Source organism: Rhinoderma darwinii, chromosome 7 (genome assembly GCF_050947455.1).
Source record: "Rhinoderma darwinii isolate aRhiDar2 chromosome 7, aRhiDar2.hap1, whole genome shotgun sequence".
In the NCBI taxonomy this organism is placed as follows: Eukaryota; Metazoa; Chordata; class Amphibia; order Anura; family Rhinodermatidae; genus Rhinoderma; species Rhinoderma darwinii.
Genome location: NC_134693.1, coordinates 23,256,031 through 23,323,575, shown reverse-complemented (window position 1 = coordinate 23,323,575; position 67,545 = coordinate 23,256,031). Strand labels below are relative to the sequence as shown.

The 67,545-nt window shown below is 41.8% G+C and overlaps 1 protein-coding gene across 1 annotated transcript; it reads right to left on the bottom strand.

Annotated features, from left to right (window-relative positions):
* Nucleotides 1-29,044: 29,044 nt before the first annotated feature.
* On the bottom strand, nucleotides 29,045-62,233 carry SLC5A9 (solute carrier family 5 member 9). Its single transcript, XM_075832128.1, has 16 exons — nucleotides 62,194-62,233; nucleotides 56,891-57,009; nucleotides 55,653-55,724; nucleotides 48,103-48,207; nucleotides 47,518-47,682; nucleotides 44,253-44,358; nucleotides 39,373-39,453; nucleotides 36,466-36,671; nucleotides 35,291-35,426; nucleotides 33,932-34,039; nucleotides 32,981-33,131; nucleotides 32,194-32,362; nucleotides 31,890-32,105; nucleotides 30,190-30,316; nucleotides 29,811-29,885; nucleotides 29,045-29,431 (listed from the first exon to the last, which is right to left on the bottom strand). Exons 1-16 carry the CDS (start codon nucleotides 62,201-62,203, stop codon nucleotides 29,223-29,225), a joined length of 2,055 nt encoding a protein of 684 aa, XP_075688243.1. The 5' UTR covers nucleotides 62,204-62,233; the 3' UTR covers nucleotides 29,045-29,222.
* Nucleotides 62,234-67,545: the final 5,312 nt, after the last annotated feature.

Genomic DNA, 67,545 nt, shown 5'->3' with positions numbered 1-67,545 from the left:
TCTATTGATTCCTAGAATAAAAGGTCTGGACTGAGTGTGCTATATATTGGAGGCTTTTGTGAGTATATTGGAGGTTTTTGTGAGTCTGATCTATGTTGACAAGACTCCAATTAAAATCAATAGGTCTGTAATATTTATGCATTATATGTATAATACTCCAGGTTGGGTTTTCTAGTGCCCCATGATGTGTTTTTTATGTTCATTATTATGGCCTCATGCACACAGCCATTATATGGCACCCATAGAGGTGTATGGGGCTCCACAATTTTAAAACTGAGGCGTAGACCTGTTTTTCCCTTTAAGATCCCGTATAAAAATCGAGGAAGACTCCATGAGACTGAATATTGTGGAGGTTTTTTTCTGAGAAACGGACCTGAACGGAGCACGTGAGGCGTTGTAGTACGGAGCTGCAGGGTCTCTGTGCGCCTCCGTACAGCTTCCGGGCACACATCTCATCAGGTTTTAATCCAAGTAATATTACTTTTATATTCCGTTATTATTTTGTTGAGTCTTCAAAGTAAATTATCAAGTTACCTGAAAAAAAAAAGTCAATAGAATGAAAGACCTTAAATTTGTAAACCTCTGTTAAATTGTCAAAAATTCTGTCCAGTCTGTAGGTAAGCTGTGCTGAGTGACGCTGTATTAGCACTTTTATATTGTTATTACCCATCTTTCCTACAAACATTTAAAGGGATATAGAAAAATATACAAGGGTTCGCTCACCCCGTCTCCACTGCGTTAATCCATGCGTTTGTCCAGACCACGTTGTGAATAATGATGGTGCTCGAAGATATCCCAAGAGAAGTCCTGAGCTGACAGCAGGTATATAGGGCAATGAAAAGGGAAAGGCAGTATATCCAGCACCCTTGTAGAAACGTTTAGTTTTATTCAGTCATATTTAAAAACAGGACAATTAAAATGATAATCCCGGGACCACACTTACACGTTTCAAGCCTCTAGGGTTCTTAATCATAGCTTGATTAAAAACTCTAGAGGTTTGAAACGCGTAAGCGTGGTCCCGGGATTATCATTTTAATTGTCCTGTTTTTAAACCTGACCGAATAAAACAAATTTTTTACAAGAGTGCTGGATATACCGCCTTTCCCTCTTCATTTAAAGGGGTATGCTCATCTTATTCAACTGCTGACTCGGCTCTTTGTAACTCCATAGTTTTTAATGGAAGTCCATTGTATTCTATGGGGAAAGTGGCTGCTGTGAATCAGGTCATGAGACCCCTGTTCTGAGTCTCTCGATCCAGTGGTACCTGCACCTATTAGATATTTAACCAATACTCGAATATTTCCTTTAAGAACCATGGGAACCTAAAACTACAGAGCTTTATAGGGAAAGGGCAACCTGCGTATGTCACTAGTACATTGTCAGTAAATGAAAGGAAAATTACAACCGACCACAAAGTTGTATTCCCAGGAACAGTTTGCATTGTACAAAAACCTTGTGCGTGAAATTTGTGTGTTATTACTGATGGTACATGTTTTATATTTATGTAGGGTATTTTAATAAACCCATATAACTGAAAGTGTTTCTAGTCATTTACAGAGGGACTCATTGCAGCTTTTCTTTATAGAAGTTGAACCATAGACCTGAGATATTTGTTAAAGTGGAGGTTCGTCTGTATGTCAAGGTTTTATGTAACCAGCGATGTCCTGATAAAACATTCTGTGTGTGCTGAAATTTATTGAAGCTCCAACTTATTGAAAGCCTATTCGGGAGATGACAGACAGAAGTTGTCATTGGTCTGGGAAGCCCATCAATCGCTCGAACAAATGGCGGTAGACTCACATTATAGTCTATACCCATATTTACCTCTCCCAAATGTAGCTGATGTAAGAGCGCCGCAGCCCCTTCATTTTGGCGATTGGTTGGGGTTCTCTATATGTTTCCCAAGAGGCATCAATTTTATCTTCCCCGTTCTTCACGACTAATTGATGTGAAAATGGGAAGGAGGTAAGTTAAATTTATCTTCGACTGGGAGGCAGCTTGCTGCGGCAGAACTCTACTCCCTTTGGAGGCCAGACAGACTAAGCAATATTCTTTAGCTAAGCCTCGCCCTCTCTGATTGTCTAATGCTCAAGATGGTCCAGTCACTGCTGCTCTACATTTTAACCTTCAGAAACCATTTCTTCTAGACTTCCCATTCTGATGAGCACACAGGGAGATGGTCCGTGAAATCAGGGTTTGAGACTCTAAGGTTGGATTTACACGAGCACATTACGTCAGTAATGGACGGACATATTTCGGCCGGAAGTCCCGGACCGAACTCAGTGCAGGGAGCCAGGCTCCTAGCATCATAGTTATGTACGATGCTAGGAGTCCCTGCCTCGCTGCTGGACAACTTTCCCGTACTGTAATCATGTTTTCAGTACAGGACAGTAGTTCCACGGAGAGGCAGGGACTCCTAGCGTCGTACATAACTATGATGCTAGGAGCCCGGCTCCCTGCACTGTGTTCGGTCCGGGACTTGCGGCCGAAATACGTTCCGTCCATTACGGACGTAATGTCCTCCTGTGAATCCAGCCTAACACAATGGGCGATTTCTGGCAAATATTGTATGTAGGTAAACGCCATATTTATGAAGCTCCCGTGCCACTTCTTGATATAAAAGTAGACGGAGCTTGGGCGTTGTGCCGAGCAAAGATTTTCCACCATTTTTCTACTTTGAATAGTGGTGGAAAACTGCATCGGATCTGACAGACCTCTGCCCTGTCGATGAATCTGGCACACCGCTTTTATGGTGCACAAGTATCGCTAAATCTCCGCCACGAGCATGGCGCTCGGTTAACAAGGTAAAGCAAGCGGGATGGAAGTTTTATAGTGACATCTGCTTTACTGTGTGATTCTCCTTAAATATAATAAGAATAACTAATGGACACAAAACATTGGCCGGCTGACGAAAAATTTTCTAAACGTATTACGCGGTTTCTTATAAAATCCTGGCAGCGGAGGAGCTCCGTAACAAATCTGCATTAACCAGTACACACAGTTACCATTCTGCGCTCATAGCCAGGTTTACACTAAATCTTTCAGCCGAGAACTGCTGGGATAATTATAGTTTCAGGGAGCACAAATCAGCGCCGTAATAAGCTGTAATTGTTTGTTGCATCTTTCTTTACACCAACAAAACTGAAATTCCTAATGCAAATGTCTGGGTTACTTAAGGATAACATCTAGATTTGTTTCTTTTCATCCAGATGGTAAAATCCAATTGATCAGAGTGGAGTATTTTCTTTTCTGTCATTTTATTTAGATTTTATGTATAAAAAAAAACATATTAAACAATACATTTTAGAGCAGTTTATTCTCTAGGACTTTGCTCTCCCCAGCTGTTGCGATACTACAACTCCCAGTATGCTTTGAGAGCTGTCTTTGTGCCTGCTTGCAACATAAAAGGACCAGTGTGGTCACGGTTCCGGCCCCATTGTTTGCAAAGCAGTGGCCCAATATGGCCTTTGCAATTCCAGTCCCTGCCACTAGGTCATTCCTACAGATTTCTATGCTCTATTGATGGGTGCCACCTAGTACCTAGCGAGGAACGTATGTTCACATTCACTGTTTTCAGACATAATTCGGGCGTTTTACGCCTCGAATTACGCCTGAAAAAACGGCTCCATTACGCCTACATACATCTGCCCATTGCTTGCAATGGGATTTACGATGTTCTGTTCCCGCGAGGCTTAATTTTACGCGTCACTGTCAAAATACGGCGCGTAAAAAGACTCGCATGTCACTTCTTGGGACGATTTTGGAGGCGTTTTTCACTGACTCCATTGAAAAACGGCTCCAAAAACGGCCGTAAAGTACGCAGCGAAAAACGCGAGTTGCTACAAAAACGTCTGAAAATCAGGAGCTGTTTTCCACTGAAAACAGCTCCGTATTTTCAGATGTTTTTGGTCACTGCATGTGAACATACCCTTAGGCCTCGTGCAGATGGCCATAGCCGTGTGCACGATCCATGATTACGGCACGGACGGCCACGGAGTGTCATCCGCGGTCCGTTCGCAATCACAGAAGATGTGCATTTATTTCAATGGGACTGGAGCGCAATTGCGGTCCGTAAAATGAATTGTCCTGAGTTTTTACGGGCCCCACACGGTCTGTGTAAACCACGGTTGTGTGCATGGGCCCATAGAAATAAATGGCTCCGCAATACATCCTAATTTTTACGGATGAATTGCGGACGCAAAAACATGTTCGTGTGCATGAGGCTTTACAGCTCTCGAGCTGAAGATAACAAGGTAAGCAAGCGTTAGATTGAGGGAGGCAAAGGAATTAAAGTCTCCTTTTCAGAATTATTCTTCAGAACCTGTTGATTTGTTAGGACCGGCGTTTCATACTGAAGTTCAATAAAGTCAGTAGCGGGCCCCACAAATTGATATTGGAATAGTTCCAGTCAACGTGTACAATAAACATGTAAAGATGTGTAAAGCAAGGACACACGTATAGCGGACTGCACATCTAAATATGAATGAAATCTCTTTATTACCACAATACAAAAAATGCAAAGTATAAAGCAAACGGACAAAATCTATAAAATGCACAAATGTATGCTGGACTTCTCTCCTGACCCCTGGTTAGGCCACAGGACGATCACTCATAGGAATAAGACTGATTATATAGAATACACCACCGATCAGATAACGAGGGGTGAGATATGCATCCCGGGTTATAATACCCCAATGTGCACAAACATGTCTCCCTACCATGATGTATGAGGTTAAAGACCCCTATGACAGTGCAAGGTATCAAACAAACGCATATACAATGTACTAATAAAGTATACCAAAATACAACCCTGGAGGGAGATGGTGTGGGCTAAGTCACCATGCGGACCAAAAGACCCCACACATATCGCCGGGGCTGCTGGCTTTGTCAGGGATGAGGTTCTAGTTGCAAAAAGCCTGTTTAAATAATGATGCATGTAATGTTAGGTTGCAAAATATAAGCTACAGACGTCCGGATGTGATGTGTATACAAAAATAGCCCTATAGGCGGCAGTCCCATTCCCGATACCCCACCAGGATTGCTGAGAGGTCTGTGCCTCCCAGGTAAATATAATAAGTGTGAAATGAAAGCCCCTACCTGCAAATATACATACCGTGTTACCGACTATAAGGGCACGTTCAAATGTTGATGCAGATTTGGGGCAATTACGCAATGAATCTGCAGCAACATTTGCATATGTGACAGGTAATTCAGACGTTGCAGATATCACAGCGGACTTGCCACAGATTTCAGTTTTTGCATTGCAAAGGCTGAAATACGCAGTGAAATTCCGCTTCTCCACAACGTCATTAGCATGCTGCGGAGGGAAAATTCTGCACCGCAGCCTGATTTCCACAGAGTTATTTTCTGCAACGTCTGAACTAAGTTTCCTAAAAATGTATAGAAAGAAATGAAAAAAACGGCTGCGTCAGAATTCCACTGCGGACTGTCCACAGCGGAATTCAACAGCAATTCTGCCACGTGTGAATGTGCCCTAAGAGGCACCTGACCATAAGGCCTGATTCACACGAACATTGCGCATCTCGGACGTGAAAAACTGCCGTTTTTCACGTCTGAGGTGCATTCGTGCTCAGCGCTGCGGGATGCGATGTCACGCATCCCCCATAGTTGAGAGTCTTTGGAGGGTTGCGTGAAAAGAATGGACATGTCCTATTTTCCCACGGACCCTTCACACGGTCCGTTGAAACAACGGCTGTGTGAACGGCCACATTGAATTACATAGGTCCATGGGACGGCCGCTGTTTTAATGGCCGTCCCACGGACGTTTAACACGTTCGTCTGAATCAGGCCTAAGACATACCCAGGTTTTAGACAACAGAAAATAGGGAAATAATTTATTTCATATTTTACTACTTTTACAAAGAAAAAAAGTATTTGTTAAAAAATAATTTGTTTTGTTTCACCACATTCTGAGAGTGTTTTCACTGGATAAATACCAATGGGAATTTTAAAGGTTAGGTTCTAACCCAAAAAAAAATTCCCATTGGTATTTATCCAATTAAACATATATATTACTCAAGGGAAAAACCACGAATATTTACTATTGCACAGTGAACAACCACATTCTGAGAGCCATAACTTTTTTTATATTTTTTATCGTTTGAGCGGTATGAGGGCTTATTTTTTGCGGGATGAGCTGTAGTTTTTATTGGCAGCATTTTTTGGTACATGTGATTTTTTTGATCATTTTTTATTTCATTTTTTTTAAGGTGACCAAAAAATGATTCTGATGTTTTACATTTTTTTGTACGCCGTTCACCATGCGAGTTAAATAACGCTAACTTGTAACAGATCAGACTTTTATGGACGCAGCGATACCAATTTTTTAAAAATTTTTACATTGTGCATGGAGAAAAATGGGAAAAGGTGTTTTTTTTTTACTTTTAATATTTTTTTTATACTCCTAAAAGTTTATCTAACTTTTTTTTTACACATTTTAGTTTCCCCAGGGGACTTGAACCAGTGGCCACTTGGTTACATGTTGAAACAGTGTAACTCACTAAGCTACGCTGTTTCCTTAACTCCCATAGTAGTGAATGGCAATTCCGGAAGCAGCGTAGAATGCGAGCTACACTGTTTCTGTAACTACCATTCATTTCTATAGGACTTACGGAAACAGCATAGCTCAGCGAGTTACGCTGTTTCAGTAAGTCGACATGTAATCAGTAAGTGGCCGTGAGGCAGCGTGAGCACAAAAAGCTAGAAAGGGGTTTAGGGGGGCCGTTCTAGAGATAGGTGTGGGTTCCAGAGGTGGGACCCGCATCTATCTGACATTTATGACATATCCTGTGGATATGTCATAAATTTCCTTCATGGAAAAACCCCTATAAATTCCACAGTCACTATTGACCGCAGCATTTAACTAGTTAAAGGGGTTTTCCCATAAAACACATGTATCCCCTATCCACAGGATAGGAGATATATGTGTGATCGCTGGGGGGTCCGACCGCTAGGACCCCCAGCGATAAGCAGAATGGGGACCGAAAGTCACCCAGAGCGCTACATGAAAAGCCTGGACTTCCGCGTTCTGTGTGCGGCTTATCTGTTCCGCAGCTCCATAGAGATCAATGGAGAGCCGCTCGCGCATCCGCAGAAGAATCTCATTCATCTCTGTGGAGCTGCCGGACACAGAATCCGGAAGTCTAGGCTAATCATGTAGCACTCTTGGTGACTTTCGGTCCCTGTTCTCCTTATCGCTGGGGGTTCCCGGCGGTCGGACCCCAGCGATCACACATGTCTCCCCTATCCTGTGGACAGGGGATACATGTGTTTTATAGCACAACCCCTTTGAACGGCCAGGAACAGCGCAATCGCTGGTCCTGGCAGTTAGAGCAGCGTGTTAGCTGTAAAACACAGCTGACACCTGCAGTGTATCGAGCCCGCTCCATACATCACCCCCCCCCCCTCAGCTCCATGAAGTGCCGGCACTTCATGGGTCGACAAGGGGTTAAGTAATGAAGCGGTCAGGGGGCACGACACAGCCGGGTCCCTTGACTGCGGACTATAAGACGCAGGGGCTTTTTAGCAAGATTTATTCTTAATAAAAACTGTGTCTTATAGTCCAAAAAATACGGTATGTTAGCTGGATCAACATGCATCCAAAACTCGTCAGAGGAGTGCCTAACGCAAGCGCAGTAATAGAAATTGGCGCACTACTAAGGCTAGATTCACACGAGCGTTGCGCATCTCAGAAGTGAAAAACAGCAATTTTTCACGTCCGAGGTACATCCGCGCTCTGCGCTGCGGGACGGGTTATCACACATCCTCCATAGACGAGAGTCTACGGAGGGATGCGTGAAGCGCGAAAAAATAGGACATGTCCTACTTTCTCACGGACCCTTCACACGGTCCGTTGAAACAACATTGAATTACATAACTTACATAACATTGAATTGTTTCAACGGCCTTCACACGGACATATTACACGTTCGTCTGAATAAGGCCTAAGTCCAGGCAATAAGAAGTACTACAAAGTCCAGATGATAAGTAGTAATAGAAATTGGCGCACCACAACGTCCAGACGATAAGAAACATCCCCGAATGCTCAAAGGCATGAACTAAATAAAAACATTTATCTGAACCACACACCGGAAGTCAAAATCTATAATTATGCGGAAAAAATTATAAATAAACCATAAGTAAATGTGGCACAACCCAGCGCCCGCACAGTGCCCAAGTGGGGCTTTGACCACACCACCCAGGCACCGGGTGGCATAACTGCTCGGAGCCTGCGAACTGAAGATCTGTGCTGCAATTTGCACTATTTTCGATCTTAAAAATTATAATTATGCCATAAACTTGCTGACTACGCCAATTTTTCACACCACTTTTCAAAACTGGCGAGAGGAGAGAAAAGTCGTAAACTGTAGGGTAACTATGAGGTGCACCATCATATGTGACTTTTTTATGTTGGAAAGCTGGCGCAAATACCTTAATAATTTCCTATGTATGTACCTATTTTCCACTTCTCCCAATTCCTTTAGACTTAAGCTCTAATGGGCAGGGACCTCTCTCCTTTTGTCTCATTGTTTTTGTTCATTTGTTTTGATTTATTTGTCATTTTACTTTGTTGTTACTCCCCATATTCCCGAGCACTGCGGAACACGTTGGTACTATATAAATAAAGATGGTGGCTCAGTGGTTTTCACTGTTTTCTTGCAGCGCTGGGGTACTGAATCCAACCGTGGACAACATCTGCATGGAGTTTGTATGTTCTCCGTGTATTTTTCTGGGTATCTTGGTTTCCTCCTACACTGCAATAAAATACTGACCGGAATTTAGGTTGTGAGCCCCAATTGAAACAGGGACCAATATGATTGATGAAAATCCTTGTACAGTGCTGCGGGGTATGTTGGCACTATACAAATTAATAAAATAATTTTATTAAGTACATTTTTCCACAGGGCGACATCTTCGGCTCTGTTCACTCTGCCGTCAAGACTTCTGTTCTTAAAGGATACATGACCGGTATGAACGAATCCTGACAGAACCCATTGCCTTATAATGGAGTCCGTCAGATTTCCAATGGTTTTAATGGTAGGATTAGTATTGCAGACTACGCTATTCTTTCTGTCCAAAAAACTAGGAACCCTCCATGAACCGAACCCAGGGCCCTTCTGAATATAGGGCCATTTTATTATGTGTCATCCTCTATATCTCTGATATGGAAAATCCCAGGAGGTGGTTATGATTCTGCACTAAGTGTCAGTGTTGTCGCCTATATATTACCAGTAATGGACATACACTACATATGGGGCTCTATGTTGGTTATTCATTGTGTTTGTTTTCATAGTTAACATTTACCCCCCCCCCCACAAACGTCAACCAGGGCAATACATTAGAATAAGAGGTTGCTAACAATATAGCTGACGGCTGTTGGGTCTCCGGTAATACAAACTGCTTTTTGTCGCCCTAAAATGTAATTTAGAAAGAAATTGCTACGGCCATCTTATTTGTAGTAAATCAAACGCGGATTGTTTCATCGGGCAGCTTCGAAGTGAATGTTGTAAATTCAAGCTTGAGCCTTGGCACCGGCAGACGGAAGGCCATCAGTCAGGACGGGTTTGCTGATGGTTAACCTAAGAGTTGTGATATTGCTCACTGGAGTTTAATGCTCATTCCTGCTATTAGATTTTGTGACTCGCATTTAACGTGAAGCTACGGCAACAACAAAATATGTCCGCCGTGTGCATTCATATGTGACTTATGTGGTGTCCCCAAAGGGATATCATATTAAATAATTGAATGCATATACATTATATACCTCCCTAGATAAGTGCAAGAAATGAAGCTGTAAGTAATTAGGTACCAATTTAGTGACCGGCATAGAGGTAACTGTCAAAACCAAGCTCCATCTCCTGTGGGGGCGCCATACAAGAGAACAGCAGCACTACAATGATGTCCATGCCATAGAGAGCTATAATAAAGACCAGAATTGTATACATTTTTGGCAACTTTTGAGACGGGACATCAGGAAAATTTAAAAAAGTGCCAGACAAAGCGTTGGGTGCAGCGCAATTTTTTCCCCCCTTTATGCCCTGCCCATTTATATAGTACACCTACCCCCCCCCCTCCACGAACTTCGGCTTGTAAAATATAAATCGCACATATGACCCTCTATGACATTCCAAAATGAATACAGACCCCCATAAACAATATCGACCTCCTAAACAGACCCTAGACCAGACCCTCTAAATAAATAAAGACCCCCAGACCAGAACCTCTAACTAAATAAAGATCCCAGACCACCTAAATATACAGAGACCAGACTTTCTAAATAAATACACACCCCTTAAAAATCAACTCTTCACAGAACGGACTACAGCGTTTGGCTATCACCGTCAGTCCCCTCGACATTGAATGGAATGGCATGCGTGACCATCAAAACATTCAAACGGGACCTGCGGATAGGTAATAAATGTTTATCATGGGCAAACCCTTGAAATAAACAGATCCAAGACCCCCTAAATAATTACAGACTTCAGACCGGACCCCCAAATTACAGACCCCAGACAAAACGTGCAGATACCAACATTACCCCGTTCCTGCGTTTTCTTGCAGACTTCATCCTGGCACCATTTACGGCATCAGCACATTGCAGCAGCGCTTGTTGAGAGCTGAGTATTTTGGCACTCAGGAGATTTTCCTGCTCCCCCGAGAGTCCAGTAGATCTCCTCTTTTCGGGAGAGTTGGCAAGTATATTTTTATATTGTGTATACATACAGAGAAAGGGAATGGCAGCTTGACAGCAGTTTTGCCTTTCTTCATCATCTTATCTTTATTGTCTGTCTTATTGCTCAGATTTTTCCGCCAGTGATTTACTTAAAACAGTGACCGGTGACCGGACTGCAGCTCCACTGTATCAGTAACATGCAAGCAGACATTGACAACCACTATGGAGAGCAAAAATGGCAGCGCTTTGAAGGGAAATGGATCACAAAGGTGCTGTACGTGAGGATCTAAGAGCACTGTGAAGTTTTTTATTTTCCAATTGAGGTAGGCTTTAAGAGAATTTATACATTTATATTTTATATTATGGGTTTTATACCAGAAGAAAATGTTATAATTTTCTGCTGAATAATAATTTTCTTTACAGTTTAACTTTAATTATTTGAGCAACAGAGAATTGAACTTCAGATCATTGGTGAAATGAATACAAATCTCCCATTTAGCCTATAGGAATACATATTTCTTCAAATTAAATTCATCTTTTTGGAACGTGGTTTCCCTTTAAGACAGGAGAGAGATGAACGTCCCGCGCATAAAAATATAATCATTATACATTATAAATTCCAAGTTCTTCTGCTCGTTCCTCCTGGACAGCGTTATATTATGTCACCACCGACACATATTAATATTTCAAGGATGCTACGTGTATATTCAAAGGGCAGTTGGCCTGTAAAATGCGCTCATGTTACAGCAAAGCTTTATTTATGGGGATATGAAGACTTATATATTTCTTCCTGTTGAGCCACTTTTTACTAGTGTCAGGCGGCAACTGAGACATTTTACTTTTTATTCCTCGTTTTGTCAGGGAATGTGATTTGTTTTTGAAATATGAAAATAACCCAGGCGGCCGCTAAATGCCAGTAACCTCTAGAATTTGCAAAACTTTCTACAGAGAGTGCAGCAAAGTATAATTGTAATTCGACTGAAGGAGTCCAGCGAGATGATGCGTTCAGGTTACACCTTATGCGCACGACCGCATGTCGGCCTCATTTCCCGGACTGAACACATTTCAGGTAGCCGGGCTCCTAACATCGTAGTTATGGATGATTCTAGGCGTCCCTGCCTCCCCGTGGGAATACTGTCCCGTACTGAAACATGTTTTCGACATGCGGTTCATATATCACGACCGAACATGGCCGTGTGCATGCGGCCTTAATGGAAAGTGACACTTGTCTTCCCTTCCTTCTGGTGTTTTCAGCGATACTTTCTCTTAAAAAACCTTCGTCACCATTTCATGTATTAAGTGCCTTTTTTTTTATTGTATTGTCTGTTTATGATGATTGTAAGAACTTTGTTCATATACACGCCTCAACATTGAAATGGCAACACCAAGAAGGATACGTTTTGGAATTGTGGAAATCACAGAATGGATAGACATGTTAATGGTATGCCAATGATAATAAAATGGAACCAAAATATTCCAAGAAATACACGCACTACCATGCCTTGGCATGATATCAATGAGGTTATTAATCGTTGTCTGAGGAATGTTATGCCACGCTGAATGCACTCGGGCACGCAAATCATCAAGATTGGCTGCTGGCAGCTCCCTTTGCAATTTCTGACCAATGGCATCCCAGATGAGCTCGATGGGAGACAAGTCTGGAGACGCTGCAGGCCATAGTAGCACATTTAGGCCACACAGGCTGCTCACAGTAGCACAAGCAGCATGGGACTTGGCATTGTCCTGTTGAAAAACAGCTTCTGGGACACTTTTGAGAAATGGCCGTACCACTGGTTCCATGACCAAATCAATGTAACACCGAGCTGTTAGTGTACCTGAAATGAAGACTAGAGGGGTCCGGCCACCGTACATTATGTCACCCCACACCATAATCCCGGGAGCAGGACCCTTGTGAAGACCTCTACATGCTGTTGCCCAGGTGATCTCCAGACTAATTTCCGTCTGAGACAAAAGCGGGACTCATCGCTGAAGAGGATAGACCTCCATTCTAGCCTCCATTGCCGTCTTGCTGTGCACACTGATAGCCTTTGAGAGCAGTGGCCTGTGGTCAATGCAACACCTGTAGCTGGACATCTGGCTCGTAGCCCAATTTGATGCAAACGCCTTCTGATGGTTTGTGTCGACACAGTTTGCCGCCCTAGGCTCGGGATGTGAAGTCCAATTTTACTTGCAGTACAGAATGTATCACTACGCGCCATTCCTCCAATCAGATGCACCTCTTACTGTCATTCCCATTCGTTGTTGTTCTCCCAACCTCCGGGACACACAACGTAGAACAGTGCTGACATCTCGGCCTAGGCCTGTATCGATCTGCCGGAGTGATAAACCAACTTCTCTCAGTTCAAGGATTCTGTGCCTCTCAGTTTGTAGTGAAGATAATTGGCACGTTGACGAACAGGAGGCATCGCACAATCATCCCACACCACTAGATCCGATTTTTGAGGTTTCATGTGGGTAAAAAAATTGCCCTCCCACATACCACAGATTGGAGCTCGGTGCTTGAAAATTTGAGATCTTAGTGACCCCTGCTACTTCCTCTAATGCATAACCTTACAGCTTGTCCTTGATGTTGCAATTTCAATGTTGAGGAGTTTACATTTATTAAAAATGTGGTACCGTTTTAGCGATCCGGCTTCTATGTGTGTCCACTATACATAAAAGCTGTATAAAACAGTGAACAAGATGGATGGCTTGGCCAGGGGCGTAGCTAGGGGGGGGGGCAAGCGGGGCACGTGCCCCGGGCGCAGTTCAGAGGGGGGCGCCAGCGCCACCTCCTCCTGCACTATAATTGTACCTGTGTCACAAGGACACAGGTACAATTAGAAGCAATGAATGAAGCGACTGGTACCTTTCGTACCAGTGACGCTTCCATCGATGAAAGGCGCTGACTGACTGACCGGGAAAGTCATCCTGCCCAGCCAATCAGCGCCTTTCATAGACGCTGCGTTCAACCACCAGGAGACCTGCGCAGAAGAGAGCAGGTCTCCATGGCTGCCGGACGGCGTGGGAGCGGGAATAAGGTGAGTTTGAATTATTATTTTTTTTACATTGTAATAGAAGTGTGGCTGTATCTGCAGGGGGGGGGGGACTTTGTCTACACGGGGGACTTTATCTACGGGGGGTGTCTATCTACAGGGGGACTATATCTACAGGGCTGGGCTATATACAGGGGGACTATATCTACAGGGCTGGGCTATATACAGGGGGACTATCTCTGCTGGGCTATATACAGGGGGACTATATCTACAGGGGGCTATATACAGGGGGGCTATATCTACAGGGGGCTATATCTACAGGGGGGCTATATACAGGGGGACTATATCTACAGGGCTGGGCTATATACAGGGGGACTATATCTACAGGGGGGCTATATACAGGGGGACTATATCTACAGGGGGGCTATATACATGGGGACTATATCTACAGGGGGGCTATATACAGGGGGACTATATCTACAGGGGGGCTATATACAGGGGGACTATATCTACAGGGGGGCTATATACAGGGGGACTATATTTACAGGGGGGCTATATACTGGAGTGGGCTGTCTATAGAGCACCATATACAGGGGTGGGCTATATAGTATATAGCCCCCTGTAGATATAGCCCACCCCTGTATATGGTGCTCCATAGATAGCCCACCCCAGTATATAGCCCCCCTGTAGATATAGTCACCCTGTATATAGCCCAGCCCAGTAGATATAGCCCAGCCCAGTAGATATAGCCCCGTGTAGATATATTCCCCCTGTATATAGCCCACCCCTGTATATAGCCCACCCCTGTAGATATAGCCCCCCTGTGTATAGCCCAGCCCTGTAGATATAGCCCAGCCCTGTAGATATAGCCCAGCCCTGTAGATATGGTCCCCCTGTAGATATGGTCCCCCTGTAGATATGGTCCCCCTGTAGATAGCCCACCCCTGTATATAGTCCCCCTGTATATATAGTCCCCCTGTAGATATAGCCCACCCGTGTATATAGTATCCCACAAATAGCTCCCCCTATAGTGCTCCACAGAAAGCCCACCCCTGTATATAGCCCCCTTGTACATATAGTCCACCCCTGTATATAGTGCTCCACAGATAGCCCACCCTTGTATATAGTATATACAGGGGTGGGCTATCTGTGGAGCTCTATATACAGGGGTGGACTATCTAGTGGAGCACTATATACAGGGGTGGACTATATGTACAAGGGGGGGCTATATACAGGGGTGGGCTATCTGTGAAACACTATATACAGGGGTGGACCATATGTGGAGCACTATATACAGGGGTGGGCTATATCTACAGGGGGGCTACATACATGGTTGGGCTATCTGTAGAGCTCTATATACAGGGGTGGGCTATATCTACAGGGGGCTATATACAGGGGTGGGCTATCTGTAGAGCACTATAGGGGGAGTTATTTGTGGGACACTATATACAGGGGTGGTCTATATGGGGGCACTATCTACAGGGGCACTATGGCAGGCACTATCTACAGGGGGCTCTATGGCAGGCACTATCTACAGGGGCTCTATGGCAGGCACTATCTACAGGGGCTCTATGGCAGGCACTATCTACAGGGGCTCTATGGCAGGCACTATCTACAGGGGGCTCTATGGCAGGCACTATCTACAGGGGCTCTATGGCAGGCACTATCTACAGGGGGCTCTATGGCAGGCACTATCTACAGGGGGCACAGTGTGTGTGTGGGACATGGTGTATGGTGCTATTATAATTAGAGCTGCAGTGTATGGTGCTATTATATTTAGGGGCGTAGTGTGTGGTATAATGAGAACTTTATCTTTATTTATAGGTGCTGAAATGTTGTAAAAGTGAGAAGCTGAAGACATGTGAGCGGCAAACTGCAGAAATGGACCGGGAGAAGTCATCATAGAGGTCTGGACCAAATGGAGAAAAAGAACTAGAATCTGAGACGTCACCGGTGAGTCACTTAATGTAAATGTTTATTCTGCCTCTAATCAGCACTGTAGTCACTGTATGATCTGCAGCGAGATGATGGGTGGTATGATTATGATATGATTTATTTTTTGTGAAACGGCATCTCCCAGCATATCCTTATCATTGTTCGGGCCATGCTGGGAGCTGTAGTTTTACGCCGTACATACCTATACGGCAGGGGTTGCACTAAATTGAGCTGTATTTGTTCTGGTGCTGTATATGTGTACTGAGCTGGGTTCTGGTGTTGTGTATAGAGCCATATTGCTTGTGAAATGTACAAATAATTTTATGCTCGCGTTACATAAAAAGAAATGACACGTCGATTGGTAGAGAAAACAAACACGGCGAGGGGGAAGGAGATGTCGGGAAAGAGGTTGGGGGGGGGGTGGGCGCCAAACTGAATCTTTGCCCCGGGTGTTGGAGAACCTAGCTACGCCTCTGGCTTGGCTGCTGTGGACCTCCGACACAAAATTGAAACCAAAGACTTATCAAATCTGCGATGTGGGAACACAAACCTAAGGCTACATTCACACGAGTGTGACAGATTTATGCGCATAAAAAACACGCGTAAATCTGTCCGCGTGTGCTGCGTTATGCATCAGAGAGCTTTGCGAGTGGCATGCGTTTTTCAGGCACTCGCAAAGCAATTTTTTTTAAAAAGGAATTGATGCGCACATCACGCACCACACACACGAATGTGCTGTCTGTGGTTTTCTCACACCCATTGACTTCAATGGGCGACTAGATGGGTGAAAACGCAACATTATAGGACATGCAGTGAGTTTCACGCAGCGGACTCTCGTTGCATGAAAACTCTTGCATGTGTGAACGGCCCCATTGGTTCCCAATAACTTACCTTTAAAAATCAAACACATATATCTAAATGGCATAGAGATCTGAACGGCCAATTTTCAAGAGACCAGTGGTTAAGAGCGTTCTCCATCTCTCTTAAATCCTCTTCCTGTACTAATCATCAAGAATTATATTATAAAATATTCTATAGATGGTATCTCACTCCGTATAAACTTTCCAGAATATATAGTGATGCATCGCCCCAATGTTGGAGAGGCTGTAACCATTTGGGATCCATACTTCACATATTTTGGGAATGTCCTTTATTATTAACCTTTTGGCAATCAATTAGCGCACTACTAAATGAGATTACAACTCAAAATATCATACTCACGCTGGAACTTGGGTTACTACGGCTTGGAATTGATGTTATTCCCAAACAGTTCCAAATTGTAATATGTCATGTTTTAATATCTGCCACATCAGCTGTAGCGTTCAGATGGAAAACATGTAACGTCCCGACCATCACAGACATTAGTAAAAAAGTCAATACAAACTATCAATATGAATATATTTATGCCTGTAGCATACAAAGACATGACCGCTTCTGTAGAGATTGGATGTGTTGGAATAATTCTGTATATGCTGTACCTCTCCCTTTCTAGTGGGAGCTCATATGTTGTCTGTTGTATACATTTTATTTTTTCTTTATGATGACCTGTATACGTTCTTCACAACATTTATTTTATTTACCTTTTATTACTCATATTATTTTGAATCCCATTTTCTCAAAATAGGAATTAATGATTTAATTATTATTTGAGACTAACTATTTACTTCTACCTGCGAGTAGAACTGTTATACACATATATTTTCTGATGTCTCAACTGTTTAATAAAGACATATTGAAACAGAAATCAATGAGTCCGTGTGCTGCACGTGATTTTCATGCGTAGCACACGGATGAGATTCACTCTCACGTTCGCGTGAATGGGCCCTAAAGTGAATGTCTGCCCTGGAACAATATTTTCTTTTTTTTAAGGGAACCTGTTTTCCACATTATGCTGCATTCAGATGCAGCGCCGCCAGAGATAAGTACCATGTATTCATGAGCTGTGGCTAGATCCGGACACTCTTTGCTGATTGACAGATGGCATCCTATGCACAGTAATAGGAAGACATCTGTCGATCAGAGGAAAGTGGGCAGAGCTAGCCACCGCTCATGAATATGCCGGACTCTCTGGCGGCGCTGCATGTAAGTTCTCAGAAACGGACAGTGAAGGCCGCATGATGTGGATGACAGGTTCCAGTTAATCAAAATACTTTCAATATACCTACCTGCAGCCGCCACTAGAGGCAGCGTATTACGTTACTTAGATCCCATGCTCCCCCTAGTGGCAACTGCAGGTACTTAGCATGTTATTTTTATCTTTTTTTGCATCAAAACAAGCCGAGCTCCAACTGCAAAAAAGATATATTTAATAAATTAATCAGCACAGAAAGCTGGACCTAAAAACGACATCTTGATAAAAGGTGGAGATTCACTTTAAGTCGTTGATGGCAGATTTCTCCCCAAACTAAAAATGGTAGGTGGGGGACCCAGAAGCTTCTAGTTATGGTTCTGAAGACTAGAGATGATAGTATTAATTTGCTAGGTGTAAGATTTGCAGGCTGATCTTGGAGATAAATGATTATTTTTAAACATTCCCCCGTCTCGTGGTCCCGGTCTTGGCGGCGTCTGCTGTTTAGAGGAGGTGTGGATATTTATGCACAATCTTCACGGTTTTCCTTTACACCTGCTGATTACATTGCACTTCAAGTATAAAGCAGAGGCCATTGTAAGCGATCGTGATATCTGCAGAATTCGAAGAGTGGTTTGTTGCTCATTTGATTCTACATCTAGAACATTGCGTGGGCAGAGTGGGTCAAGTCTTCTCTGGAGGACCCTTACAGCAAGTGCACAGACATAGATATGAGTGGTAAGTAGATTTTCTTAAAGCGGAACTGTTACTTTATCAATTGCTTTAAGTGACGGCTTCATTGAAATGACAACTGGCAGTATAATGAGTGGAGGTAACTGTGTGCACTAAATAACCCCCCCCCCCAAAACTGTAGATAAGGGAGGGGGCTACGACATGAAATTTCTGCTCATCCTTGCAGACTTTACAGGTGATGCCTCATTACTCATTCACTATTACAGAAATGATGCCGGACAATTTTATAAGTCTACTCTTTGCGTACATCGGAACAGCACTTATCCCCTTACTGGGGTTGTATGATTTTACAAAAACATGGCTGCTTTCCTGCAGAAACAGCGCCATTCTTGATCATTGGGCTGTGACTGGTATTGTAATTAAACAAGCGCATGAGCTGCCATACCAGTCACAGCCCATTTACAAGACTGGTGCTGGTTCTGAAAGAAAGTAGTCACATTTTGATGCCACCCCTTTAGCGGAATTTTTTCCGCCATTTTTTTGGTAGATAAAAATGAAAAAGGAAAAAAACAACCGCTCTCCCTTGTGCGGAGGATGACATGTCTTTACTGGAAGAGCAGGGAATCCCAGTGGGTGATGTCATTGTCATCTTCCTGTTACAGCACCCTCTACTGGTAGAAAATATGTATATATCTATGCAGATAGACTTCTAGCCTTATTATATAGCATGCAAAAAGTAAATAAATAACAAAAGAATTGTAACACAAAGAAAACAAAGACATTTTTATAAACACACATAAATAAAAAAAAATAATAACACATTTTACACATTTTGTATTTGGTGTCCCCCATGGACATTACATTCTATTCTATTTAAATATTTGTATACACATTATAAAAAAAAAAGTCCTATCAGTCCTGAAGAAGAAAAATTTTATTCACCCAAAAAATTTAGTTTTCACAGTGAATGGGTTTAATACATTATTTCAGATCTCCACTGCTCGGCACCTAATGATTAGATTCCATTTTCTGATTGCCTGTGCATTATGATTCAAGTGCTTCTCTTTCCAGTTTCAAACAAATAGTTTATTTCTATTCTCTCAAACTTTCCTGTAGTTCTAAAACAAAAAAACTCCTCACATTTCCTATCTCACTCTGCCACCTAGTGGATATATTGCATATGGCGTTAACAGAATTTTGGAATAACAGGAGTTGGGTCCTTTATAACAAGTGTTGTCTGTATTCTTATTGCAGAATGTGAAAGGGACTACTTCACAATTAAAGTAATTGTATTTTGTTATAGAATGGGTAACATACCTTCAAATTTAAATGGACAATCCGTAAAGAGTTGTCAGATTTAGAAAACCCTCATTAGGGAGTTCTGAATTAATAAGGTGGTTCCCTAGTTCAGGTCTTTCGTCTATTAGCCAGAATGGGAGAAAGCCCCCATCTAAAATGTGGGTAGCATTGCTCGCCATGGCTATACTGTGCTTTCATTAACGGCTACTAGTGTGATTACTGAGAAATAAGTGTCATGGCTGAAATTAACTATTCGTCCCAGGATAATTCATTCAATGTGACCTTCCCATTAGAGAATCACTTTCATTTTGATCCGACGCTATTTCTTTCTGTTCCTCTTTTTTCCTAAAATATTTATATTTTTGATTGATCCATATTTTATAAGTCCATTGCATAAGCACAAAAATTGTCTCAGATGTAAAAATGCGACACCCCTCATAGGCTGGTTTGCTCCCCTAGGCTATCCCGCCTCCGAAGAACCTTTTGGACTATTCAGTGATAAACACCATGGCTCCTGCCTCCGGTTCTGTTGGAAGTCCTTGTTCGGTGCCAGCCGCCGTCTGCTACATAGGCTCCGCAGCATCGGCAACGCTTATCTCTATGGCACATACACCACCGGTTTTCCCTAAAAACAAGGGGTATCTGAATATAAATTTGACTATTTTCCAACAAACACAAAACCGGCCCTGGAAACTCATGTGGAAACATTTGCTGGAGCCATTATTTATTCTGGCAGCCAGTGTTCCTGAACGTTACGTCCTGTCTGGAGAACTTGCGCTGTAAAGTAATGTTCTACTGTCTGAATGGCTCCATTTATCACCGTGAATGACGGACGGAGCTGAGACTTTAGGATTTTATAATTTGTTAAATATATTTGCATGAAATGAAAAATCAAACAACATGCAGACGCGCTCTCCAAAATGAAGAAATATTAATCCGAAGACATTCTAATAAATAAAGGACTAGAGGCGGGGGAAGGTTCGGCTCCATCTTATTCTTTGTACCAGGGCTGCTATTGCGGGTGAGGGCAGGAGTAAGCGGTGTGTTTGGAAACGTTCCCTTTTCGACTTCAGTTATCAGTTATTTGACGTATTTTTTTCTGTATAAGTTCAGCCGTCATTCACGTTACATCACGGCATTTCTGTAAGTTACTATACATTGCTTTGCTATGGTTATAAATGATCTGGGCCACATGCCATGTGTGAGTGGTTATATTCTATCATTACTGTCTTTAAAAATAATATATATACACACACACACACACACACAATATTTATGGATTTTTATCTGTAGTACATACATAGTTATGCCATACAATAACCAAATAATCATGTCTAAACATAACAGTAGTGCACACATAATATTGCCATATAGCACCCAAATAATAGTGTTATACTGTGCCCGCACCATATTGTGACAAACGCCGTACACTGCAAAAATAGAGCCATGTAGTCTAGAATTAAAAAAATATTGGTGCCACGTAATGTTATTTTAATGCAGCCATACAATGTGCCCTCTCTTGGCTATCATAGATTATACTAGAGAGTGACAGCGCATGTGCGGCTACTTCTCTGATAAAAATAGGGACAGGCACTCCTGTTATCAAGATCGGTGCGGGTACCAGCAGTCAGACCTCCGCTGCTCTCACTTTTATAGCATAACTTGTATTTAAAGGGGTATTACCAATTTACATAGTAATATGTAATATTCTTTCCACTCAGTCCTGTAGAAGTTATGGAAACATCTGAACAAGCGAGCATCTCTATCTCTCTGAAGCACACAGCACATGGACACACCATTGATTTCAAAGGGCACTGTGTAATGCTTCATTTCCCCTGTGGAGGTGCTGCAGAGAAGTTGAGCACTTGCAGTGATCAGCTTATAATCAGGGGATCCTTCTAATAAAAAATTAATTGTTCAAAACAGACAACCCCTTTAAAGTATATAACTAGACTCTTATGGTTGTCCGGTTTCAGCAAATGAATGTTATTTTTGGTATAATTAAAAGTTATAACATTTTTCAACTTACTTTTGATATTAATTAATCATGGTTTTCAAGATCTCTGCTTGCTGTTTGTACAGTAGGAACATTCATTGTTTAATTCCAGTGGATAAAATTCTGTCCATGGTCATGTGATGGACACACAGGTGCTGGGATTGCTAGAAGACCCAGCTCTGATCCACATACTGTAACGAGCCCTGCACCTGTGTGTCCATCACATGACCATGGACAGAATTATATCCACTGGAAGTAAACAATAAATGTTCCTACTGAATGACAGCAAGCAGAGATCTTGAAAACCGTGAGAAATGAATGCAGAAAGCATATTGGAAAATTGTATAACTATTAATAAGGCAAAAAATAACATGAATTAGCTGAAACCGATAACCCGCTTAAGATAAAAATAATCTTTATTTTATGGACAAAACCCTTTAATCAGAACCCACACATGCAACATCTATGAGGAATCTTGTTTTTGAAGGTCAAATAAAAACGTATGCAGATTGTGCTGAGACTCTGAGACTGGACGCAAAATGTGATTGTCGCTTTACTGCCAGAGGGGTCACCAATGCAATCAGCCCTGAACCCCCGAACACCAACTAACACAGTCATACACGCCATGCAATTACTTGCTCATCACTAGAGAAATGTTCGGTCATTTTCAAGGTTATCGTCGCTTTACCGGCTGAATATTCCATGGCTGCTACAGAAGAAGACCGGACACCAGATATTGAATAGTTAATTCTCATGGTGTGACATAAACTATGCACTCCACCATAATACAACACCATAATCGTACATCTGAGGACTGATATGACATTTATTACGACCGATCAAAGTTTCGTTCTGTTGATATAGCAAACCATAAACCTGAAAGGACAAAGAACGAGACCTAAGACCTTCTAATAATGCCAATGATTCAGAACTGTGATTAAAAGACAGACGAGCAATGTCGCTCGGTCAACTCCGGATTCACTGTTATATCAGAGTCCAACTTTCCCTGCCCTCTCTTCCTGAAATCACCACTAGGGGGAGTGTAGAAGCGTACGTCGTATTATTTATACATTAAACACTATAGTAAGTCAGTATGCAGTAGCTCCTGAGCTCCTCCTAGTGGTGACTGTAGGTAGACAGTAGTTTGTGTGAAAGGAAGGTATTTGGAGCTCTGTATAAAAAAAATGGAGCTCTGACCCCAGTAACGATATATTAAGAAATTAACCAGCACTGAAGATTGAACCTAAAAATGAAATTTATGTTAAAAGGTGGAGATTCACTTTGAAGTGAAGTTCCACGTTTGAGCCCTGTGACAAATATATTAGGGGATAGGTTAAAGGGGTTTTCCAACATAACATTTATTAACTATTCACAGTTCTGACCACTCACTTGACTGTTTCCATATCTCCAATAGGCACATACTGGAGCAATGCTCCATACATCTCATCACACCATGGAAGTCCATAGTGGAGAAACAGGGGTCTCTTGTTCTAGCATTTGGTGGGGTCTCAGTGGTCAGACCCCTACTGATATATCCTGTGGATAGTTAATAAATGTTAAAGGGGTTGTTCAGGATTAGAAGAACATGGCTGCTTTCTTCTAAAAACAGCGCCACATCTGTTCACAGGTTGTGGGTGGTACTGCATCTCAGCTCTATTCACGTCAATGGAGCCGAGCTGCAAAACCAGACATAACCCATAGACAGATGTGGCGCTGTTTCTGGAAAAAAGCATCCATGTTCTTCTAATCCTGCACAACCCCTTTAAATGTTGGAAAATCCCTTTAAAATGTCAGTGGACACTATTGTGGCTAAACAACTTTAATTCATGGACTGTATGCTTGAAAAAAGGCAATTTTTTTCTGCAGAAACGTTGCACTTTTATATGGGTAAGATTGCACAGTAAATGGCAACGTGCACTACGTTTTTCTGATCAGCGGAGTGGGAGTTGGAACCCCATTAATGTTGTGTTTGTGAACAAATACGTCATATTACCATGTGGAAATCTATGAATGATAACATAAGTGCTCAGATCTTTGCTGAAAATGGCTGCTGGGGGCTGGGATCTGTTTGGCGCCATTTTTGTATTACAGGAATATAATTATTTCAGTTCTTTGTCACATAAGTAGGAACAGCCATCTAACTCCTGACTTAAAGGGATATTCTGGGACTCGTAAAGTTAAACATATTTTTAATTGACTTTATTTTCAATAGATTCTCCGATCTGCTGATTCTAATTTGGGTACCGTGCCCCGATCTCCCCTCTTCCGCTGATGTGCTAGATTACGTGCCGTACATCTGGTACATGATCTAGGCCGGCTCATGTTATCCCCCAATCTACATGTCATAAGCACTGACCTCACTTACATGGGCAGGCTCAGCGGTTTGAGCCTGCCCATATACGTGACGTCAGTGCTGACAACGTATACATTGGGGGAAATATGTGATATAGGCGAGATATACTGAGAGCTACGAGGTGTACGGGGCGGGTGCTATCCCGACACCCCCCAAAAGTCAAAGTTTACATGGAAAACAAGTGGCGCGGGAATCGGGTAGTGATAAAGAGACCAACACAATGCAAAAGTGAGTAATTTTACTTTATTTTACAAGTACTGTACAATGGTCACAGCGTTGTAGGGATTTCTCAAACTCCCCCTCTCAAATCCCCGTTAAGGGGTTGTCCAGAGATAGAAACAGAAAGGCCTGTTTTGTTTTTGTTTTTCAGAAACAGCGCCACTCTTGCCCATGGGCTGTGTCTGGTACTGTAGATCTAATTATGTCATGTTACATGAACTCCTACAAAACATCATGTAACTTAGGGCTTATTCAGACGAACGGGATATACGTCTGTGCAACGCGCGTGATTTTCACGCGCGTCGCACGGACCTATATTACTCTATGGGGCCGTGCAGACAGTTGCGTGATTTTTACGCAGCGTTGGTCCGCTGCGTAAAAGTCACGACATGTCCGTTCTTTGAGCGTTTTTCGCGCATCACGCACCCATTGAAGTCAATGGGTGCGTGGAAACCGCGCATGTCACACGGAAGAACTTCCGTGCGAACTGCCTGTTTCGCGCACCAGCTGTCAAAAGGATGAATGAAAACAGAAAAGCACCACGTGCTTTTCTGTTTACAAACATACAAATGGAGTGTCATAATATCAAGTGGCTTTTGCGCAGGCAAAACGCCGTGTTTTTTGCGTGCGCAAAAGGCACACGCTCGTGTGAATCCAGCCTTAAACTCAGTACAAGGTAAATACTTTTCCATTCTGTTCTATGGCAGGTCAATGAATATCCCCTGGAAATGCCATAAACGAGTTGGGAATACCCCTTTAAAACGTTTCATTGTTCTGTTCCTCTGTTATTCCTCCTGGAAGTATTTGAATAAATTTACAACTCGGTATTACCTTTACCCGTGTCCCTACACAATCTGACAATGTCCAATCAGTTCTTACAGGGTCAGAGAGGGTAGAGAAAAATTGTCATATAGAGTAAATCAAAAGTTAGAGTTTTTGAATTAGTGTTTGGAAAACTGGAGGTGAAACTGTCATCTTGTCTGCATTTACTATCAATCAGGCTATGTTCACACGCAAACTCAAAAACGTCTGAAAATACGGAGCTCAAGGGAAAACAGCTCCTGATTTTCAGACGTTAATTCAGCCACTCGCAGCGTTTTTCCGGCCGTTTTTGGAGCTATTTTTCTATAGAGTCTTTTTTGCGGCCGTTTTTTTTACCGTTTATACCATTGAAATCAATGGGCAGATGTTTGGAGGCGTTCTGCTTCCCATTTTTCGGCCGTTTTTCGGCCGTTTTTGGCCGTGTGAACATACCCTAAGGCCTTATTCAAACGAACGTGTATTACGTCCGTGATACGCGCGTGAAAATCATGCGCGTCGCACGGACCTATGTTAGTGAATGGGGCCGTTCAGACAGTCCGTGATTTTCACACAGTGTATGTGCGCTGCGTAAACCTCACGACATGTCCTATAATTGGCCGTTTTTCGCACATCACGCACCCATTGAAGTCAATGGGTGTGTGATAATCGTGCACGGCACACGGAGGCACTTCCGTGTGTCACGCGTGATTCGCACAACAGTAGATAAAGAAATGAAGGAAAAAATAAAAGCACTTCTTTCATTTCTTTTTCTACATTTCAAAACCGTGTGTCATAAGCATGGCATATGCGTGAAAATCACGCAGCCAACACTGATGACACACGGAAGAGCAACCCGCGCAAAAAGCTGCATTTTTTGCGCGTGAAAAACGCACACGTTCGTCTGTATAAGGCCTAAGGTATGTTCACACGCACTGTTTTCAGACGTAATTCAGGCGTCTTACGCCTCGAAATACGCCTGAAAAAACGGCTCCATTACGCCGACAAACATCTGCCCATTGCTTTCAATGGGTCTTACGGTGTTCTGTTCCCACGAGGTGTCATTTTACGCGTCGCTGTCAAAAGACAGCACGTAAAAAGACGCCCGTGAAAAAGAAATGCAAGTCACTTCTTGGGACGTTTTTGGAGCCGTTTTTCATTGGCTCCATTGTAGTATATAATAAAGCAACAAAACAATTACATTTATAGCACCATTAAAACAGTTTTACATTTATTTTTATACAAGTCCTGAAGCAATTGTTCTAAATCACACACACACACACACACACACACACACATATATACACACACACACACACATACACACACACGCTGCCAACATGATAATAACGTATGGGGACAAGCGATCGTAGCAACAAACACTCGTCCCATCCATAGCTCCGTGTGACAGGAGCAAGCGAGTGCCGATCAACGATATCTCGTTGATCGGCGCTCGCTGCACGGGTCGAATATCAGCAGGTGTAAAAGGCTCTTAACTGTATGTAGACTTGTCAATGCAGCAGAGTTGAGTTTCCCCATTTGCCAAAAGGATTGCATACTGTAAACACCCCTTTCTAAATGCCCCTTTAAGACATGTTCACCTAATTGTCGGGTTCCTTGGGTCCACACTCCATCTATATAGAACATTATTAATTGCTTTGTACACACAGGACACATCATCAATAAGGTCTAATAGGTTATTTGCGAATCATCTCATAAGAAATAGACCCTACTGGCAAGCAGGGCTGCCATTGCGGCAGTATGGATGGATACTAAAAAAAAAGGGGCCCGTCGCTGCCATCCGCTTATATGTATTTATTCGTGGCAAGCAGTTAGCAAATACCAGGGGAGCTGGGGAAGATACCCGTTCACTGCAGCTATATGTATGGCCAGATTTAGACTGGAAGAGCATTTTTTGGATTATTTTCCCCTTGCCATAGGTGGAGTTAAATGTGATCTCCATAGAAGATTTCTTGTTTCTTTTTTGTATCTTTGTGTCTCCTCGGCAAAAAATTAATTAATACATAGACTGATCAATTATCATCAGTGTAATGGAGTGCAACATAGTCTTCAAGACAAGCCTACAAAATATCGACTGTTACGGATAAGTGCGAGTACATACAATATGTGTACATGACATGATATTTAAAGAGGCTCTGTCACCAGATTTTGCAACCCCTATCTGCTATTGCAGCAGATCGGCGCTGCAATGTAGATTACAGTAACGTTTTTATTTTTAAAAAACGAGCATTTTTGGCCAAGTTATGACCATTTTCGTATTTATGCAAATGAGGCTTGCAAAAGTACAACTGGGCGTGTTGAAAAGTAAAAGTACAACTGGGCGTGTATTATGTGCGTACATCGGGGCGTGTTTACTACTATTACTAGCTGGGCGTTGTGTATAGAAGTATCATCCACTTCTCTTCACAACGCCCAGCTTCTGGCAGTGCAGATCTGTGACGTCACTCACAGGTCCTGCATCGTGTCGGCACCAGAGGCTACAGTTGATTCTGCAGCAGCATCAGCATTTGCAGGTAAGTAGCTACATCGACTTACCTGCAAACGCCGATGCTGCTGCAGAATCATCTGTAGCCTCTGGTGCCGACACGATGCAGGACCTGTGAGTGACGTCACAGTGCTGCACTGCCAGAAGCTGGGCGTTCTGAAGAGAAGTGGATGATACTTCTCATCAGAACGCCCAGCTAGTAAAAGTAGTAAACACGCCCCGATGTACGCACATAATACACGCCCAGTTGTACTTTTACTTTTCAACACGCCCAGTTGTACTTTTGCAAGCCTCATTTGCATAAATACGAAAATGGTCATAACTTGGCCAAAAATGCTCGTTTTTTAAAAATAAAAACGTTACTGTAATCTACATTGCAGCGCCGATCACATGCAATAGCAGATAGGGGTTGCAAAATCTGGTGACAGAGCCTCTTTAAAGCTGTCTTCAGGTCAGCCCAATATGGGGACAGGTCCACGCTTCTATTAGCCAAAATGGCACAAAAAATATTGTGCAGTTTTGCTAATAGGAGTGTACAAAGAATACGCCGGACTCATGGGGGGGGGGGGACACTCTTTCACCCTCCCCCTTACTGTGATTGACAGATGCAGACGCACAGCATCCAGCCGTCAATCATCACCGAGAGGTGGGAAAGGTGAGGGCAGTGATCCCCTCATGAATACACCGTTTCTTTACTGTGTCCACTCTATTCATTAAACACTCCTAGTAGGGAAACGGCACAATATTTGTTGTGCCATTTTGGGCAAAAGGAGATAGTGGACCTGTTCCCATACTATGCCGCCGTTACATAGACCAGCATAGTCTGATCACAGATCCGCTTTAAAGGAGCTATGTGGGGACCAAAAATTATTAGCAGTGTACTCACTGCAGTATGTGAGTACACTTGCTACAATACATTGTGATCCCCCATCGCGCCCGATTCTGAGAATGTCATTGATTTTTATAGCGCTGCCGGGGGATCGGAAGTCTAGTTGCGCAGCCTTCTTTAATGATGATACGACTCCTTGTCATGTGACCGGCCTCGCTGTATTTTATGTACAAGCAGTAGCAGTAGTACATCGATTACATAGAGAACATTAGTACATCCAGTACTCTAGTTCAGCGGGACCGGTCACGTGACGAAGAGTCGTATCGTCATCAAAGAAGACTGTGCAACATGACTCGAAAATCTCAGAATCGGCTGCAACGGGGGACCGGAATGTATATTAGCGAGTGTATCACATACTGCAGTGAGTATAGTGCTAATAATTTTTGGTCCCCACATAACCCCTTTAACCTTTATTTTGAGGACATTTATTATTCTACAAATAATTCTTAGAATATTACTAAGTCATAATTCTGCATTTTTTGGCTCGGATAATAGGCTACGAAGACACAAGAATGATCAGAGACCCCTCATTCCTTCCCTTCATGTGTTAGGGATATGGGTGAACATTTGGGGGTTCACTTGGAGAGTCATTTGGCCATTTAAGATGGATGGGAGAGGATGGGATGGGAGTAAACAGATTTAAGGTAGATATTCTTGAGAAAAACTTTGCACCACTTGGGGTTCAACTACAAAGTGTTAGAGACTCAAGGTTCGGGGCAACACCTCCGATTGCCATCTGCCAATTTCACAAACTTAGTTCTTTCTGCTCACAGTAGTTTATCCAAAGTAACCCCAGAGGAAAACATTGATGGCGAGGAGAATAATAGCATTGACATTACACACGTTCCTCCAAAGCGGCTTCTCCTCAATACTGGTCAACTTTCTCTGCAACTTCAACTCTTCTACTTTGGACAACTTGGCTTCAGGTTGCATGGATATACCACAAAACCAGAAATACAACTTTTTCCAGCAGGAGTATGTTGAAGCTATAAGAAAACAGCAGACATAATAGTTACATGTAGATCATGAGGATGTATTGGAAACGTGTGGCCTACATCATGTCCATTACAACCAGTCACATGTCAATCACCACTTTCCAACACCACCATTCCCTCACCTAAACTTTCCAACCTGTCACCATCAAGAGAAAAATGTTTTCAAGTCACAAAGTGTATCATGTTTAAATACATTATATACATTCCCTATGCATTTAAGTTTGAGAAGATTTATATTTGCTTTCTATAGGTCCATAAAAAAGTGGATGGTCTAAAGTGGGTATAATACTGGAGCGTGCATGAAATTTCATATTTTAAATCTGTAAGTTAGAAAGTATCAGGATGTAGAATGAATAATTTTTGTACTTACTGCCCCTGCTTGTTTTCTCCTCCTGTACAGAACAACTATCTTGGAGAATTTCAACTTTTGGCATCAAGTTTCCTTCTGCAGTAAATAGAAGTGAACACTAAGTTTTAGGAAAAAAAGATAATAAGCAGTGGCTAGCCAAAGGGATAGTAGATGTAACCATTGAGCTGGGTGCCAACATCTCGGAGCCCATAGTCCACCCATCCACATAAGAGAGAAGAATTATAAGAATCTATCGCAATGGTGAAGGGACTTAATAAAAATGGACAATGATATACTCATGCTATTTCAGTATACATATCTAATGGATCGGGTAGCAAGTGATTGGTGGAAGACTCCAAATCTAAAGGCTACACATAGAACTAATGAAAATCTCCCTCACCTGGTTCTTTTTCTATGGGTGGAATAGTTGAAGAAATTGCACCAATGTCCTTTGAAGGCTCCATCTCATCTTTTAGGAAAAGAGTTGGATCAGATCTCTTTCGAGTCCACCAAGTCATACGCCCAAGCTAGAAGCAATGAAAAAATTTACCTAGCGGTTAGTATATAGTTAGTCAATTTTAGCAGTCCATGACGAGATCCAAGACAACAAACTCTATTCTTGAAAATTTTCCAGGAACGACTAGATTTACAGTCAAGATTGTGGTGAATGAAGGATTTATTACAAAGTCCCTTTTAGCTGAACCTTTCGCCTGCCCAAACATGTGCAGCTGAGTGCAGCGTGTAATGGGCAGGGTTGTACAAACACTGTCTCACTTGAAATTATTTTTCTAATTTCCACCATTATTTACATATCGGTACTGTTATATTTGGCGCCCGATATGTAAATAAGCCCCTGAACTGTCAATGGGGAGTTTCTACCTAACTAAATGGCAAGGGAACGTGATGTCTTCGCTCTGACACTGTCGGTAGTGTCAGGGCGGCTTACACCGTGTTCCCTCCCGCGAGAACACACACAGACCGAGAGAGCGCTCTCTGCAGAACCACCAGTCTGTGTGTGTTCTCGCGGGAGGGAACACAGCGCAAGATGCCCTGACACTGTCTGTAGCTGATTGGACAGTGTCAGAGCGAAGAGATCACGTCCCTTGTCATTTAGTTAGCTAGAAACGCCGCATTGAATGTTCAAGGGCTTATTTACATATCGGGTGCCAAATATAACGGCACCGATATGTAAATAACGGAGGAAGATAGGAAAAAAATTCAAGTGAGACGGGGTTTGTGAAGCCCGGCCTATTACACGATGCACTCAGCTACATGTATGGGCAGGTGAAAGGTTCTCTTTAAGCTCCTTATTAGCCCATCTGTGACAGCTATGACAGATCAATTTTCTAATGAATCTATTTGACTTATAATAGGGTCCATCTGGTTTCCCTAGGGGTTCCAATATTTTTTATGCAGACTACGCTACTCTTGCCATCAGAAATACCAAGACTCCTGATGGAAAGGCAAAAACGCAAATGTAAAAAGAGCCTTAAAGGGTCCAATTATGGTGAGTAACACAGTTGTACGGAGCACAGTCTATGGCGAACAAGTCCCTAATGACCTAGAGATGCCGTGTCCAATCTCTTGGGATTCGGTGGTTTCGCTTAGTCGTACCATTCCCCTTCAAATCTCCCTTACGAAACATAAGGCAAAAAGTGTTCAAATAGTCTACACTTGTTGACCAGGGCACGGCTTGGGCACGGTGTATGGGAGAATTTACACAATCAGTTGCTCTGTAAAAATAATAACAGAAGGCTTTTATAGGAGATTTCCAAACTACTAGATTACATGGAGAGTCTCTTCCCACTTAAAGCAAATGTTTAGTTGTTTAATATGACAACCAACATATAGCTAATGTTGCCGGGGGAAGTTACCACCAGGAACCCGAGTCTGCCAGATCGAGAGCTGTTGCTTGTTAGCGGGTCTCAGATCTGGTTTATAAAGGGGGTCCCTAATGGGGCATATGGATAGGTGTTATCCTGAAGGATAAACCGCTTTAAGTAGAACATGCAAATTTGGAGGTTAGTAATCATTTCAAATTTTTGCCTTCCTTTACCATTCCTATAAAATAAAGTGACAGAAAACCCACTGTCCCCTCACCTTATCATCAGGTATGGCCTGTGTGCACAGACTGATCACAATGCAGATGATCGATGTCAATCCAAATAGAAGGATTGCAAAATACAAGTAGTGGACGTTCTTGAGTACGGAAGGTCTTGTGTCCTCCTCCCCACAATTCGGAGCTTGATACACAAAATCCATGATCATTCGGATCAAGCCCACCAACAGGCCAATAAGCAAACTCCAGAAAGCCCCCTGTCAACAGATACAAGTTTAGCGTTGAGTATTTGAGATATATATATATATATATAGCAGATACAATAGAAACATTCTAGACACTTACCGGTTCATTGACTCTCTTGATAAAAATCGCTAGAACAAATGTTGCAGTAACAGGCGGAGAGAGGTAGCTGGTGACGGATTGCATGTAGTCGAAGAGCAATCCACTATTTGCTGCTTGAATGATGGGGATCCACAAAATGCTGATAACCACCAGTATGACAATGAAGACTCTGTGAAGGAAATCATGGATCAGATGTCTACGTACGCGTATTACAGAATACCCAGAACCCTTTAGGTAACATCCAGCCTTTCACACAAATGCCAGGACCTTAGAAGACATAAAGGCTATGGACACCTTTAAATCGATATGTTTTTTATTCAATTGCATATATTTTATGGTAAAAAAAGAAATGAATTGGATTTAAATAAAAATGTTGCTTTGTTTGGCTTCTGCAGCTGTCATGTATATACACTACAAACTACATAGAAGCTGCAGAATGCCGTTCACTAGCAAATCCGTCAGACTGTTTTTCTAATGGGTCGTTCTCAGCCCCTTTCTCTTTCCTCCTGAACGATCTTCTAAGCTGATTTATGACTAAACCAATGTTGATAAATTACGTGGCGAATCTGCAGTAAAATCTGCATTTGCTGTGGAATTTGCGGCAAAATCTGCTAAAAAAAATTACTTCCATTGAAAATCCGGTACGTGTGGACTTAACCTCACAATAGTTCAGCAAAATGTTTAGAATATGAATGCCTCTTTTTCCAGACTTACTTGGTATACCAGTCAGCATGCCATCTTCTTATTTTACTAGTATGTATCAGAAACATAAACGCCCATGCCGTACCTGCCAACAATCATAAGCTCTTGTTCCTTAGCATTCCTGCGTATACGTAACCAGATATCAAGGGTAAATATAGTACTGGCACTATTGAAGATGGACGTGAGAGAACTCATAAGAGCGGCCATAATTACTGCTATCATTAAACCCTTCAGTCCTAGAAGAAGAAAAAAAATTATAAAAATTTGCTGTCTATCTATTCCGCTATATTAGCAATGTTCATAACAATTCTTATGATTATTTGTGCAAGCTTTATCTAGTCGTAACAGTCCTTGAAATGGCGCAGGAAAAGTATCTAAAAGGAACGCATCAAGATTTTCCAGTTGCTTCCAAGTCGCTGCTATGATTGACAACATTTGCAAGTCACCAAAACTGGCCAAATTTCCATATTTTCAGACACTGAAAATGAGTCGTCCCTAGAGATGTCATCATTATATATCGTGCTCTTGATTGAAGGTGAATTTTAACCTCAAATTTAGAAGCCTTGAGTTTTACTCTTCTATCAAATTTGTGAACAGGAAAACAATAGAGCGGGGCGCAGTCGTACGGGAATGCAGCTTGACTATAGAAATGGGGAGGGGGGAGAAGGGTTGGTTAAGGGTTCGCAACGAAGGAAAGGAGTCTATCAAATTATTTTGTTTCTCTAATGGATGGACGACCATCTAAAACATGGCCAGGCTGAGTCCACAAGAGCAGGAGCTGCTCTTAATTAGTAGCTCTTTTCTCTGGCTTATAGAGGGGGGGGGGGGTCCTAGCGGGAGACCACCCTTCTATGATGACTATTTGATCGTACACCTTTAAATGTTATTCTCCATGGCCTTACTCAGACATACAGGGAAGACCCATACAGTTTTTTTCTCCGAGACGGTTTTGATACAAGAGGCCCATTATGTCCCTAAATAAATATTCTAATTTAGTATTTTTTTCCACCCAAAATAGATAATAAATACATCTCACCAACAGGCATGAGTGTAATTACCAGCATGGGATACGCAACATTTGAGCAGCTCACATCAATGCCACAGAATTTCTGGCATTCCTCAGGGTGAACACATCCAATCTCATCTGCAAAGAACATTCAGTAAAGTTAGTACGCGGGTGAATATTTACCATTTTGCACAACCTTTAACTTACCAGATATGGCTGACTCAACAATATGTATACAGTAAAGTCTACCTTTGGAGCCTTAGGGTATGTGCACACACACTAATTACGTCCGTGATTGACGGACGTATTTCGGCCGCAAGTCCCGGACCGAACACAGTGCAGGGAGCCGGGCTCCTAGCATCATACTTATGTACGATGCTAGGAGTCCCTGCCTCGCTGCAGGACAACTGTCCCGTACTGTAATCATGTTTTCAGTACGGGACAGTCGTCCTGCAGAGAGGCAGGGACTCCTAGCGTCGTACATAAGTATGATGCTAGGAGCCCGGCTCCCTGCACTGAGTTCGGTCCGGTACTTGCGGCCGAAATACGTCCGTCAATTACGGACGTAATTAGTGTGTGTGCACATACCCTTAGAGTATGTTTTAATCAATGGCCATTTGTTTGGAGGCGTTCAGCCCCCGTATTTTCAGACTTTTTCGTGGCGTTTATGGCCTGAAAAAAGGCTGAAAATAAGCCGTGGGAACATACCCTTAAAAGGGTTGTATGAAATTAGAAAAAAAAAACAGCGCCTCTTGTTGATCTTCTGATCATGGGCTGTGTCTGGTATTGCAGCTCAGCTCCATTAACTTGAATGAACTGCAATATGAGACACAGCCTATCGACCACAGTGGCGCTGTTTCAAATAAAAAAAAGTAGGCCTTTTTTCAAAAATTACACAACTATTGTTAAGAGGAACTGTTATCTCTCCTTACATGTCTATTTTTGTAAACACTTGTAATCCCCTTGAAATAACGATCCCGGAACATCTTTTCTAAGAACTCTGCAGAGTGTCGTTCCTCTGGTATTCCTCCTAGAAGTTTTTTAAGAAATGTACAACTAGGTATTAACATTCTTCTTGTCCCTACACCATCTCTCTCTGTCAGTAGTGATTTAACAGTGTCAGACTGTGCAGGGACACACCCCCAACTGGTTAAACCCAGTTGTCAATTCATTCATAACTTTCTAGGAGGAATAACAGAGGAACGGCACCACGTAGAGTTCTAAGAAAAGATGCTCCAGAATTGTTATTTCATAGGGAATACAAATAATTACTGAAACAGACAAGCCAGGAGAGGTGACATATTCTCTGTAACAATCCAGAATCTGATGTAAAACTTAAACTTATATAAAGTCTACGGCATTTAAAAAAAAAAAAATCTGAAATCATACCTGGATACAATGCCCTGCTGATCATTCCAGGAAGTACCACGAAGAACATGGGCAGTATTTTCAAGTATCCCCCGACAATAGAGCCCCCTTTGGCATGGGATAAGTTCTTGGCTGACAGAGACCTCTGCACAATTACCTGGAATACATTTCCCATAGACAATGATAAGGATCCATCCGGTAAATTGTGCGCTCAGTATTATGCCAAAATCTGGATGTCGACTTCAAAAGCATTAGGCTTGGTTGACATCTGCGTCGTACTTTTATATCGGAAGTCTTGACACTCTGCCGGATTTTTCGCATGACAGATACCAATGGCACCTGACGGACCCCATGGATTTACAATGAGGTCCATCTGGGTTTCCGTTGTGGTGTCCGTCACTTTGATGGCAAGATTAGCGCTGCGTGCTGAACTATTTCTGCCATCAATTGTGACAAAGCTGCCGACGGAGCCTCTGATGGCAGAGCAACAAGAGGTTGTAAGGTCTGGTGTCATTTACAATGTTGAAAGTAATTAGTGTCATAAAGTTATCTGTCCTTATATGACTGTACTAAACCCTTCCTTTATTGTATTAGTAAGAGCCTCATTCACACTGGCGTATTTAGGTCAACATTTTGCATCAGGAAAGCGAAAACCAGGAGTGGAAAGTAAACCGAAAAAAAAACCATAATGGGAAGATTCCTTATTTTAGGTGTTGGTTTGCAAATACTAATGCAAAGTACTGACCAAAATACACAAAATTGACTCGTCATCTATTTGCGGAATAAACATTTGTACATCTGGTTTGGCAACATTTCAAAGAAAGTATCAGGAATATAGCAGTTCCCTAATATAATATATTCTGCATTGATTGGACAGACTCAGACTGTAGGGACATGGCCTATTGACAAAGGAAATAGTAACCCCCAGTGGTCAATTTGTTTATACATTTCCAGGAGGAATAACAGAGGGACATTATAATGCATAGTTCTAAGAAAAGATGCTCCTGAATTGTTATTTTATGGGCAATGCAAATATTTACTTAAACATGTCAGGAGAGCAGTATCCACCCTAAATCAGCAGATTATATAAAGTAGATTGAATAATATTTGAATAAGACATAAACCCCAAAATATAATATCTCAAAGTTACTCTTTCTTGTTGTTGTTTTTGAGGATGCCATCTGTTTGTGACTCACCTGGTCAGCACACCAAACCCAAGTGGCCAATATTGTCAGACCAAAGATGAGACCGGGCCAGGGCAGGTCTCCGGTAATTGGGTCACGAAGCATGTGGAAAGCATCACTACGGGGCAGATGACATGTTGTGTTGGGAACAATTATCTTTGGGATGGCTGCCATGTATTTCTCTTCAAGTCCTGAGTACCAGCCAATTTCATTAAAAGCTGCAAAGTGAATGCAAATAAAAAACAATAGGTTATTATTTAAGGGTATGTACACTTTTGCTACCAATGCTTTTAAAATAAAAATGTATGCAACTTTGAAAATAGTATGGAATAAAAATATCTTACTTGTGTATACAGCTCCTACACAGGCCTATGTGTCTCCTTGGTAGCAGACTACAAGCACTGTGTAGTCTGATCCTGCAGTCCTGTACTCCCTCCCTTGTAACCAATATAAGTGTATTATACATAGATCACATAGATTAGTACTGCCTAGTATAATAAACAAATTGCATTGAAGAATCATGTACAATGCGGATAGACTCTCTTGCATTGTCAATTTGTGGTCAGAGGTGTTTCTGCAGTTTATTTTAATTGTTTTGATCTTTAGTTCATATGATATTTGAGGCAATCATTGCTGTTGAACCACAGGACACAGGACATCAATCAATTATCTGCTAGTTTTATTACTGATGCAAAAAGGGCATATGACATAACACAACTCACAAGCTTATAATGAATGTCCACCCTTTAACATTTTATTCAATCCAGAATTTTGTTCTGATATAGTTCTGACTGCAGACAGCCACCACTAGAGGGAGCTTATGAGCTTACTGCATATTGTTTATAGACTAAACTGAATAATAAAACAATATGCAGTAAACTATTGAATTCCCCCTAGTGGTGATTGCAGTCATCCAGAATTTTATCATTTAACTTCATGTCTAGGTGAGGGATTTCCAGCTCTGTTTCAGAAAACAAAGCCATGATGTTTTTTTTTTACCTATTTAGATTATATTATATTACATTATATTAGATGAACTAACTTTATTTCATCAAACTATTGGTAAGCATTTACTTAAAAAAAAATACAACAATTTAAAGGCTATGTAAACCTTTGAAAGGAATTTTTCTTTTAAATAAAAATGTCAGTCAGTGTGTTTTGTGCAACTTTATAATTAGTTTTATTAAAAATTATTTTTACATTTTGAGACACAGCTGATTCAATTCTTTATACAGAGCAGCTATATCCACCTGTTATCCATTACCAGTGGAGGATTAAGTAGATCATAAGCCCTGGGCTGTTACCCAAACTTGGGCCCCCCGTCACCTTCCTGCCGCTCCGTAACTATTGTTAACACTACCGAATTGTGCAAGCATTAACAAATGAGTGTAACGATTCCCCTTGTGAAAGGGCTGTGTTCCTACCTACTGAAAGTCTCCAACCATCCTTCTGACAAGGGGAATGGTAACACCCATTTGTCTATTAGTTCTGGGCTACACTGAGACTTTTAGTGGAATACAAGCATTTCCTATAATAAACATGTCAGAAGAGGTGACACATTCTCTATAAATCCAGTGACTCACAGGTGACGTCTTCTCAGATTCTAGTAGTTTTTTCCCCTCTTTTCTTCTCTATCCGGTCCAAACTTCATGACGACTTCTCCCGGCCACTTTTCCAACATTTCCACACCTAGAAACGAAGATTAAATTCTCATGGTACCACACTCTAAGCCCCTAAATATAATAATAACCATAAACTGCGCCCCTTAATAAAATAGTACCAACCACTGTAGATATATATAATTGTGTTAAACACTGTAAAGTAAAACACCACATACACAGTAGATAGCGCCACACACAGCCCCCTGTAGAAAGTGCCACACCCCTTGTAGATACCAACACACACACACACACACACACACACACATACACACACCCTGTAGATAGCATCACAGCCCCCTGTAGATAGCATCACACATCCCCTGTAGATAGTGCCACACAGCCCTCCCTATAGATAGCGCCACACAGTCCCCCTGTAGATTGCGCCATACAGACCCCCTGGAGATAGTGCCATACAGCCCCCCTGTAAATAGTGCCACACAGCCCCCTGTAAATAGTGCCACACAGCCCTCTCTGTATAGTGCCACCCCCCGTGTATAGCACCCCCCTGTAGGTAGCTCCACTCCCACTGTAGATAGTGCCACACAGCCCCCTGTAGAAAGTGACAACCCCCCTGTAGATAGCACCACCCCCCTGTAGATAGCGCCACCCCCCTGCAGATACGACACACAGATCCCTGTAGAAGGCGCCGCCTCCCCTGTATATAGCGTCAGACATACCTGTCTCCGTTCCAGTGCCGTCCTCTTCTCCAACGATGCTGGCCTGGTCTCTTCTGACCAGGCCGCATCCAGCAGAGCGACGCAAGAAGCACAATCATGTGATCGCGCAGCCTGCATCACAAAAAACTGATGGTTCCCTTGCCTTGCCAGCGATGTCAATTGTATCCGCATCCAAAGGACGCGGACACAATTGAGTCCAGGGCCTTCAGTTTTGTCGCGTTTTTTGCCGCGATTCGCAGCAAAAATTTGTCAAACTGCCCATAACGGACCTATGGGGACCTGCCATTGTCCTTCACATCTAAGTTCATAACTTAGATGTGATAGATTACAGGTGGTTGGTGCATGTCAGGCACATGCAGGACCCACTGTTCACTGAACCCGTCAGTCTTGCTGAGCTGACTGATTCAGGTCTTAGCGAACTATACAGCTGCTCTGTATGCAGGATACGAAGCAGCTGCATCTCAAAAAGTAAAATAATTCTTTATAAAAACTAATTATAAAGTTACACACTGATTGACCTTTTTATTTAAAAAAAACAATGCACAGAATTTAACACATAAACGTGTAGGTAAAATACTTACATATAAACATGAGGGTGAAGGCTCCCACCACCATGATGACGGTTTGCAGGGTGTCAGTGTAGATCACTGCAGTTAGTCCCCCTGTTTAAAACAACACAACACTTTTCACCTTGAATTAATTATTGCATTAAAATTGACATAACATTTGCATGTTCCAGACCAGCAAGTTGGTGCATTGTTATATTTTCTCTATTATTGGATGCATTGATAATATGTATCCAGGCTGCTACAAATTCTGCAGGGTATTAGCAACACCTGCAGGCACAATTTGTTTCCTTTCAGCAAAGTCACAACTCTTCATATTCAGACCCTTCAAATGTTGGACCACTCAGCAATTTCTCGCTACTACATCACTGGGAAAGAAACTCCAGTCTTTTAGATTCCCAATACATTTAGTGGGCCAGACCTCTATGGAATAAGCTAGTGGCTACATTTTACCTACTAAGTAGCTCCCAAAGAGCTTCGGATGACGGAGTTGCTTTTCAAGGGACCCTCTTTGCCCATTCAGATGCCCCAAGAGGGCTCACAGGAGGCCTCACAGACCAATTGGAAGAAATTATTGTTTCAAATAACTCTATGGGTTAGAGAAGTGTCCACATGTAAACCTTCTTGGTGCTTCTGACTCACTGAGATATCTTATTGAGTAGAGATACATGTTATTTGCATGTGTAATATTGTAGTTCTCCCCTGTGAACCATTCCTAATTGTTAGATAGGTCCCTTGACCCAATTAGCTGATTACAACGTGTTCCTCTGCTGGGTCCCCCAGCGATCAGCTGTGATCTGTGGAAAAACCTGGCAGTAAAAGTCCTCTTAGGGTATGTTCACACGCAGTGTTTTCAGGCGTATTTCAAGGCGTTTATGCCTCGAAAAACGCCTGAAAAAACGGAAGCTGAGCGCCTACAAACATCTGCCCATTGAAATCAATGGAAAAACAGCATTTAGTTCATACGGGGCGTCATATTACGCTGCTGTTTTAAAAAACGGAGCGTAAAAAAAACGCTCCGTAAAAAGAAGTTTATGTCATTTCTTGAGGCGTTTTTTGGAGCGGATTTTCCATTGAACACTATGAAAAACGACTCAAAAAAGCCTCAAAAGAAGCTTGAAAAGAAGCTCAAAATTAAAAAAAGCTTCACTTTCAGCTTCAAAAACGCCTGAAAATCAGAAGGCTGCTTTTCTATGAAAACAGCTCCGTATTTTCAGACGTTTTTTGTTAAGCGTGTGAACAATCCTCACACTTCCCAATGTGGGCCGTGCATGCGAGCGCCGATGAGACAGCTCGTTGATTGGCGCTTGTTTGCTCCTTTCACAAAGAGCTATGTTTGGGGACCAGTGCCCGTTACTCCGATCACTCGTCCCCATACATTTCTATCATGTCCGCAGTGCATCTCCCTGTTTACACACGGAGATATGCTGCCGACCACGATAATATTTTCGGCTGCATAAATTATACATAAATATTTCAATCAATGTTGTATGTATAATGCAGGACAGTACAGGATCGGTGATAATGGTCAATTCTGGTAAAACTCTTTAAACATATTGTAAATTTATTTCTGATGGTCAGGAATAATAAGCCACATATCTGACTTTTCGTTAACGTGGATCTGTCACCAGTTTATAACTTCCCTATCTCCTAACTAATCTAATAGGCACTTTGATGTAGATAACTACTGTGATGTCACTTCCTCCTGCAGGTCCTTCACTGGAGCGACGGAAGACTGAACAGAAATCACCTCCAGCCCCTGCAGATTCAGATAAACGTCTTGGCACGATGTCAGTTCAGTCTTCCGTCACTCTGGTGAAGGACCTGCGGGAGGAAGTGACGTCACAGCGTGACTGTGCTGTGAATAAAACTGGGCATGAATGAAGAGAAGTGTATGACGCTGATTGGTCAGCGTCGTACTCTTTTCTATACAATGCCTACTTGGTGAATAGAAAAAAACACCCAGTTGGGTGTTTAGAAAAAATTTGCATAAATCAAAAAATTTTCATAACTTGGTCAATGATAAACGTTTTTTTAAAATAAAACAAACGGTAGTTATCTACATCAAAGCGCCTGTTAGATTAGGTAGGAGATAGGGAAGTTGGTGATAGAGACTCTTTAAATCAATTTATTATTGTTTTCCAGAACGTGAATTTGACAAAGATCGTGGACTTTTTTCAGCATGGTGTTGACTCCTTCATTGTAATGTCCTAAGTGTAAACATTGTTTTCAGTCCGTGTTTAGCAATAACTTGTTTGCATGATCAGGAATTACCGGCAGATACCATGATATCATGCACAATACTTGTCAGTAATAGAAAAAGATTATTTATCTAAGCGATCGCTGTCTTTAGTTTACATTCCTATCCTGATGGTTTGGACAAAGTGCATTTATGTGATTACGGCATGATACCTGGGAGCCAGTCCTTGACAGGTTAAAAGGTTTACAGTTTATTTAAAGGGCCACTACATAAATACATTAGCTGTAAATCCATATTGAAAAAGCCAATTAAAGGATGAAATATTTGCCCACATTTTTTGCCATAAACTGCGACAAAAAACGAAAATGGCGACGTGTGACAAATTTAAGTTAAAATTTGCAACTTTACTCATCTCTTGACAAATTTGAAAAGTGACAAGAAAAGTGAATGGTCTCAAAGGAGATGTAGGTTAGGCCACAAAGTGAAAATGGCGTAATTCTACACCTGCTCAGAGACTTAAAAATGTGCCTACTTTATTAAGAGGCATGCGCCTTTCAATAAATTTGGCGCAAATCACTCCAACTGCCTCCGTTACTTAGGCGGTAGTAAAAAAATTCCAGTCTTAGTAAATGTGGGCCAATAGATCTTGAAATTGTACATCACTGTATGATTACTAGGGGTCCCAGCAGGGGGACACTTTGTGATCAGCTTATTATCAAGGGATCCTTCTTACAAATAGAGATTGTCTAAATTGGAGAATCCCTTTAAGGACAAAGCCAAAAAGAGTACAGCAATTTTGGCTCTCCACATATGCCAAGTCGTCACAAGCTAGGAGCTGACCCAGTCCCCTTCCGCTAAGCTCCACACAGTTTAAAAAAAAAAAAAAAGAAAAAAGTTGTATCTATTATTTTATGTGGTGTGTTTATAGTAAATAAACTTTATTTATTGTAAAATGTTTATTTTTTATTTTTTTAACTTTTAGTTTTTTTTATTTCTTTTAGCCTCAACATGCACGTTTTTTTTTTAGTTGTTTTAACTAAATTTAACTGGCCTAGGCTGGCCATACACATGTCGCTGATTTCACAATCTCGGAAGGATTGTCCGACAACCTTCTCCCTATTGAATTACACATGCATGCTCAGCAGATACCGAGCTAAAATGTTTATGGGCAAGTTGTTGGAGATGGTTGCTGGTTGAGCTGGTTGAGATATCTCATGTGTATGGCCAGATTAGGTACAGTGATTCATTTTACAATTTTTGTTTTTTCATTTTGGACAGTCTTTATTTTAGGTTTAATAGCTCATTAAAGAGGATCTATCTGACCTTCTGATATGTCTGGCTTAGTAAATACTTATATTACCCATAAAATAACAATTCTGGAGCATCTTTTCTTAGATTTCTGCATTGTGTCGTTCCTCTATTATTCCTCTTAGGAATGTATGAACAAACTGACAACTGGGGGGGGGGGGTTACCATACCTTAAGGCTGGATTCACACATCACATATTTGTTGCAGATATTTGAGCCAAAGCTAGAAGTGGATCCACGAACAAAGAGAAGTATAAGTTATTTTTTTATATTTCTCATTTCTTTTGAAACCATTTCTGGCTTTGACTAAAAAGATCTGCATCAAAATCTGCAAGAAATATGCGATGTGTGAATCCAGCCTTATAAATGAAACATGTCACTAGTCAGTAGATGTTGACAGAGTGAGACTGCGTAGGCACAAGGTGAATGGTAACACCTAGTTGTCAATTTATTTATACATTTCCAGGAGGAATAACTAAGGAACATCACAACACAGAATTGTAAGAAAAAATGCTCCAGAATTGATATTTTATTGGGAACTCAAGTATTTACTAAAAATTACATGTAGAGATGAACTAATCTAATTCAGTCTGAATTTTTCAAAAGTTTCGGATTTGGCAAATTCCAAAACTTTTGGGGTTTGTGGTACACAAATGTTGCTGTGACTTTGACACTACATGCTGTCTTGGTGTTAAACAGCTAGAAAGGGCTTGGTTTTAACTTGGATACAGTCCTAGAAGACATCAGAGAAACACGAGTTCTCAGGATAATTGGGGTACTTTTTATTTACAGGAAATTTATAGACTGAAACAAATTTTGGGAAATTCACTCAGCTCTATCTACATGTCAGCAGAGCTGACTGGTCTTCTTTAAAGGGGTCGTCTAGGTTGATGGTTGTTTTTTATTCTGATGACCTATCCACATGATAGGTCATCAGTATATGATCAGTGGGGGTCCGACACCCGGACTTTGTACCAATCAGCTGTTCCAACTCCTTGCGGGCGCAGGAAGTTATGGAAGGGATGGTCCGGAAGCAGAAGGGTCAGACCACTATATAGCGGCCGTGCTGCAGGACTGCAGCTCTGCTCCTATTCAAGTGCAGTAACCCAGCACGGAAGCCTTCTATTTACGACACCGACCCCTGCTTAACTTTCTGTGCACAGAGGCAGCCGGAACATCTGATCGGTGCGGTGTCCGGGTGGGACCGATCATATACTCTGATGACTCATCCTGTGGATAGGTCGTCAGTATAAAAAACAGCCCCCAAACTGGACAACCCCTTTGACTATAAGCTATAAACTCCACACGCTATTGAAAACAAAAAAAAATTATCATCTCACCATCCACCCAGTAATTACATAAACAAGATGCAATATAAAGATAGTTACCAGCAACAGTGTAAACTGCTGTGACTACTAGTAATATAACTGTGGACAGGTAAATGTTCCAACCCAGAGAGACTTGGATGAATAGAGCTCCAGAATAAATATCTGTCTAAAACAAAAAAGGTATAAACAGAAAAAAGATATATGAAAATTACCATCAATCTCGTTATGAACTCATTCAAAGCATATAATAAGTAAATAAAGTAGAGCAATGCATCAGTATAAAGGAGTTGGCCAATGGTGACAAACACTGTCCATATTCCCTATTTGGACCTCTGTCTATGTGGCAGGGTGGAGAGCCGTTCTGTCAGACCCATTGCGTCCTTACATTACAAGGACGGCTATTGATTTGATTGGCCAGCATGTAATGCAGCATTTCCCCAGCAGCGATGACCACTGCAGGGGAAATGTGGGACTGTCTCCATGAGACAACCCCTTCAAGTGGAGCCGTCACAAATGAGTATTATAAAAAAACAAAAACATTTTTCTATATATATATATATATAAAACATTTACTGCTTAAAGGAACAGTAAACCTAGAAAAAGTAGATAAAAGTAGGCAGTAGTTTTTAACAATTTGACAGGCTGCAGGATCATGTTTCTGAAATAAACAAAGAACTCAGGCGTTAATTTCCTCCCAATCCCTTTAATGTTTAGCTGACATATGATTTTGGGAGTGGGGCTTAGCCAAGTGGTGTGTCTAAGCATTCCTGATCTCCTATTACAGACAGAGCACTGGGGAAAGGCACCTTCTGCAGCCAGTTGCCTTACAGCTAGATATGGATTGTGAGATGGAGGAAGGGGAAACAACTGATCTCCTGGGACACATAGAGAAGAATTTATGTAGTTATTTGTTTTGATTCTAATCTGAGACAAAGTAGGATCAAAGGAAAGAAAGCAAAAAAAAAAAAAGGAATTGTTTGGATTTTGTAAATTTTTATGTTTATTTTGCTCATTTAGTGTTACTTTAACTTTAAAAATATTGACAATATATTTCTACAATATCATCATTGTCACTTTGAAAAAAAATAAAAAATAAATAAATAAATATATATATATATATATATATATATATATATATTATTTAGCATGGCAATGTTTACTTAAAGGAAATGTCTATCTTTGCAAATATTTTTCTTGCTCTAAAGTATCTAAAATAAAAAATTGAAGCAACTTGTAAACAGTCTAGATTAAAAATGAGTGAATTTCCCAAAATTAATTTCGGGTCCGACTCGATGGAACCGGCTATCAAATTCTATTTGGTCCTATTAAATTTGTCGCAAATCAAAAGTGCTCTGAGTGCTGTGAAAAGTTGTGTATGACAGTCTGATGTCGTCTAGGACTGTATCCAACCCCTTTAACGCCAAGGCAGCATTAGTAATGTCAAAGTGACAGCAACATATATGGCTATGGGTAAACGGATGGTAGCCGGAGGTAGCAAACAGATGGTGTAAAAACATACTGTACTTTCTGATTTTTTATGCTTTTTAAAATAAAAAAAATGTCCACAAATCATTCCTTTTTGATAGCAGATGCCTGCCGGTGTTTATATATACACATACACACACACACACACACACACACACACACACACACACACACACACACACACACACACACACACACACACACACTGGTATCGGAAGAAGCAATGGCTTTTTTACAAGCGGTCTAAAAATCATCCCATTTTGGGGTCAGATGCCTGCAGTGTCTATAGCAAGAACCGATGGCTTTTAATCCAGCGATCCAAATTATCCCTTTTAGCGAAGTGTCAACTGGTTTGGTGTTGTTATCCACAACTTCTACCACCGTGACTATATGTTCCAGTGACAGTGTGCGTGATCAACATTGAGAGTGAAGAAGCAATGACTTTTTACTGTATTTATTTGAATAAAAATTTGTCACTTGGACACAGACTGAAATATAACGGCATTGTATAAATTCTTTACGCAGAACAATACGCCAATTTTTGATTGCACTATTAGATATATGCAGAACAATGAGTGACGTCACATCTGTGAAATCTGTTTCAAAAGGCAGAGGCATGCTATCAGCACCAGGATTAATATTATTAATGAAGATTTGTGAACGATGTGATGAAAATTGGTGATTCATAAATGAATGCAAGAATTGTGTAGCTGCAGCAGCACTCACTCACAGCAATGGCTGCCTTTGCCTGCCTAACACTATCTCTCTATCAAATTATTGTAGATCTATCTTTTCTTCTAACTATAAAACATACCCACAGGCACTAATCCACTGTGTTTTACTATCTCTTTCTCTCCGTCTGGTGTCCTGTCTCTCCTTTCTGTATCCCAGTCACAAAGCAGTAGCATTCTCTGGTTGGGTTGTTTATAGTGGTTGTGACTTTTATGACTGTCAATGACTGACTCACACCTATACCCCTCATAATTAGCTGTGTTAGAGGGAGGACTACCTGCAAGGCATTATGGGGAAACCCACTGGGCCGCCGCCTGAGGTTATGTGATTCTTCTTTTCTCTTCTTTTGTCTTCTGATCTGTAAAATGGCGGTCGCCATTATGAGCAATTTGTTCAGAAAGTATACCAAACCTTTTGGATTTGCGAAAGTCCAAAACTTTTGGGAAATGAGTTACAAATTCAATTTGTTTAGAATCAATTCGCTCATTTCAAGTCTTGATTAAAAATCTCCTATGAGCAGTGTGGAAGATTTTTCAGCACTCTATAGAGCCCATTCATTGTGGAAATATGTAGTGGTCTGAAGTTACAGACTTCACAAATGTGACCTTCTCAAGGTATCTTTGACATCTCAGAAGCAATGGTATACCTAACATAGACACAGAACATGCGAGTGCTATGTGACCCAGGGTTGGTGGATACCTGGCTCAGAACCCATCATACGGCTTTTATTTATATTTATTTCTTGCTGTATAAGTCCATATGTAGTTAGGTCGCCTCATAAGTTATCAAGTAAGAAAAAAATTGTTCTTCCCTACAGATATATTATGAAATTAATCAGCACAGAATTTTAGACTTTTTGTGTTTTGTTTTTTTTCTGCTTTTTCCTTTCTCGGTACCTCTTTGTGTACAGGTTACGATACATGTAATAGAGGCACTTACTCATGTTTGAACAACATGTTCATTTTCTGTATCTATATTTTTGCTCAGAATAAAACTTAGTACACCTAATATACGTGGGTGTGCCATACAATATTTAGGGTGGAACTGCTTAAAGATACTTCTATGAATATTTGTAATAGTAATTGTAAATAGTTGTTTTTAAACTTACCGATATTTTAGTGAAGATGTAGAGGATGAGTGATAGAACAGACATGTAGATACGTATCCGGTGACCGCCAAAACGTTTTTCCAAGTACTCAGGCATGGTGACTACTCCAGAGGCAATATACACAGGTACGAAGATCCATCCAAGGGCGACCAGCACCCAAGATGCCTAGCGCAAAATTATAGTGTTATGACACTAAGAATTAAGCATTTCATTGGCTTATTACTTTTGAATATTTCCTCAGAAACTGATGGTCATCTATCATTTTATCATTTTGTGTTCTATCAGTTACAATTTGGCAATTTGCTAAGATTGCCAAGGTGACAACCAGAATGGCTGCCCTTCCTGTTGTCACTCTTGCAAAAATTGTGGCCAAATCTAAATAGGAAAACACCAACTCTGTAAGAAAAATAAACCTGACTACCGAACTGGGCATTAACTTCTGATTTACTAATATTTGGCCAATTTTATGTATTGGCCATATTTGTCTTCTTTAAGTGAGAAGACAAATCTCATCCCCCAACTCTTTAAAGAATTTCTTCTCATTTGCATTACGGTTAATAAATAGTAAGTGAAATATTTTCTTACATTCCATTCAAAACCTCCGACTGCCAAACCTCCCGCAGCTCCCGATCCTGCCATTCCAACAAAGAGACCACTGCCAACATTGCTGGACATTAAAGATGCACCAATCTGCAAGAATGAAGACAATATGTTATCGGTATTTCAAAGTTCTTGATGTCGTTTTGTATGTAAAAAGATTTGCATTGATCTAGAGGCACCATATTATATTATAAGAGAAGTTGTACCTGGCTTGGAATTTAGTTAAACAAGGTACAAAACATTTACAAGGTCGTGGCAGCTACTTTGGTGTCCATAATTTACTCCATTCCCCTGTTCCTGCTCAGTGGGTGTTGATTGCTGTAAATCCCGAAGAGAGGCATCAACACTTGATCGGCTTGTTGGCTAAATTGCTGACCTATTTAAAAGGTATTGTCTCATGACACATATTGATGGTATAGCGCCAGGATTTGCCATCATTGTCCGATCGGTGGAGGTCTGAATGCTGTGAACTCCGTCAATCATCAGAACGTGCTACAAAAGCGCCGTACCACTTCGTCTATGATTGGATCCACCAAAAGCTGATACAAGTTCCTGTCACCGATGCCACTATGTTCTAATGATCAACGGTGTTCACAGCAGTTGGTACCACACCGATTGGACACATTGATGGCATATTCAAGCAATATGATATCAATGTTTGTCATAAGACAACCACTTTTAACACCTCGGCTATTTTAGGTCTTAGGACAAAACAAAAACATTTTTATGATTTTTCATATGTACGTTTTACGGCTCTAATTTTTTTTTATTTTTAAGTTAGTAAAGGGATTTGTGCCTCTTTTTTCACAATTAGGGCTGAAGTGCGGGGTACATAAAAATCACTTATCTTCTATTGTATCACAGACTACAGCATTCCAAACTACCTCTGGAAGTGACACCAGCCAAGAACTGTGCGTCCAGACACTTCATGTAATGGGTTTCTATGGTTGCTGCATACGATTCTAATATCACCAAGCACAATGCCAGGTGTTGGCTCGAGTGGTGTAAAGCACGCCACCACTGGATTCTGGATCAGAGTGTTCTCTAGAGTAATGAATCACATATGACTATCGGACAGTCTGATGGGGGAATCTGGGTTTGGTAGATGCCAGAAGAATGCTACCTACCAGAATGCATAGTGCCAACAGCAAAATTTGTTGGAGGAGGGATAATACACTGAGGCTGTTTGGTCCTTTTGTTCCAGGGAAGAATATTGTAAATGCTACAGCGTGTAAAGGCAATCGTACGCTTCCAACTTTACGGTAACAGTTTAGTGGATGGCTCTTTCCTTTTCCAGCATGACTGTGACCCTGTGCACACAGCGAGGTCCATAAAGACATGGTGGGATGAGTTTGGTGAGGTGGCACCCAACTGGCTGCACGGAGCCCTAAACTCAACTCCATCCAACACATTTAGGATGAATTGGAATGCCGATTGTGAGCCGGACCTTCTCGTCCAACATCAGTGCCTGTGACCTGTTTTGGCTGAAATGGCACAAACTCCACATATACACTCCAAAATTCCCAGAAGAGTTGAGGCGTTATAGCAACAACATGGGACCCAACTCCATATAAATGCCCATGTTTTAGAATGTCCAACAAGCTCATGTGCAAAGGTTTTCCTCCTTTTTAAACATTACCAGATACAGAATGAGCTTTCACTGAACTGATTATTGAAAAGTAAATCTGAGCATTAATTAACCATGCCGCACCAGTCCCACCAGTTATAAATTTACTAGGTTTGCTGGCTGAGACCTATGTAGAATTTGAACAGGACTTGACTATAGTCACTATGCATGCTTCTCTTTGTGTGATTCTCTTCACTTTTTAAGTTGGAGGTAAAGAATTAATATTTATTGTAACAGCAAATTCCGCTTCATTCTCACTGTGCGAGGGGACAAATTGCTTGGCAGAAGGTTAAACACATCCAAGATGCAATAATTCCTAGTACTTTATACAGGGTAAACTTCAAGAAATATTCTTTATTTCAATTCATACTTACTTTTGAAAAACTGTGGGTGGTGCAAAGCGTGCTGCACCAAGATATTAGACATATGCCGGCACCTGAATATATATAGACCACGCCCACAAATAACCCAACCACCCGTGATTCATGAGTAGTGCACATAACTATGCTATGTCTTTATGCAAGACACAAAACCTAAGATAATATCACCTAAGAAAACGGACGTTTTACTTTATGATAAGAAAGAGAACAAGAAATACAGACATACATAAAGTCTAGCCTGCCAATGCTTTATCCCCTGTCAAGGTCACAATTGTTCACAATTGGGACACTTCCGTTTCACGCTATGGATCTTGGCACTGAGATAGAAGTATCCTATAATAAACAGTCACAGTTTATATGTCGTCATTATTTTTGTTGAGTTCTTCCTTGTAGACTTTGTGAAACATTGAAGGGGGAAATACCATATCACCCTTGGGTGCATGTGAAAGTTCTGAGAACTTATTACATTCCTCTGTGTCCTGAATAGTCTTTTGACTTAGGTTCAAAACTACAGAGGGAAGAAAGCCAAGACTGAATAGTAATATATTGTTTAGTAACTGGCAGAACTTTGTATTTATCAGTTTTGCATTAATAACATGGGTAGTGCCAAACACATACAAGTAACCATGCTTGGAAAGATCTAGAATCTATTCATGTGACAAAGTTCTCTTTTATATCAAACGTCTATAATAATAATAAGTAAAAAAAGGAATATATAATAACAAAATATAATACACTAGCCATGTGTGTAGGACAAGACAAGAACATTGCAAATGAGGAGGACTTGATCTTAAAGAAGACCTTCAATGGTAACACAACTTTCCATGTCTGCACCCCCCACCTAACTGTATACCACACTCTTTGAACTTCTGCCTTGTATGTTCTTTAAAAAAGCTTCCATCTTGATTCTTAGATTTCCCCAGCTTTCTCTTCCTCTCTGCTTTGCTATCAATCCCATGATGCTTCAGCACAGCATCACATGATCAGCTAAAGACCATACAATTTCTCCATGCTGTGGGACACTGTGATTATCATTCTCTCTATATAAGAAACCATATGTATATAGACAGGGAGGCTGCACTATATTCTTCTACATTATACCTGTGTGACAGGATCCTGTCTAAGTATCAGTGGGAGCTAATGATAGAAGTTCCCGTCCCCCCTGTGTAATAATAGTGGTACAGGAATTGCTGAAGACTGTGATGGATGACACATAGATCTCCATAGACTCACGTAGAGAAAGCGTGTCACCGAGCCGGATTCCGATTTATCCGACACTTATCACGTACTATTTATATGACTGGTGTCTTCTTGTGCGGCAGATGGGCCTTTAGGCCCCTTTAGACCCCGGGGCACTGCTACTTCTGCAGTTTATAGCTACGCTGCTGTATAGATTGTGGCCTCCTAGCTAGATTGGAGAGCAAGTAGAAAAAGAGAAAGCTTAAGAAAGGCCCATGTGGGCTGAAACATTGCACTGACGTATGGGTAAGTAAGCTTTTTTTCACTGAATTGGAGTCTTATGTAGTGCTGCCTATTCGTTTGGAAATAGACTGGAGAGCAGCTACAAAAAGTGCTGCAGATTTAATATTGTCTTTGCGCCTTGGTTCTGACATTTCGTTGCCCTATTTTCTTGGTGGATATATTGTTGGCCAAATCTATTAATGCAATGAAAAGAGGAAAGTGGTATATCCAGCAGTCTTGTAAAAAAAATTGGTTTTATTTGGTCATTTTAAAAACAAAATAATTTAAATGATTATCCCGGGACCATAGCGTGGTCCCGGGATAATCATTTGAATTATTTTGTTTTTAAAATGACCATCACTTAGAATATGGCTGGAGATTTGTCGAGACATGCGTCAGATTAGCCAGTTGCACGCACCAGTTTTGTGGTGTATAATACTGGTCTAAAGTATATTGCCCAACAGCTGGTGTAAAACATGCAAAGGTGTCTAACATGTGTCAAGATGCGCCAAATCTATCAAACAACTTGCGTGCGGGTCACTGAAAAATTTGGAGCATCTTCAGCCTAACAACTCTAGCTTTAGGCTATCTGTCTTAAAGCCATTATTAATAAATGTGCCAAAATGTCTCTAGCACTGGAGGGCTCAGCACACCTGTGCCTTACACAGACAGCCCATTAGTTTCAATAGGAACTGTGTAATCCTTAATTTTTCCTGTGGAGGCGCTGCAGGGAATTAAATACTTGCTGCTGATTTCCCCCACAGATTACAGTTGATTTATGTGGTCCCAGCATCAGGACACCCTGTGATCATCTAATTGTTGGTCCCCCAAAAAGAGATTGTCCTTTTAATCTCTGCCTTATCACAAAAATCATGAACGGACTATTAAGAAGCCAGAAGAGCCAAACAGATGACAGAATATTCAGAAGAATAACTATAATATTGATACTAAGAATCAAAAACCATATAAAGGCCCTTAATTACAACGGTATCGCTAATGAAAATGTTTACAATCTCAACAGCCATAAATCATTCAATAAACAGTAGCGCCTCTATTTAATGTTATATATTAACAGTATATAACATACTAAGGGTGTGTTCATATCAACGTTAGGTTCCATTGACGGGTTTCGTCAGAAAAAAATGAACCTTACGGAACGGAGACAAACGGAAACAATTAGCAATGGAAGCATTACCATTTAAATCAATGGTAATGCTAATGGAAAGCAATGGTTTCCGTTTGCCTTTCCGTTGATGGGTTCCTCCGACGGAAAGGTCTGACGAAACCCATCAACTAAAACCAAACGCTGATGTGAACAGGCCCTAAGCAATAATCCTAACCTAATATACTGGACCATGAAAATATGAACAATAAAGTGTAACCTGCTAAAAAAAAAGTTTAAGGCCGGGTTCACACGGGACGGATACGCTGCATAAAAGCACGCAGCATAACCGTCCTGTGCGCGGCATGGAATTCTGGGCGAAAAACCACACCAAACTGTGGTGCAGTTGTTCGCCCGGAATGTCCGCTGCGGGCCGGCCTCCTGGGATGATGTTTCATCCCAGGAGACCGCTACAGCCTGTGATTGGTGGCAGCGGTGGTCACCTAGGATGAAGTGTCATCCCAGGAGGCCGACCTTCTGATGTCACCCCATGTGACCACCGCCACAGCCTGTGATTGGCTGCAGGGGACACATGGGACGTTTCATCCCATGTGACCGCCGCCACAGCCTGTGATTGGCTGCAGGGGTCACATGCGAAGAAGCGTCATCCCTGGAGGCCGCACTGGAGGAAAGACCACAGACTTCTGGGTAAGTATCAGGCTTTTTTTTTTTTCTGAATTGCTATTTGTTGCGGGCCTTACCTCCCCATTGAATTCAATGGTGAAATCCCACAACAAATAAGCAGCGTTTACGCAAATACAATTGACATCATGCAGAATAAATCTTTCCGCACCGCAGGTCAATTTCTGAGTGTTTTTTCCGCTCAGTATTTACGCAGCATGTGGATCAGACTTGTCCAATCTTATCCACTTTGCTGCTACTGTATTCTGCTGTGTTTTTTCTGTCCACAATTGCGGACCGAAAAAACGCAGCAATTCCGCAATGTGTGGATCTCTTAGAGTATGTACCGTACACATTTGTAACCATTTTCTTATTGCACCAATGCATCTAAAACTTTGCAAATAGCCTTGAATGAACATATTGTATCGTTATGTGTATACAGCTCCTACGCAGAGCTATGACCCTGCAATCAAACTCATTTCTATTTGTGCTCTTCTCTACTGTCTAAAGGGTTGACAAGAAGAGGAGGCAGGAGAGGAAGACAACACAGGGTTTGTTTGTAGTCTGTAACGCTAGAGGCACTTCTATCTGCATAGGAGCTGTAGACACTAAACTGTAGGAGATTTATATTCAAGAGTGTTTGTAAAGTTGTTGGAGTATTGGAGAAGTATTGGAGTTGCAAAAGTGTACATAGCCTAAATAGAGGTGTCAGTGTTGGGAAATGATGAGTAAAATGGCACTTAAAGGCTATGTACACCTATAAAAATATCTATCAGTGTGTTTTGTTCAACTTTCTAAATACTTTTTATTAAAAATGATTTTTACTTTTTGAGATACAGCTGCTTTGTATCCTGTATACAGAGCAGCTGTATCGTGCGCTGAGTCCTGAATCCGTCAGGTCAGCGGCACTGTTGGGTTCACTGACAGCGGGTTCTACGTATCTCTGACAGGCAGGATCCACCTGTAATATGATCGATAGCACAGGTCAGTGCCGCTGACTTGACAAATTCAGGTCTCAGCGCTAGATACAGCTGCTTTGTATACAGAATACAAAGCTGCTGTATCTCAAGATGTAAAAATAATTTTTACTAAAAAGTATTCAGAAAGTTGTAGGAAAACACACTGATAGATATTTTTATAAAAAAGACAAGCAAAAAAAACCCCAAAGATTTTAAAGGTGTAAATATGCGCCGTGGAGTTTTTTGTGCAGTATTTTTATGAAATTATAAAGGTACATTGTGTCATAAATAGCAAAATATCATTGTTTTCACTCAGTGAATTGAACAGTGAACCTTAACTACAATAACAACGGATGTAAAACCTTTATTCTTCATACCAACACAGTCGTAACGGGAAGCTTCTGACCAGATAAAGCTTTGCTTAGTTAAATAGCAGTTCTGGTTTGGAGGCTCCCCTGGATCTGGTACATGAGCGTTTGTTTCGATGCCCTAAGATGTTAGACCGACCTCACAGAAAAATGCTAAATGCTAATTTCTGTACCCATTTTGCAGTAAAAATGTTGTATATTAATATTTATACCTCAATTGTAAGCACACAGAAACTGCCTTTTGGCACTATAGCGGACACTCAATCAACTGAGCTACACAGCCGTAGAGTTAAATGATAAAATTCCAGCAGCCCGCAGCCACCACAAGGGGGAGCTATTTGAATATGGACTTATGACGTTTAACAATTACAATCTGTATGCAGTAAGCTCCCTCTAGTGGCAGCTGCAGGTAGCAAGGAATTAAATATTTAGCTCAATGACTGGCTGACACTGCAATGAGCATATCTTTCTATGGAGCACATGGCTCATCTGTGTATTACACAAAAGACGTTGCTGCAGGGGATATTAAAACTTGCTAGCAACTTCTCCAAGTGATCTATTATGAAGATGGGCTGGATGTGGCAACATGTTGTCTGATCTGGACAATCCCTTTAAATGGACTTTTATACATTCTTCATAAAAATATCTGAAATAAACAGTGCACCAGGCGGGATCTTGTTTTTAGTATAGTGTGTGTTATAGTTTGACCCCTGACAGCGTATCTCGGTGGGGGCAGATGCTTTGATGGGACTTGTTTACTTATAGCTCATCCATGGAAGTTAGAGGTATTTATAGGGATCTATGTATGTAACCCTCATCGGTGACAAGTCGTAAGTAAACAGATAACTATTGCTTCCAATATAAGAAGCCTGGATGACTATAGAAAGGAATGGAAACATGGATATAACTACAGGTCATCGTCAGTAGTATAAGCCAATATGGTGTGTTTGTCCTTACAGGCCACCAGGTCATTGTTCTTCCAGCTAGGAAATATCCTCCTACAGTTCCCCGACTTGCACGGACAGAAGACTGCAAAAATGGAAAAATAGTTTAGTGTACTATTAGTTAGAGGTTTTATACATTTACATACTAATTCCCAATGTGCAATGTGGAAAATATTTTGAACATTAATTTTCATTCTAAAATTTTGTGTTCTCGTAGATAAAATAGTTCTATATGAATGAAAAGACAAAGGATGGATATACGAAAGCTCCTAAAGACATAAAGAGGACCTGTCCCATCTCAAACATATCTATATAGTTCTGGAGCATCTTTTCTAGTGCCGTTCCTCTGTCATTCCTCCTAGAAATGTATGAATAAATTGACAACTAGGTGTCGCCATTCTTTTTGTCAAAGGAGGCGTGTCCCTACAGTCTCACTCTGTCAGCACTGATTGGATATTGTCAGACTGTGCAGGGACACGCCCCTTTGACAAGGGGAATTGTAACACCCGGATGTCAATTTTTTTTTATACATTTCAAGGAGGAATAATAGAGAAATGGTACAACACAGAGCCCTAAGAAAAGATGCTCCAGATTTGTCATTTCCTGGGGAATACAAGTATTTACTAGAACAGACATCTCAGGAGAGGTGACATGTCCTTTTTGATATCACAATACACAATGCGATCTAACATCCTTGGCCGAGTATTTTATCTGCCTGGAGATAGAAATACATAGGCCCGAACCCTAAAAAAAACGAAAAAAAAAAATCATAAAGAAACCCCTGGACATATATATGGATTAGATATCAGATTTTATGTTGATAGCTGAATAAGTGCTCATCGGGTCATAATGATCAGAATTTGACTAATTTCAAATAAGAAACTGTTTTTAGTGACCCATGAATCATTTTTTGTTTCTTGGTCAATGGTCCATTTTTTTTTTTCAATAAGATCCATTGATCTTTTTCGAGATCAATAGTCCGGACCACAGTGACTGCAAATGTGCCGGACATCTCTGGTACCTTCTACTTGTCAACATTGTCGCCTGCTGCTCTATGTTCCTGCCAAGAAACAAGAAACCTTGCCCAATGGTTGTAGACACAAGCTAGAAATGTAGGATTAGCTGAGGCAGCAATTCTAATAGGGCAATACATTAAATTATAACCATAGCCTAAGAAAGAATTCATCATATTGTACAAACAGGCTAAACTGTAACGTATAAGAGATAACATTTTAATATTTATGGACTTACCCATATTCCAACGGCTAGGACAAACACAAAATAAACCACAACGACAATTATATCAGGAATCTCGAAGGTGGCGTGTTTAAGACCAGTAGACGGGGCCTCGGTGGCATTGTCCATGTTTCCTGGTGAAGTGATGAATCTCTTTCAGATGAAGTAGAACTTTTCCACATATTGATTACTAACCAGACGTTAATAACTAACAGACTTTATCAACATGCTGACAGCTGTCTAACAATTATTAATTTAGCATATCCATCAGCTAATTGTGTCATGCTTGAAACTAATTGTTGACAATCTCTAATTCACTCAACTAAAAGTATAGCTCCATCTCTTCTTTACTTGTAATTTCTCAATGGACTGTTAGGCCGGGTTCACACTGAGTTTTTTGCAGGCGGAAATTCTGCCTCAAAATTCTGTTTTGAAGTTTGAGGCAGATTTTCCTCTGCCTGCACGCCGGTGTTTTTCGCAGCGTTTTTCGCCAGCGGCCATTGATCGTCGCGGGCATAAAACTTTGCGAAATACGCTTTCTCTGCCTCCCATTGATGTCAATGGGAGGTCGGAGGCGTAAGCGCCCGAAGATAGGGCATGTCCATTCTTTCTCCCGCGAGACGGTTTTACCGCTCGCGGGAAAAAGACGCCTTCGCACCCCCCCATTGAAATCAATGGGAGGCATTTTCGGCTGGTTTTTGCCGAGTTTTGCAGCGCGGTTTCCACGTCAAAAAACTCGTCAAAAACTCAGTGTGAACATACCCTAAGGCTGGAATCACACTTACAGTTTTTGATCCAGTTTTTGATGCCATTTTTTGAGCCAAAGCCAGGAGTGGATCCAACAAGAAGAAAAAGTATAAGATCCTCCTTTATACATCCACTTCCTTTTGAATCCACTCCTGCATCAAAATCTGCCCTGAAAACGGCGCTGTGATTCCAGCCTGACCTGCAGTTTTTACCTCCGTTTTCTATAGCAAAACACAAGAGTGGACACACAGGAAAGGAGATGCATAATTTTTTAGTTTTTTATACCTCTCCATCCATTTGGATCTACTCCTGGCTTTGGCTGAAAAAAACTGATCCAAAAACTGCATCAAAACTTTGTGTATGATTCTGGCCTTAAAGGGGTTTTCCCACGAGTGACATTTATGGCATATCCACAGGATATGTCATAAATGTCAGATAGATGCGGGTCCCACCTCTGGGACACATTTATTTAATAAACATTTAGCTCAGAAAGCGGGATTTGCTTATGAACTAATGTGTATGGGGGATTCCTGAAAACCCCCTAATGGGAGAAGTGGGTAAAAACATTTTTATCGGCCATGTTAGATTTAGACATGTCTGATCCTTTGTTTCCCATGGTGAGCCGATGCCAGAGGGGTCTTCTTCCTTTCTCCCTATTAAATAAACCTGCACACTTGCCTGCCTGGCCTCGGTCCTATAAACAATCAGTCTAATAAAAATAGTATATATTTTTATGTAGTATTTCTCACTGTGTGACTGGCACTGTTATAAAGGTCACTGTATGGCTGGCATTGTTATGAGGGACACTGTGTGGCGGGCACTGTTATGAGGGACACTGTGCGTCTGGTACTGTTATAAGGGATACTGTATGGATGGCAATGTTATGAGGGACACTGTGTGGCGGCATTGTTATGAGAGACACTGTGTGGCTGGCACTGTTATCAGGGACACTGTTTGGCTGGCACTGTTATGAGGCACTCTGTGGCTGGCACTATGTGGGACACTGTGTGGCTGGTACTGTTTTGAGGGACACTGTATGGCTGGCATTGTTAGGAGGGACACTGCGTGGCTGGTACTGTTATGAGGCACACTGTGTGGCTGGCACTGTTATGAGGGACACTGTATGGCTGGCATTGTTATGAGAGATACTGCGTGGCTGGTACTGTTATGAGGCACACTGTGTGGCTGGCACTGTTATGGGGGACACTGTGACTGACATTGTTATGAGGAACACTGTGTGGCTGGCACTGTTATCAGGGGCAAAGAGTGGCTGGCACTATTATGGGCATGCTGGGTGGCGGGCACAAATAAAATGTGCAGTGTTTACAGGGGTTAATGTGTGGCTGGCATTGTCATGAAGGACACTATGTGTCTGGCACTGTTATGGTGACACTGTGGGTATGGCACTGTTATGAAGGACACCGTTAGGGGGGATTACTGTATGGACAGTAAAGACAGGGGCTCCTCCTGGAGTGTCGGAATCCCCGGCCAGTGCGTTGCCGATGCTTTGGCCGTGGATTTCATTACTGGAAGAGCCCTTGGTATCACTATACCTATATGGACAGGGATGTCAGGGGCTCCTCCAGGAGAGGAATCCCTGATCGCAATGCTCTGGCTGGGGATTCCCCTCCTAGAGGGAGTCACAATGGCTGTATCTACAGGGAGGGGGGGGGGTTTGGCACTATCTACAAGGGGGTGTGTAGTACTATCTAGAGGGGGGAGTGTGTGACACTATATACAGGGGGTGGATGTGGCACTATCTACTTGGCGGTGTGTGTGGCACTATCTACAGGGTGCTGTGTGGCACCATCTACAGGGTGCTGTCTGGCATCAGCTACAGGGGGGGGCTGTATGGCACTATCTACAGGGTGCTGTGTGGCACCATCTACAGGCAGGCTGTGTGGCACTGTCTACAGAGGGCAATGTGGCATTATCCAAAAAGGAGATGTGTGGCACTATCTACAGGGGGCATTGTGGCATTATCTACAGAAATCAGTGCATGGCAATATCTACTGGGGGCAGTGTGGAACACCATCTTCAGGGGGGCTGGGTAGCAATATCTACATGGAGCAGTGTGTGGTAATATCTACAGGGAGCAGTGTGGTGCACCATCTACAAGGGGCACAGCATGTGGCAATATCTACAGGGAGCGGTGTGTGGCATAATTTACAGGGAGCAATGTGGAGCACCATCTACAAGGGGCATTGAGTGTGGCACTATCTACGCTGGTTTTTACGCTACCATTAGTGGTCAGCACATATCGCCTAGCCCTAGTGATAAAGTGAGACATCACCTGCCTGTAAACAACCAGATAACCAGAGAGTTATCGTCCACCATAGTAGTTGTCAGCCAAACTAGTGCAGACATTTTTGTTCGTTTATTTGTATGCAGAAATTCTGGAAATAAAGCCACGCCCACTAGCCACACTCATCAGTTAAACCACACCCCCATAATACACACCCAGCACAGATGCCACACCCTAAGTGTCCCTGGAAAAAAATGTCAAATGTTGGCAACAATGCTCACCCTCCCTTAAGCCCTGCTCTAGGTATAAACAGTGCAGCAGTTTTAGCCACATTGCGGGGTATAACCATCTGAGACATGTACGGTAATGGTTTTCTCCATTGTAGTTTTTATTGTTTTCCATAACTCTCCTTACGTTTTATTGCGGCACTTGGGAGTAGTACAATCTGACAATGTGGCCCTGGGACCAAAAATGTGCACCCCAGCTCTAAGCTATATACCTTCTATTAATCGCTACAGTACAGTCCTAAATTTCTGCACTAGGGTTGCATACTGGGAAGGGGATGAGAGATAAAAAAAAGCTTTATTTTACTAATTTTTACTTTTTTTATTAGTCCCCCTAGGAGACTTCAAGCAGCGATCGTTGGATCGCTTGCACTATATACTGCAATACTAATGTATTGCAGTATATGTTCTTTCTGACAGGCTTCTATTAAGCCCCCCTGTTTCTAACTATTTAAATGCCACGGTCCCTATTGACTGCAGCATTTAACAGGTTAAATGAGCGGGATCGCGCTTAAGTGCTGTGAAGTGTAACATACAGCCAACAACCACATTGTATGGAGCGGGCTCAGCCCAAGAGCCCGCTCCATACTTCCCCTTCCTGGCTATGACGTAGCCATATACGTCAAATGTGGATTTTACCTGCAAAATTAACTGCATTTACCTGCATTTTGTTTGTAGATTTTCTGCACCAAATTCCGCAACGTGTGCATGTAGCCTAAATGTGTGATCCTGGACACATGTCTAGATAGACCCTTATTTATGAACCTTAGGGTATGTTCACACGACAGCGTCCGTAACGGCCGTAATTTCAGCCGTAACGGCATGTGCAGGCGCTTGAACGCCGCGTCCAATACGGACGTAATTGGCGCTGCTTTTCATTGGAGTCAATGAATAACGGCTCCAATTACGCCCCAAGAAGTGACAGGTCACTTCTTTGATGCGGGCGTCTATTTACGCGCCGTCATTTGACAGCGGTGCGTAAATATACGCCTCGTGTGAACAGACAAACATCAGCCCATTGCTTTCAATGGGCAGATGTTTGTCAACGCTTTCAAGCCGCATTTTTCGGACGTAATTCGGGGCAAAAACGCCCCAATTACGTCCATAATTAGTGTGTGTGAACATACCCTTACCCCTGTGCCTCTGTATTCTCCACTTAGAACACCATCTACTGTGATTTAGTTAAAAAATATCCATGAATAAGCAGGACGTGTGAAATCTCTTGGACCTGACAGTGAGACTTGGTAATGATTAATAGAAAACAGAAGATCATTTATTAGTGATTAAAACCTTCAGCAATAACATTAGTAAGGCCACGTTCAGACGTGTTTTAGGAAACAGTTCAGACGTTGCGGAAAATAACTGTGCGGAAATCAGGCTGCGGTGCACAATCTCCCTCCGCAGCAGCTCATGACGTTTTTTGGAGAAGCAGCGAAATTTCACTGCGTATTTCAGCCTATGCAATGCAAAAACTGAAATCTGTGGCAAGTCCGCTGTGATATCTGCAACGTCTGAATTACCCGTCAAATATGCAAATGTTGGTGCAGATTCGTTGATTAATTGCCCCGAATCTGCACCAACATTTGCAGCAAAAAAATTCTGCCACGTGTGAACATGCCCTAATTCTACTGCATTTAATAAGACAGAATATGGACTTCAAAACAAGTAATACACAATCCTAATTCTGCTGTCAGACACTTGACATGGACCTGTGACCGGGATCTGCTACGCAATTACAGCAAAAACAAGAATAACAATTATAAAGGGACGAGCGTAAATTGTAGTCTATAGACATGTCCACCTGTATCCCTTATGTCTACATCACAACTACTATTATGTGAGCAGCAGTCGAGGTTTGGATAGTAACGTCACATATCAGATCTGCTCAAAGCAAAGTCCATGTAGTACGGCTATTTTTCTCACCAAAGTTTCTGTTCTTGAATCCCTAAATATCAATCACTGGAATTATTATGTTATCATTGTTGGTATAAGTACAAGCCGAATCATGAAAATAACCTTACAAAAAATGACAAAAACTGTACCTGTGTCCATGCTGGGAACTTCGGTAGTTCTCTATCTGCTGACAGTATCATCCCTTTGATATTCTCTTGATTCTCGTGTCGCCCATTGCATATTTCCAGCTACTACTGTTTGCCTGGGGGTAGAGTACAAGTTATACAGGTAGAGTAATGTGCACACCTGCTTCTGTATCTATTCAATTAGATTTTGATCACATGCGGAAACTCAAATCGAATTCCTCTAAACTGGTTGTTCCAATAAATGTCCATTTGCCAAATTCACAGGCAGCAGACAAACGTGTGAAGCGTTTGAAGATTGAGCTTCTCAGCAATTTTTTATGACGCACACTTTAAACGGATGCCAATATAGCCTATAGGTGACAGATGCCTTACACTGGTGCCTAAGGCTGAATGCACATGTTGCGTAAATTGATGCAGAAAATCTGCATCAAAATCGCAGGTATACACACGTAATTCTGCAGCTATAACCGCACCTAATGATGCGTTATTTGATGCATTTTTAGGTGCGTTTTTTGCATTTTGATGTGGAAATAGGTGCTGCGTATTTTGGTGCATTTTTCTTTAAACCTAGGCAGACACAAATTGCAAGCGGAAACGCAAGACAAATTGACATTCTGCGGATTTTAAAATCCGCACCACAGGTCAATTTATGTGCAGAAAAAAATCTGCCCCGTGTAGATGAGATTTCTTGAAATCTCATTTACTTTGCCGGTACTGTATGACGCTGCGGATTTGCTGCATGAAAATACGCGTGGCAAATCCGCACGTATGCATTCAGCCTAACAGCGGCATCCACAGGGCTTTTTATATTGCACACACCACTCACTCTTTTGTAGTCATCTCTTGGATATAATCCACTTTTATTTCATCAGTCAAATAATCCACAGCGGTGTCACAGCCAGAGGACACTGTATATATCTATATACTCTGAATCTGCCCTCTCCTAACACATGGCATCATAGAAATGTGCTGCAAAAAGAAGTCTATTGGATTGTGAAATTGGAGACATTGCAGTCAAAAAGGGCTGAATGAAGCCGGAAATTTCGATGTATTTCTTTTTTACTACTTTTTGTTTAAAAAAAATGGGGGTCAATTGTGTGTTGTTTGCAAGTTCAAGTGAGTGAATCAATATTTGATACCCTGTATATTGTTTATTTGTATAATATGCATATTCCTGTTACTGCATGTGATGCCACAATATGAAACTGTCGGCTAAAGTTGCTCAGGTGGCTCTGTGTGTTAGACATCTCGCACCATCTCAGTTCTTGGACCCCCACCAATCAAAACTTCTGACATGTCGCTATGACATGTCAGAAGTTTGTCAAATGTTTAGTTACCCGTTAAATCTCACATGGGTTCTACCATTTTGTGATACTTCAATATAATGAAACAAAACACTAACAAAATGGTACAGAATTCCTGACTGAATTTTAGAATTAAATTGTCTCTGTCAAACATCTGTTGACCCCATACTACAGATGTGTCCTTCCTTACCTTTCCTCTCATCTAAACATATCCTGAGATGCATGGTGAGAGATGACCAAAAAAAATTTGATACTCTGTCACGAGATGTCTATGGTATATGTGTCTATGTCGTCACAGTCTGGGGTATGTGGACCCACTAGGCCACACCGCCATAGCGCGGCGGCAGCTGGCCAAACAACAGAGCATCTAATCAATACAAAGTCCCTGTCTAGGGCACTTGAAAAGTCCAGACAGTGGCCGAGGCTTTAGCAGGTATGGAGGTGGGTGCAGCAGGTTGTGCCAGACGTGGCAGATAACACTGGATGTGGTAGATGACACTGGACGTGGCAGATGACACTGGTGCAGTAGGACATGACTCCAACACTAACAGGCTCAGCAACAAGGACACAGCACGGAATACAGAATACAGGTAGCAGGGCATGGGAAACAACAGGAACAGGATAACACTAAGGGACCATGTGCAAGACTGACATGGGAATACTAACAACGCTCAGGCAATGAGCAAAGGGGCAGGACCCTTCTTATAGTCCAGGGGAATCATAAGCTAATTGATGATAATGATTCCCATGTGTGCACGCTGGCCTTTTAAGGCCAGACACGAGCATACACGCGCACCCTACGGGACACAGCGGATCGGAGCGTAAGTGAGCGCTGGCGTCTCCTGAGAAGGAGATACGAGCCAACGCTCACAGATCCATGGCTGCGGCCGCCGGGGGATGAGTAAACCCGACAGTCTGCGGCCATGGACGCTACAGTCTATGTGTGGCTACCCAGTGGTTGGTATGTGAATTGCAGCCAATCAAGTGTTTTGCTAGCGTGTCGCGATATTATGTTGAAATGGTTTCATGAGCAAGGTAAGGGTGGACATATCTGTATGCAGCTAAGCAGGGTTAGTTAGCTGATCAGAATACATGCAAGCTGAGAAAATCCAAACCACTTACGATTAATTTCCCTCTGGAAACCTCTTAGCGACTCAGACAAGCCAGGTAACACCTCTACAGTCTCATTGTTAGCAAGATGACACTGCTCCCACTTACAAATATTTATCTCATCTCCCTCGGGACTCTTTAGTTCCACATGATGATCAGCACTCAATAGTTTTACCTTTTTTATCGTATGCTCTATTGTTTATGAAAGTGTTTAATCCTTAGTTTCAGGATCTGTAGGTCTCCAATGTAAACATATGAATCAGTAAGCCGAAAGGCTCTTTTACACTGGCCAATTATCAGGAAAATGAGCGTTCACAGAAAGCTCGTTCACGATAATTGCCCTGTGTAAACGCTCGTTCATCGGCTGATTGCTTGTTTTAAATGCCAAAACTATTATCATTGCCGGCAATAAAAATGCCACAATAAAAATGTACGAGGACGAGCGATCGGAGTAACGATTGCTCGTCCCCTTAGTAGCTCCTAGTGAAAGGAGCAAGCGAGCGCCGATCAGCGAGCTGTCTCGTTGATCGACACTTGTTTACATGGCCTATGTCGGGCCGTGTAATATCACCTTTAGGCCTTATTCAAACAATTGTGTTTCTCGTCCGTGTACTGTCCGTTATAACAACGGACAACACACCGATCCACACGATTAAATGGGGCTCTTGACAGATCTGGGTTTTTTCACGGAGTGTGTATCTGTTGCCAGGAACTTACTGCATATCCTGTTTTGGTTCATTTGTGCGGACCATTAAAGTCTATGAGTGTGTGAAAAAAAACACCCGTGTGCTGTCCATTTTTCACGCATCCGTTACTGAAAAAATGCAGAGAACAAAAAAAAAGTGCAAGAAATGCTCGCAGAGGAGAAAGATGGACCAAAAAAATTAATGACTCAAAGAAACCTCACTGACGCATCACAGACTGTCATATGCATGAAAAAACGGGCCATTTTTTGCGTACGTATGAATAGGGCAGACTAGAATAGAAGATGTGTTCGTATGCTTATATAAGTATTACATAAAGATGGAATATATATCCCGACAGTCCATATCAAGTGGATGATTTAATATTGCAGCATAACTGGGACTGGATTAACCTAAATGGCTTAGGGTACGGCCACACGAAGTGGCCCTGAAACGGTCGCAACACAGCCAACAACCGCGCTGGCACTATGTAGGCGCGACTGTCAAATACCTCGTTAAGGGTTATTCCGGTTACATGTGCATGCGCACTTCCGCTCCATCCATTCTCTATGGGAGCGCCGGAGATAGCCGAGTGCAGTCTTCGTCTTTTTCCGGCGCTGCCATAGAGAATGCATTGGGGGTAAGTTGTTGTAATTTGCAAACTCGTGCGGCCATAAAGGGTGTATTAATTCATGGCCGCACGATTTTGCAGATAAAGGGACTGTTTACCCGCGTTAACGTGCGGCCACTAACAGGCCGGTTGACAGCCGCCCTGAATATGGTGCTGGCGCGGTTGTTAGCTGCGTTGTGACCGTGTCAGGGCCGCTCCGTGTGGCCTCACCCTTATACACACGACCGTTTTCTTCTTCAGAATCCTATCTGCATTTTTTGCGCATAGCACCGTGAACCATTTATGTCTAGACGCTTGGAAATCCTCTCCACAGCATATGGGGCTCAGTGTGGCCTACCTGGGACCTGTGAATACACCTCAGAAGAGCTGCTGTCCAGTCTCCAGACAATTGTGGAAGCACCATGCCACATAATATCTATGCGGAGCGCCCCATCATGATGGTGCAGGAGCGGGCGGAATTGTGAGACACAAGGGCCAACTCCTACAATGACTGTGTCCACAAGAATGCAGCACAGGAGGAGATAGTGGAGGAGAAGCTACCACGCTCCGGAGAATGCGGAACAAGTGCCCAGTGCTGAAAAAGAAATAAGTTCATCCATAGGTATCCCTACTGGTGGTTACTTGGCGATAATGACCCCTTTATATTGTTGCCATATTGTCCTGATTGCTCCCAACAAATTACTGCCATGTGACCAAGACAATTTTGGCGCAACCATAAATGGCCGTATTGTCTCTATTTTGTCCTGATTGTGTAGGTGATGCCACGTTGATTCCTATCCTTTTTTGGCTGATTATTTAAATTTATTTTCTCGTCAGTAAAATATGTTAACACACTGGAACCGCTACGGGACCATTATCAGATAGAGCTCACCAATCAGCTAAAGAGCGGAGATGCCGCCTTCGGCAATTTTCCATATATTTACACCAGACAGCTGGAATTTTTGAAAGTCGTGACAGATCTTTGGTCGTAAGATTTTAGATGAAGATGTGGGACCGGTGCTGCTCAGGCCCTGGACATGCAGGCCGTTATTGACTCGCGTTTTCTGGACTAATTAAAGAGGATCTGTCACCAGTTTATTAATGCCCAGAGACTCAGCGCTCCTCCAGGAAGACAGTCACAATGATCACGCACGACTGAAAACGTTGCTGTTTTTTTTTTTTACATGTGAATAATTATTTGAATTGGATAATGAAATAAAGAAAAGCAATTTAAAAGAAAAAAAATTATCAACTTTTATTAATTTACTTTACCTGTACTTACCTAGTCATTGTGCTACTTGCGTTATTCTTTGTTCAATATTCCTTTTCTAGTTTTTTTCCAAAAGTTTTTCTATTTTTTTTAAAATTTGTATTATTATTATTTTTTTTTTTTTTGTGAATAAATTAATAAGTATGAACAGCTGAAAGCAGACTTCATATGAGCCCCCTCGGCCAGTAAGAAGGATTAGGTGCCTGCATTTTTATATAGTAGGGTTAATCTTTTCGCCTCTGATAGATTAGTAAGTCATTTCTTGAGTTTCTATATACTATTTGTTAGTTATTTTTCCCATGAAACTGAGATGTCAGAAATCAGACTGCACAATTGATGGTCTAGAGACATAATATACTCCAGTGTTATATACTATAG

Excerpts from the sequence above, each read along its gene's own strand:
- SLC5A9 (XM_075832128.1), bottom strand. Across the intron at positions 44,359-47,517 it reads ACATCTTCACTAAAATATCG|ACAGATATTTATTCTGGAGC; the intron begins GTAAGTTTAAAA and ends TTTTTGTTTTAG. Across the intron at positions 30,317-31,889 it reads AGGCCATACCTGATGATAAG|CTTGGGCGTATGACTTGGTG; the intron begins GTGAGGGGACAG and ends CATTGCTTCTAG.